Raw genomic sequence first — 72089 nt, 5'->3', positions numbered from 1 at the left:
GCTGTCGAAACCCTTCAGAAGTTGATCCAAATCTAAGGAACCCATCGTGATGGCAAAAGTGAGGACACAACGTTACAATCCCTGGAGCCAGAGGAGCCACATTGGAGGCCTGGCCCTGGTATTCCACAGCTCTGAGAGCTCAGGCAAGTCTTGGGCTTCAGCCCCATGAGGTGGGCCTTATACTTATGGGAGAGAAAAGGGTATAGTGGCCCAGGGTGATTAGAAGATTTTTAGGTGACTCAAGGGCACCCAGGGACCCAGAACAGGAGTCTGCTTTCTGAACCCTATGTTCCTTTTCCTATGCCACACCTATGCCTTTCAGAGGGAAGACTCTGAGAGGTCTTTTTGTAGCTTTTGCACTTCTGAAATTTTCCACTGATTAACATCTCCAGCTTTCCACACTCTGTGCTTAGATGTTACTTCTCTCTTGGAATCCAACCACTGTCCATATTTTACTCATTAAATACCCTTTGGAGAGACAATGCAGAGTGATTTTCCTTAGGGGCGCCTGAGTGGCTCAGTCATTATTAAGCGTCTGCCTTTGGCTCAGGTGATGATTCCAGGGTCCCAGGATCCAGCCCTGCATTGGGTTCCCTGCTTGGCGGGAAGCCTGCTTCTCCCTCTTTCATTGCCCCTGCTTGTTTGTCTTCCCTCTCTCGCTGCGTCTCTCTCTGTCAAATAAATAAATAGAATATCTTTATTTTTAAATAAAAATAAAATATTTTCACTTAAAAAATGATTTTCCTTATAAAAGTTACACATTTGTCCTCCCATGAGAATGTTTACTTATTCTTTCCATTTCACTTTTTTTCCTCCTCCCTGACCACAAACCCAACCTCAATTTACAGAAGCTGGAAATTTTCATCAAGTAATTATCTATTGACTAGACATGGTAAAAAATTACAATATAAATATTATCATGTATATGTAATACAACTGATAGTACAATGCCAGTTATATTAAATATGCATTATAATATTTATATTATAAATATATCACAGATTTGTATATATGATTTATATACACACACAAAGGACTAAAGTCAGAATGTATACATAATCAAAAAATAAACTTTCAACATAGCCCTCAAGCCCCTAATTTGAAGGGAGACCTCAACACACATGAAGAGAACCCTTGAGAGTTTGGTCAATAGAAGAGGGAAAATGGGAAGTAATTCTTTCTCTGTTCTTCAAAATGAGCAAGTCAGAGACTTAGAGATGCAAGGTAGTGGTTTGTGAATGAATGAAGGAAAAGCACAGCAATGAGGGAAACAAACTCAGATGTTCTTTTTGAAGATAGGCAGCAACCTCTCTCACCTCGGCTATAGCAACTTCTTACTAGACATGTCTCTGGAGGCAAGGGAAACAAAAGCAAAAATGAACTATTGGGACATCATCAAGATAAAAAGCTTCTACATAGCAAAGGCAATAATTGACAAAACTAAAAAACAGCCTATGGGGGCGCGCCTGGGTGACTCAGTGGGTTAAAGCCTCTGCCTTCAGTTCAGGTCGTGATCTCAGGGGTCTTCAGCTCAGGTTGTGATCCTGGGGTCCTGGCATGGAGGCCCGCATTGGGCTCTCTGCTCAGCAGGAGGTCTGCTTCCCTCTCTCTCTGCCTGCCTCTGTGCCTACTAGTGATCTCTCACTGTCAAACAAATAAATAAAATCTTAAAAAAAAAAAAGAAAGAAGGAAGGAAAGAAAAGAAAACAGCCTGTGGAATGAGAGAAGATATTTGCAAATGACATAGCAGGTAAGGGGCTAGTATCCAAAATCTAAAAAGAGCTTATCAAACTCAACACCCAAAAAACAAATAATTTCAGTTAAGCAATGGGCAAAAGACATGAACAGACATTTTTCCAAAGAAAACATCCAGATGGCCAACAGACACATGAAAAGATGCTTAACATCACTCATCATCAGGAAAATACAAATCAAAACCACAATAAAAGTCCACCTCACACCCATCGGAATGGCTAAAATTAACAACCCAGGAAACAACAGATTTTGGCAAGGATGTGAAGAAAGGGGAACCCTCTTATACTGTTGGTGGGCATGCAAATGGGTACAGCCACTCTGGAAAACAGTATGGAGGTTCCTCAAAAAGTTAAAAAATAAAGCTACCCTGTGACCCAGCAACTATACTACTAGGTATTCGCCTAAAAGATCAAAAACACAGATTTGATGGGGCACCTGGGTGGCTCAGTTGGTTAAGCCTCTACCTTTGGCTCAGGTCATGATCCCAGGGTCCTGGAATCAAGCCCCGCATCAGGCTCCCTGCTCAGCAGAGAGCCTGGTTCTTCCTCTCCCTTTTCTTCTCTCCCTGCCTGTGCTCTTCCCCCACAAGTAAATAAATAAAATATTTTTAAAAAGATATAGATTTGAAGGGGTACATCCTCCCCTATTTTTTTTAATTTTTTATTTTTTATAAACATATATTTTTATCCCCAGGGGTACAGGTCTGTGAATCACCAGGTTTACACACTTCACAGCACTCACCAAAGCACATACCCTCCCCAATGTCCATAATCCCACCCCCTTCTCCCAAACCCCCTCCCCCCAGCAACCCTCAGTTTGTTTTGTGAGATTAAGAGTCACTTATGGTTTGTCTCCCTCCCAATCCCATCTTGTTTCATTGATTCTTCTCCTACCCACTTAAGCCCCCATCATGCTTAGTGAAATAAGTCAAGCATCCTCCCCTATTTTTATAGCAGATTTGTCAACAATAGTCAAACTATGGAGAAAGCCCAATTGTCCATTGACTGATGAATGGATAAAAAAGATGTTGTGTATATATGCAACGGACTATTCCTCTGTCATCAAAAAGAATGAAATCTTGCCATTTGCACTGATGTGGATGGAGCTAGAGTATATTGTGCTAAGTAAAATAAGAGAAAGATAAATGCCATATGATTTCACTCATTATGTAATATTTAAGAAACATAACAGATCAACATAGGGGAAGGGGGGAAAAGAGAGGGAGGGAAGCAAGCCATAAGAATAACTCTTAACTGTAGAGAAGAAACTGAAGGTTGAGGGAGGGAGGGGGTTGGGGGACGGGCTAGATGGGTAATGGGACTAAGAGAGACACCTGTTGTGATGAGCACAGGGGTTATACATAAGTGATGAATCCCTAAATTCTACATCTAAACCTGATTTTTACCCCATATGTTAACTAACTAGAATTTAAATAAAAACTTGAAGTTAAAAAAATAGCAATGTTCTTTTCTTCCTCAAACACTACTCTGGCTGGGTCATTATACCTAGCAGCTTAAGAACACCCCCTAAATCTCAGCACTTTAATACAAAAAAAGCTTGTTTTTGTTTTCCCCTGTAACAATTCTGTGTGAAGATTCAGTGGGCAGCCATCCAAGTGGTCCTGCTTGTCTTCTTTCAACAAGTTGTCTTCTCTCATCCAAGTTGTCCTGCTTGTCCTCTCTCAACAGACCCAGGTGAGGGAAAGCACCTCACCCCAGCCCCTTCAGAGTGTCACGGAGCCCAGCCCACAAGCTTCTTGTGCCATCAAGTCCCCAGCATCTTCATATCCTGATGGGGCTGAGGGGCTTACAACATAGCCAACTGACACTGACCACCTACTTTGCACAAGTTCTTCTGGGCAGTCATCTCACAGTACTCTATGGTATGTGATAATCTGTTTCCTTAGGGTCTCAGCCAAAAGTTTCACGTTAACATCCTTTTATATAACCCTTTGCTGTTCTGTAACTTCCCCACTAGCAAAGTCCCAGTCTTTTCATCTTGGTAACCTGGGCCCAGACACAATGGTCAAGAGTCATTGGCTGAATGAAGGAACAAATGAACTGATGGGTGTTGGGGACATGTAGAAAGTATGTTTCTCAGACGTTAAGACATCAGTCTGGCTGAAGAGAGTTGGCTTAGGGGAAGATCAGGAGCTAAGCTTAGAAGAAAGCTCAGAAAGACTTGGATCAGAGAAAACTATGAATGAGAGCCTGGGGAAGAGATTGAAAAAGCATGTGAGTCAGGAACATACGGATCCAGGCGGACATCTCGTTCTGCCCCTAAGGTTAACTGCAGGCCAGAAGCAAGTTACGTAAACTTTCTGGCTCTCAGCATTCTCATTTAAATACATACCATCATCATTCCTATCTGGCAAGGTTGATATGAAGTTTCATGAAACAGTAGATACAAACATCTGCAACAGGGCTTATCGCACAAGAGATAATTGACATATGATCCTAATCCTAATTTTAAAAACATATTTGAGTGCACCCTGGTCTCATGAATTGACACAGAGATTGTGTCAAATGCTGTATAGACATTATTTCTTATAATCCTTATACAAAACTTGCAAGACAGGGAGAAAATTCACCTGGTTCTAACACAAGGAATTGTGCTTGGGAATTTGCTCAAAGTTACAAAAACTAGTCAAAGACAGAAGGGATCTGGACCTGCATCTCTCTCCCAACAAAGTCTGCTGTCTGTTAGCCTGATACCTGCATGCGTCTTTAATGAAGGATCACTGTCTATCTCCCATTTGGAAACTCTAGGAAACAAATGAGAAAGCATGCCAGATCTCAAGGAGCAAGCCAGGCTAAGAGAAATTATGAATTCTCTTTTCTTGATTAAAAACAAATTGGCGATATGTTTGTTGAAAATCTCTAAGAAAATGGGAAAATATTAGTATGAGTGGACATCACCCTGTTGCCAGTTGCCCAGAGAGAATGTCTGACAATTCTGGAAAGCCTGTGGAGTGCTTTGGGAAAAGAGGAGGTAGTAAGGTTTCCAAAGGTTTTGGGAGAGCTGAGTTATTTTCCCACAGTCTCGCCACCTCTCCCATTAAAGTGTTCTTCCTGCCAAAAGTAGAACAGAATGCTAAGGAGAGAAGGCAAGTGCAAGAGAGAGGAAGATGTTATGAGAGGACACCCCACTAACTTCACAAAGCCCAAATCCCAAAGCGATAGCCACATTGATCTGGAAAAAAAAAAAAACAGAAATCCTCAGTGGGCTGACCCAAGGCACATTTCATCTGACACTAGAACCAAAAGCAAGAGTCACCTGGATATTAAATTCTAAAAAACTTGCAGAATATATTACTAAAAACTGCTGGGGCCCCTGGGTGGCTCGGTCCATTGAGTATCTGCCTCTTAATTTGGCCTCAGGTCATGATCTCAGGGTTCTGGGATGGAGCCCAGGCTCTACATTCAGCGAGGAGTGTACTTGAGATTCTCTCTCCCTCTCCCTTTGACCTCCCCACTCACACGCCTGCTCCCTCTCAATCTCTCTCTCTCTAATAAATAAATAAATCATTAAAAAAATCAGTTGCTGATGCTGAAGGATACAGATGGCAAGCATCAGGCCATCCAGATCTGATTCATGAAGCCAGGATAGATGGGCAGACTCAAAGGCTGCACACCTTTGACTCAGGCAGGAAGAGTAGCTCACAAAGGTCTGGTGGAGCCACTGGGCACAGTGATAAACTCAAGTCACTCCAGGGGCACCTCAGAGCTTTAAACAGACCCATCGCATGATTAACTAATAACAACAAAGATTGATATCAACAATATCTACTGTGTGGTGCGCTAAGAGTGTGTCGGGCACTATACAGAGCACTTTTCATACATGAGTCAACTTAGTCCTTATCATAGGCTCACAGTGGCTATTTCAATCCCCAGCTTAATAAAGATACAGAAAACAAGTCACAGAGGTATTAAATGACTTGCCCAAGATCACACAGCTGGCAGTGATAGAACCTGAATTCCTAAGTCCATGTTCACAATCATTCTGCCATATTACATATATTAGAGGGTTAGAAGCTAAATCAGAGGCCAAGATAAAGATATGACCTTAGGGTCACATGAGCAACAAGCAAAAACAGAAAAGAATTTGGGCTCTAGAAGTAGAGTGCTCCAGCTCTAATCTTTGCTAGTTAAGTGACCCTCAGCTAGTTACTTCATGTTCCTGTCTCTTAGTTTATTCATCCATAAAATGGGTATAATAATATCAACTGCTCTCTAGGGTTGTGGTACAGAATCTGTGAGTCAACAATGCACAAAACACTTAGAACTGTAACTGGCACTCGGGAAGTGTTATTTAAGCTACTATGGCTGTTAAGCTGTGTGGGCCAAGCTATGTGTTTGAGACTCCCTTCCTGAGTGCCAAGACCAGATGGTCTCACTGGGAGCTTCAAGGAGTCACAGTGAGCTGGAAGAAGTTAATATTGGTTTACCTACAGTAAGGCTTGGCAAATGCATGGATTTCCCTCTCTTAATAGGGTTTCAAACCAGAAATGTTCTAAGCATAAGAAACAAAGATTTTGAGACCCCTATGATATTCTGGTAGCAATAGGAAGTATTGTGATCTGGACAAATGCTGCACATGGTGGATTCACAAAAGGTTGAAGAACATACCTTCAGAGAGTCATCAATGAATCCAGGTGGTCATCAATTACTGGCCTGGCCAGGGCTTCAAACTAGTCATCAGTTCTCTTATTAATTTGGAATAAGACCAAAAAAGGCATGTTTGTCCAGGCAGGCAATTCAAAAGTAGGATACAAAGCAAACATGTGGGATAATTGACAAATCAACCTCAGTTGTCAAGGTGGGAAGGAGGGACAAACTTGCATATTGAGGGATCCATGTGAAGTCCTGCCCACATATTTTAAAAGTTTAGGCTGAGAGAGGTCTAGAGGAGAGAACTTAGCAATTTTCATTGAAGAAGAGGAATGAGGGAGAAGAAGGAGAAAGAGTGGGGAAGAGGAGAATGAGAAGGAGCACTGGAGATCAAGTGCATTGTCAATCCGGAGAAACAGAAGCTCTAAAGCTAAACAAATCCTGATGATATTTATCAGCATACAAGCCCTTCAGAAGGAGGCAAAGAGAGACCTGAGCCCTGAAGCAATCAGCTCGGGACCAAAGGGCCCTGTTCACTTCTGGGCAGGGCTCACAGGGACCAAACTAGTAACATTCTCAGCTGCATTCAGGAGAGTAGACAGGATCTCAAAATCATGTCACTGCTGGAGCAGCTGAAGGAAGGAGAGGTTATTTTCCTTGGGTCAGCCCACTGAGACTTTCTCTGTTTGCTTTTCCTGGTCAGGGGTGGCTAAAGAGGACCAGACCAACCACCTTCAAAATTTAACAGGATGTCATAAAGACAGAAATTCAACTAGTGTTCTGTGGCTCCCAATGCAGAGTTAGGATCAAAAATTAGAATTGATGGGGTGGAAGACTTCAACCCCAAATATATCAATGAAGAAACTGAGCTGTTAAAAGGAGTGGATGGTGATGGGCTTCTTGGTGGTGGGGAAATATTTGGACATGTTTCAGGGTCTGCAGGGCCATCATAGAGAGTTACATAGGTCACCTCTCAGGTTGCTTTCAAGTCTGAAATTTCATCATCCTTTGACACAGTGATGAGGGCTCTTCCCAACAGACAGCAACAATAACTACTGACATTTGTAAAGCTCTTTGCAGTTGACAGGTGTCTTTCATATACATTATCTAAAAGAACACTCAGTGCACTCAGACCATTGCAAAGAGGACACTTTTCATTGATTGATTAACTTATTCATTCAAAAGATTGCTTTTGCATGCCTGCTACATTCCAGTCACTGTTCCAGCTGTAGATGATACAGTTGTTTAAGAATAAAGCAATCCCTCTCTCAGGGGGCTTAAAATACAGTGCCTGGAGACAATTAATAAATACATGCATCAGGTTCTGTTAACCTCTGTGAATAAAACGAAAGCCATGAAAGGACATAGAAGAAACTTAAATGCATGTCACTGAGAAAAACAAGCCAGTCTGAAAGGCTATGTGCCGTATGATTCCAAATATATGACATTCTGGAAAAGACAAAACTGTGTAAACAGTAAAAAGATCAGGAGTTTCCTGGGGTGGAGGGTGGGGCATGGATGAACAGGCAGAGCACTGAAGATTTTTAGGGCGCTAACACTACTCCGCATGCTACTCTGATGGTGGAGGAGTGTCCTCACACGTTTGTGAAAACCCAAGAAATACAGAACATGAAGAGAAAACCCTAATGCAAACTTGGGCTTCAAGTGATAATGATGTGTTAATGTGAATTCGCCAATTATAATAAATGTAACTTTGGAGAGTGTTGGTAATGGGGGAGGCCATGTGTAGATGGGAAATCTCTGTATCTTCCTCTTAATTTTGCCCTGAATCTAAAACTGCTCTGAAATGATTCACAGATGATGGATGGATAGATAGAGAGATAGAGATGATAGATGGATCAATTGATAGATCAATCGATTGGGCAGGAAAAGAAGACAGAGCATGACAGCTTTTTCCGGTGGGTGCTCATGGAGGCCTCCCTGACAGTGGGACTTTGGAACAGAGATATGAATAACGTTAGAGATAAGCCACCCACACAGAAGTAAGAGGGAAGAGCATTCCAGGCAGAGGGAGCAGGGTCTGCACCACTGGAGGAAACATCAGGGCAGCATGCGCTGGAACAGTAAGAGCAGGAACAAGCTTGAGTGATGAGCTCAGAGGTGCAGCAGAAAGTCAGGGGCAGTGAAGTCATTAGCCTTGCCAACCACTGTAAGAACTTTGGATTTTGCTCTGAGTGTGATGAGAAGCTAGGAGGGTTTTGAGCTAAGGAATGCAATAATCTGATGTGTATTTTCACCCTATCACCCAGAGGACAGGCCAACAAGGAACAACAAGGAACAAGCAGGGCAATAATTAGGGGACCATCACAGTGGATGAGATGAAAAAGGAAGACAGCTCAGAGCCAGTAGGAACGGTAGAGATGGGAGAAGTATCTCATTTGTCCTGTATTTTAAAGGTGGAGCCACCAGAATTTGCTGATGGATCCAGTGTGGAGAGGAGAGACATCAAGGAATACTCTTGATTTCCTAACTGATCACTTGGAAGATGAGAATAGTCATTACTAAGAATGGGAGACTGGGGCAGGCATGGTCTTGGTCTTGGGAGAGACCAGGGTTTCAGTGTCAATCACATTACATTTGAGATGCCAACTGGGCAGGTAGTTGGATATAAAAGTCAGGGGTCCGGAGGAGAGATTCAGGTTTGAGATTACACTCTCCAGTCTTTGGCCAGATAACATTGTAAAATGTGCAACTGTTTGGAAACAGGGAAGAGAACAAAGATAGAGAGAGTTTTGTTGGTGCCCTCCAACATTCAAGGACCTTAGAAGGTGAGGTGAGGAGGACTTACTAAGCAAGACCAGAAGCAGCCCATGAAGTGGAAGAGGATGAAAGGAGATGGAGGCTCTTGCCATTGAGTGTGGGAATTCTTCTTCAAGGAGGGTAAAATCAGTTGTGCCAGATGATGCACAGATGGCTGAGTAAGGCTGAGGCTAAAGATGCTGAACCAATGACTACAATTAGCGAGAGGGAGGCTATTGGTGATGTTGATAGAAGCTGGGTTTAGTGGAGTCTGGTGGCCAAGGCCTGCTTGGAATGCATTGAGAGGAAGTGGGAAGAGAGGAAACGCTGATAACATGTCCAGACAATACTTTTGAGAATTTTTCTATAACTGTAGGGAAATGGGGTGGTTGCTAGTGGGTGTCCAAAGTCAAGGACAAACTCCAAAGTCTTTTAATACTATTTTCCAAAGACAACACTTGTGGAAAAGAAATGTTAATTTCTGAGAGCTAGAAATAATCTATTGATTGATCCATGCTGACTATTTAATTATCTACGGGTCTGGAGTAATGAGACACTCCCCTGGAGGTGACACACTGGACTGCCCATGGTTACAAAGACCAAAGAGGCCATGTTAAAAGTGCCCCATGCTGAGGTAGGCACAACACCAATTATCTGTAATATTCCCAAAGAGGAAGGTAGGGACTTAATTTTGTTTTTAATGGAGCAAATATGTAGGACAAGGAAAATACCAAAATTAAAAATCTGGAAATCTTACAAATCATTGTTTAAAAAGAAACAATCTCCTCAGTCATCTCCAGTCTTAAATTAGACAAAAGTTGGAGTCTCTGAATTTAAAAGCTTCCTTTCAGTTTACCACCTTTAACTCATTTAAACCACACAACAGCCCAGTGATGTAGATAACCACTGCCCCTTAGGTCCTGCCGTGTAACAAACAACCCCCAATGTAGGGACAAGGCAACAACGCTTTTATCATGCAAACAAAATCTGTGGGTCAGGACACACATGGGGCACAGCATGGGAAGGCTCTTCTCGGCTCCCTGATGTCTGGAGCCTCACTTGGGAAGATGTGAATGGCTAGAGACAACTGGAAGGACTTGCGGGGGTGGGTAGGCTGCAATCATCTGCAGGCTGACTTACTCACCTGTCTGGCTCCTGGGCTGGGACACCTCGAAGGCTGTTGACCAGAGGCCCCACCACAATGTCCTCCCACATGGTAGCTGGCCCTCTTAGATGCATCTCAGAGTCCCATGAACAAATATTCCAGCAAAGGAGGCAGAAGCTATGTGGTCTTTTATGACCTTACCTCTGAAGTCAGAGTCGCTTCTGTGTCCTGTGTTGGCCAAGCAGTCACAATGCTACCCCAATTCAAAGACATGGAACACAGACCTCTCAAAGAACTTGCAGCCACTTTTTGAAACCACCACAACCTATTTTGCAGTGGGAGGAAAATTACCACAGGTTAGTTAAGTCACTACCCACAATCATACAGCTAGGTGGTGAAAGTTTCACTTGGCTTCTTCACAAGCACTCCTCCCTGGGCACCCTCTATCAAGTAGCCACCCCTCTGTGCTCTCCAAGAACTCATCCCACCTGCACGTCTTCACTGTCTCTGGAACACCAGTCACCTTTGACACGGACACCAGACACGGGGACTCTGTCTTGTTCACTTCCACGTTCCCATTCCCTACGACAGTGCCAAGCATGCAACAGCTCCAGAACATGGTCAACAGAAACAAAATTATGTTTATGTGCACAATATCAAATATTTAAAGAAACTCTAAAATCTTCAGAAAGCCAGACTTTTAAAATTAAGCTCCGCTCAACCATAAGCCTTCAAGATGGAAATTAGGAGCCCTTCAAACTCTCTCCACTCCTTACACAGGTTCTTGGGTTTATCTCAAGGAGGCATTAGGTGGGTTTTGTTCTTACAACACTGTTTGTTTGGCTGCTTATTTACGGATGTGACTTTTGGCAATATAAGGAAATGAAAGCCACAAAACAAAAACAAGAACAAGACATCATTTTTCCAAAATCTACTTTGTGAGAGCCTGCTGTTCTGTCTCTACCTGCTCAGGTCATTTGCTGAGGTCCTCTCATCTCTCATCCCTCCTCTGCTTCCAGCATGAACCCCCTCTTCCCTGCTCAGGCTCTGGCCTTAGCCATCCCCATCTCCTCCACATCCTAACCCCCCGCCCCGGGATAACATGTCTCCATGTGTCTCTGTCACTTTTACAGAAATGTGCCTCCCTCCACTCTTGTTTTTCTGACTCAAAGACCTTCCATAGTGGGCTGGAAGGTGCCCTTTCAAAATATCTATTCCTGGAATTTGACATTGTTCCCTTATATGGTAAAATACTTGCATGTATGATAAAAATTAGGGATCTGGAGATGAAGATGTTATCCTGAATTATCTGTGTGGACTCCAAATGCTATGACAAAGTATTCTTCTAAGAGAGAGGCAGGGAGAAGAGGCACAGGGAGGAGGGGAGACCATGTGACCAGGAACTGGAGTGGTACAACCACAAGTAAAAACAAAAACAGACAAACAAAAACCACCTGCTGGCCACCCCCAGAAGCTGGAAGAGAGAAGGAAGGATCCACTCCTAGAGACTCTAGAAGCAGCTCAGTCCTCACAACACATTGATTTCAGCTCCATGCAACTGATTTCCAACTTCCAGCCTCCAGAACTGGGAGAGAATACATTTCTGTTGTTTTAAGCCAAGTGTATGCCAATTTGTTAGAGCCACCGAAGGAAACTAACAAGAAAGGTGACCCTAACCTGCCCTCACTTTCCTCCAAGCCTCAACTAGGTGGTCCCCGCTGCAATGTGTGCTCCTTTCCAGCAGAAGTCCCCACAAGGGGATGCCAACCCACTTGCCTCCAGAGGACATTAAGTAGCATCGATGTGTGACATGTCTTGGTGGACACAGTACAAACCAAAGGGCACTTGTCCCTGCAAAGCCAAGAATGTTAGGAACCACAATAGAAAGGGGCGCAGAGAATATACAAGATAACTTACTAATGAGGAGATGCAACTGACCAGTAGGCATATAAAGAGGCAAACACATTCCTAATCAGAAAATAAAATAAACTAAAATAAAATGAGATGTGAAACACAAGTTGGTAGGACTTAGGGGGTTTGGAAACATCCACACTAGACTAGTGGCAGCGAAATCCTGCAGCTGTTCTGGAAGGTGGAAGCAGATACACATGCAACCATAAGACCCAGCCCTCCTGCACCTGAATGTATTTCCCCAAAGGACTTTTCCCACAGATCCATCAGGGAAATATGGCTTGCTTCTATCATCACAGCAGATAGCAGAGAATGGATGCATCTGTGTGGCCACCATTGGAGGCGGAAATGAAACTGCACAGTGGACACTCACCCCAGCATAGCCAGCAGCAGTCAGAAGCTGTCTCTTTCTCTCTTACACACACACACACACACACACACACACACACCAGTGCTCTAGATCTGAAAACCCCCGGCTGAATCCAAAAGTAAGACACAAGATGAGATCTCTGAAATAGCATCATTTATGTAAATTAAGCTGTGTGCACACAAAGCACTATATATCACACCAAAACACCTACACACGGAAAGATAAATGTCCGATACATGAGAATGTTGCTTATGAGGAGAGAAGGATGGGCATTGAAGGGAAAAATAAATAAAAAGATAAATAGATGCAAGCATAAATGAGCAGGGTTTCACAGGGACTCATGGGGAGGGAGGATGGTTACATGCAGTTACCTGAGGACTTTAATTAACTCAGCCATCTGCATCTGAGGATTGGATGAAATGAAAAAATTGTACCTACTCTTCAGTGATCTGGGGAGAGAAAGACCTCCAAGTCTTTGACTCCTTCATTGATACAACAGAAATGATGGGACTTCAGGGGCCAGGCCCTAAAAGGGATTTCCCTTTCCAGAACACTCCCCTGAGAATCCAGTCACCAGGCGGTAAGATCAGAAGTGCAGCCACCTGAAGGAACCGAGTGGAGATGCTGGACCGATGGTCCCAGCTGAGCCCCAACTTCAAGGGTACAACACAGAGTAGGAAGCCATGTTGTAAGTGAACCCCCAAACTGCAGCTCTACCCATGCCCAGCTGTTGGGGTCACATCCAGAAAGTCCTCCCAGCTCAGACCCCAGACATCGTGGAGTGAAGAAAAGCCATCCCTCTGTATCCTATTGCAATTCCTAACCCACAAGATCTGTGAGCATAATAATATGGTTGTTCTAGGGCTCTCAGATTGGGAGTAACCAGTTGCCCAGCCATCGACAACCAAAACATGCCTTATCTAAAGGCCAACAACTATCCCACTCCCACTCTTTCCCCAGTGAAATGGTCCCTAAATGAGCCAAATATTCTGATTTTTCAAAAGGACTGGAAGACCCAGATTTTTCTTCTGATTTTTAGATTTTAGAAATTAATTCAGAAATTTTTCTAAAGTTCAGAATTTTTTTTTTAAGTTTAGCAGCAGCTAACCAACTCCCATCTCTACTTCCTGAATGGGCCACAAGTCACCCATTTGCAAACTCTTAAACTGTAATTAAGTACTGTCTGTTGTTCCACAAAGCTCTGTGAGCTCACTTGTTTATCTCTGTGTCCCTCACACTTTTACAGCATAAAGATGAGACTGGGAGCGAGGAACCTGATCTTCCAGCGCTGGCCTAGGTCAGCAGGTTACAGATAACTAGCTGCCCAATCCAGGTTTCATAGCACTTCTGTTAAGTGCCAAACGGGGGCACCAGCAACTCCCTTAGGTGCATCATGGGCAGCAGCGAGACTGGATTCCAGCAAGTGTGTGCATAAAGAAGGAATCTGAAGGACAGCAAGGTAGGTACAAGTAATGGGCTACATGGCAGCTCTTCCAAAAGAAATGTCCATGTCCTAATTCCTGGAACCACTGAATGTGACCTTACTCAGTTAAAGGATCTTTGTAGAGGAAATCTAAAGACAAATGTCCTTTTGAAAGCCTGGTAGCGAGTATTAAGGAGGGCATGTCTTGCATGGAGCACTGGGTGTGGTGCATTAACAAAGAATCTTGGAATACTGAAAAAATAAAATTAAATGTATAAAAAAAATAAAGAAAGACACATAGAGGGAGACAGATGCACACAGAGGAAAAGACCATGTGAAGCTGAAGGTAGAAATTACAGTGATGCAGCAACAGGCCAAGGAATGATGGGAGCCACTAAAAGCTGGAAGAGACAAGCTCCTGTTGGGGCCCATTGAGGAATCAAGCACCTTGATTTCAGACCTCTGGGTTCCAAAGCTATGAGAGAATACTTTGCTGTTGTTTTGAGCCACTGGGATCATGGTAATTTGTTGTATCATCCCTGTAAAACTAAGCCAGTGCATAAGCAGAATTATCATGGCCTCACACTATCTATTTCTTTGATCAGTGCACCATGTTGGCCATGAAGGCTGGCCACTCTAGCTCAAAGGGACTCCTTGCTGAAGTCACCCATCTGGCCATTAATGAGCAATGACTTGTGAAATCATATCCATTCTGGAATGAATTACTCAAATCTCAAGTTGTTCAACCTTCTCATTTCATCCTGGTGATAAACTCATGCATGCAGGTGGTGAGCCATTACACATAGTAATTGTCCTGGAAGGCTGGTCCCCAAACCAGCCTCATTAGAACCACCTGGAACAGGTCCTAACAAACCTGGCCTTGTCCTAGACTTAGAGAGTCAGCTGCAAGAAGTGACCAGGGTAAGAAAGACTGAGAGGGTATGGTGACTAACATAATATAATTTTTTAAAAAGGAAAAAAAAATGGGGCGCCTGGGTGGCTCAGTGGGTTAAAGCCTCTGCCTTCGGCTCAGGTCATGATCCCAGGGTGCTGGGATCGAGCCCCGCATCGGGTTCTCTGCTCAGTGGGGAGCCTGCTTCCTCCTCTCTTTCTGCCTGCCTCTCTGCCTACTTGTGATCTCTCTGTCCAATAAATAAATAAAATCTTAAAAAAAAAAAAATACTGAGAGGACTGAGAACAAGTATCTTGAGCAAGCTCCTCAGGTGTCTGGTCTGCTCCCTAGAAGTGAGGGAAGGAGCCATGGTAGCCCTGAATCAGGCAGCCTGGGGCTAATTCCAGCCCCACTTCTCACTATCCATTAAAGCTGAGGTTAGGAAGGTCCAACAAACATTGTGGCAGAAAAGGGTTTACATGGGATCATGCATGCAAATCCTCTAGAGCAGTGGCTTAATAAATCCTGGGCATTGAGAACATGATGGAGGTGGGATGACAAACCTGCCCCACTAAGTAAGTGTGTCAGTCCCCCAAGGTCAGTACCACACAAGCCTCCTGGGTGGTCTCCTAGTTCTAATCCACCATTCTCCATGGGGAGGGACTCTCTGCAAAATTCTAATCTGACCATGTTTAATTAAGGGAATCCATATCACCTTCTTTGAGAAGGAAGAAATATGTCATGGTGACTCATCTCTCTATTTAGGCCTTCTCAGACTATCAAAAGGCTTTGATATATTTTCTCCTTAAAGGAGAAAAAAAAATACTGATTTTGTTAGTCCTCTGCTTAAAGTCATTTGTCTCAGCATGGTATACACAGCCCACATCACGTCCTTCAGCTCACCTCTCTCATCTCAATTTGCACACCATCATCTCCTCTGTGAAGACTTCCCTGATTCTTTTGTCTCACCCCAATTATCCCTACAGCTGCCCCATTCATCCCATTCTCTGCGCCACCCTTTTCCAGTACATGCCCTACATAGCATGGAATCCTAAGGTCCCCAGACTACCTGCGTTAAAATTCTAGAAACGTAACTCACTAGTTGTGTGATCTGATCTTTCTGGGCTTCCATTCCCTTGTCTATACAATCTGAGTTGTTATAAATCTTAAAAGACATGGTTCTTATTAAGTGTCAAACACGGTGTCTGGAACATAGGAAGCAACTAAAACTCTTTGCCACTGTTGTTATTTTTCAGAGAACTCTAGAAATACAAGTAAGGTGACCTCCTTAGTTTGCTCTCCAGACACCCACTTCTGTGATAAAGACAAATCTGTGATTAGCTGTGTGAATCACAGAAGCCCAGACTCAGGAAGAACCTCCAAGATAATTTGGTCCAACTTCATTTTAACCACAACACGACAACAGCACTGTGACTGGGGGTGGAAACCAGAGGACTCTGTCTATGTGACTAAACCCAAAACAAACAAAACACATTGCAAACCCCATCCTCACACAAGTTCCTTGAGAAACAGGCATGAGGCAAATACCCAGAGCCCCGATTTCTAGATGAGGAAACTGAGCCACGGGGCAGTATGACCAGCAATATGTTATGCACTCAAAACCTCCTCCATGCTGTCAGTCGACAACCTCAAGACCAGGAAGTTGTTTGTGTCACAAAGACTGTTCCTGTGAGAAATGAACATGCGCTTATGGGAAGTAGAGCAAAGAGGTCATGTCCATATTCTGTTGCTGTTCTTATTGAACCTTGTTCATGGTGAACACTTGTTTCTTTAATTCCAGAAAAGCCTCATAATGAGAACAGGTAGTGAAGCATCTGGGGAGGCAGCATGGGCTCACGGGATGGAAGAAGGGTTTGGAATCTGATTACCCAATGCAGATACCCCCACCCTGCCTGTCATTAGATAGGAGGACTCACATATAGACCCCAGGCCCCTAAAGCTCCAACCTCAGCAGCAAGATGGGGACAATGGTAATACTTCCCTGATGGGGTTATCTTTAGGATCTTAGAGATGTGCTGGAACACTTGACACATGCCAGGCACTCTATAAATAGCTACCATTGCTATGATTGGAGCTCTTTGGGCAACCAGAAATGTAAACTCTCCAAAAGGAGGCAGAAGGTGTTTGAAAAGGCTGGCTTGAGTGTAAGGGAGGTGGTGCCTGTAAGAAATAAATCTTCATTGTGCAATCTGCCATGTGCCAATTATGGGCCAGCACTCTGCAGACATGCTCTCACCTCTGTGTCCTTCACCCATGCACAGGGCCTAGAAATAGTACAACAAATTTGGTTACTTATTTTATGAATTCAATGTGTGAACGAATGAATGAATGAATGAATAAACGAACAAGCAAATGCATTTAATCCTTACAGCACCACCAAATAAATACTATCATTTGCACCTTGCAAATTAAAAGCACAAAAGACTTGAGCACAGAAATCATTTCCCCATAGTCTTACAGTTAATAAGTAGAGGGATCAGGCAACCACATAAGGCCTCTTTTGCAAAGTGATTTCAAATGAAACTCAAAAGATGAGGCTGCAGCTAAGGTAAGAGCACAGCAGAGACAATTCCAGGTACAGGAAATGCCCATGTGAAGGCCATGGACTGGGGCAGGGACTGGAATGTTGGAGGAGCAGAGAAAGCCAGCATGGCCCGAGCACATGGACCATGGTCTAAGATGAATTCAGGGAGTAAAGGAGGGGTCAGAGCAAGAACGACTCCATGGTCTTAAGTCAAGGCCTTGAATTTTATTCTAGGCACAAGGGTAAGACTTTAAAATATTTTCAGCAGAGGAGAGACATGACTCCGGTTTCATCTTGGTGTGGTGTAGAGAATGGCTGGGAAGAGAGGACAGAAATAGATCCAGGGAAGCTTTCATAGCAGAAGCCTAGACAAGACTTAATGTGCTGGTGCCATGTTGAGGACAGTAGAGATGGAAGAAAATGAACACACTGGGGAAATCTTTGGTTAGTAGACCAAGTAGACCATAACCTGGTACGGGGGATTAAGAAAAACTCAAAAATAAAATTCAGCCTTCTGCCTGAAACCATTTCTGAGACTTCAAAGGCCAGATGAAAAGCAGGTAGGGGTAGACCAAGCATCTAGATGGGTCACTGTGAGGTGGAAGGACAATGAGACATCCTGCATTTGGATGGAGACATAAGAGCTGGCTAGAGACATGCCTTAGAAAGTCTTTCACATGGGAACAGTATTGTGGCAATGTAGGAAATCACATTGCCTTGGAGAGGAGAATGGGAAAGTTAAATATAGCGTGAAAAGTGCACCAAGCCCTGAGGAGTATTTAGAAGCTGGAGGAGGAGGAAGAGAAGGAAGAGGACAAGAAAATACAATTAACAGCCAACAATGAAAACCAGGAGGATTTGGGATGTTTCAGAAACCAAGAGCCAAAACTGGCATGGACTTGAAGTGCACAGAAGTCTAGAATTACAACGTCAGATGAACTCGTTTAACTGTCTTGTTTTCATATGGGAATCTGCAGCTCAGATAAGGGAAGTGGCTTGCTCAAGATCACACAACCAGATAACCTCAGAAGAACTTTCTAACAATGAGAACTATTGCCCAGTAGTGACCTAGTCTCTCTCCTCTGGTAGTGGATTCCCTGACATGGACAGATGTGAAGAGAAGCTTGATGCTAGAGGACAGTCCTGTGTCTGGTGGGGATGGAGGTGAGGCTGGAGGTACGGATGGTGGTATAGGAAATTTATTTTAGCTCTAAGGACTCAGGTACAGCCACAACATTGAGTATTTCAGGATTCTGGCCATATCTTTCATTGTCACACGAATGAAAATATCAAGATCCATAAATGCAAGTAAGTGACCATGTCAATGAACAATAGGATATTTGGACAAAAAGCACATTACTAAAAGCACACATAGCAGAAATTTCTTGCTCATGCTCCATGATGATGCCAGGAAAGTAACCAAGCATATTAACAGGCCTCTGTCTGGTCTCCCCACTCTGTGGGGGAAACCTCAGTGTCTGCACCACAATTTAAAAGTAGATGGATGATTCTGCCTCTCCATTGTTGAACCCACGATGTGAATGCCAGACTCTAGAATCCCTGGGGTCAGAGATCTATCCTCACCACCAAGATTCATGGGACAGGGCCTCTATGCAGGCATTTGCAGGACAGAGCACAAAACCTTTTGTAAACATTATCTTCATAACTTCCCTATGAGACAGATGGGTGAGGCAACCTGCTCCCCAACGCTCAGAGGGAGCAGAGAAAGATAAGGCCATTGAGAGAACACTCAGCGGTAAACCAAAAATTTAAAGGAAGGGCTAAGTACCTCTTTCACTTTTCTTTCTCTCACCACTCTACTCACCTCCCTACTGGCTTTCCCTTTTTTCCATTCCCTCCCTTCTCCTTTCTGCCCTCTGTTCTTGTAGGCCTACATGCCCATGTCCTCTCATCACTCTGTTTAGTCCCAGAGGCTAGGAGTGTGATGGCTTCTGACATGACAAGAGTCATATGGCCCCCAGAACATAAAAGAAGGAGGTAAAGGTGGGTACAAATGAAGATAAAGTTTGTATAAAAGGTGGAAGAAGCAGAGGGAAATCCCACCAGGGGCATTGATTTGATGTTCTCCCAAAATAATAGTAAAATTGAAGAGGACACAGAAACTGAGGAGAAGTTACAGGGCAGAATAAGCAAGACAGCTGGCCAAAGACCTACAGCAGGAATGTCAGGTGACACTGGGACCCAGCTCAGGGGTGATGCTGGGAAACTGTGGGGGCACCAATTAGCACAGCAGTGTGACTTGCCACAACTGTGTCCATAAACCAGGGTCCAGGAGGGAAGAATGTAGGACTGAGCAGATCTGGTGTTTGGATGAGTGGTTGTGGCAGGCAGGGAGGAAACAAAGCTGTCATGGTCAGAGGATCCTTCTGATGATCCACCAAGTTGTCAAGGCCAGGTAGGGAAGGGGTAAAGCTGGGAGCCACAGACTGATGAGGAGAAGATGGAGGGGAGAGCATGAAGAAAACAGATATCTAGAAGCCAGGGTCATTGCTTCTCAGCCTTTTGGCTAAGATCAAGTGTAGAAGCCAGGGCCAAAGTGGGACATGCTGAACTGAAGCTTGCAAAGATGGAGCTGTCGGTGTTGACAATAGACAGGGTATGACTCTGGGGCTGGGAAGGTGGCTAAGGTGGAGCTGAGAGGAAGGACACTGGAGTTGACAAAGTCAGGAAAGGAAGAAGCAGCGATGCAGGGTTCCCAGGGGCAGTGAGGTCAATTGTGATGACAAAAAAAAAAATAAAAAAAAACATGAGGGGAAGGGAAAAGCACTGAGTTAGGGCCAACATCTCCAGCAAATGGTGGGTAAAGGACACCAGCAGTTAAAGGATGGGGTGAGCCTCCAAGGCAAAGGCAGAGGGATAGGAGAAATGAGCAACAAAAATCTAATACGGTGGTAGGGACCAGGAGGGAGCCAGATCTCTAGTGTGAATCCACGTCACCTTGCAGGAGCAGGTCCTTGTGAGAAAGCCAGGTCTTCTCTAAGACAGGAGGATCATTTGCTGAGCAGGCTGAGGTAAGGAAGAGTAAGCAGAGGTGAAATATTTGTGAGAAAGGAGGTGGATACAGAATGTGCAGAAGACACAGATGGGCAGTAAACTCATACTTGGGGATTCTTAATGAGAGATGTATAGATATGATGTGTTTCTTTTTTTAACACTTTTTTCTTTTATTTCTTTTCAGTGTTTCGAGATTCATTGTTTATGCACCACATCCAGTGGTCCATGCAATCCGTGCCCTCCATAATACCCACCACCAGGCTCACCCAACCTCACAACCCCTCCTCTCTGGAACCCCCAGTTTGTTTCTTAGAGTCAACAGTCTCTCATGATTCATCTCCCCTTCCAATTTCCCCCAACTTCCTTCTCCTCTCCATCTCCCCATGTCCTCCATGTTATTCCTTATGCTCCACAAGTAAGTGAAACCATATGATAATTGACTCTCTCTGCTTGACTTATTTCACTCAGCATAATCTCTTCCAGTCCCGTCCATGTTGATACAAAAGTTGGGTATTCATGCTTTCTGAAGAAGGTATAATACTCCATAGTATATATGGATCATATCTTCTTTATCTGTTCATCTGTTGAAGGGCATCTTGGTTCTTTCCACAGTTGTGGCAACCGTTGCTACTATGAACATTGGGGTAGCTTTATTTTTAATTTCTTAAGGAATCTCCACACTGTTTTCCAAAGTGGCCCCACCAACTTGCATTTCTACCAACAGTATAAGAGGGTTCCCCTTTCTCTACATCCTCTCCAACACATGTTATTTACTGTCTTGTTGTGTTTCTTATCAAGTACTACCAATGGAGTATTCTTGTCAAATCATCAGAAGCCCAACCCAGATGCCCATGAGTAAATGAATGGATAAACACAGCATAGTATAGAGACAGAGAATAATCCAGAGGTTACCAGGTGGAGAATGGGATATGAGGAAATGGAGAGTTATTGTTTAACGGATGCAGAGTTTCTGTTTAGAATGAAGAAGACATTCAAGAAATGGATGGTAATGATGACCGCACAGCATTGCAGATGGACTTAAAGCTACTGAGCTGTATATTTGAAAGATTAAAATGATAAATAATTTGTTAAATGCATTTTACCACAATGAGCAAAACATTTAAAATAATCAAAACCAGGGTGCCTGGGTGACACAGTCGGCTAAGTGTCTGACTCTTAGTTTCAGCTCAGGTCATGATCTCAGAGTCATGGATCAAGCCCTGTGTTGGGCTCCCAATTGGGCTCCATGCTTAAGACTCTCTTCTTCTCCCTCTACCCCTCCCCTCTGCTTGCTCTCTCTCCCTCCCTCTATCAAATAAATAAATGAATCTTTTTTAAAAATTAAAATAAGATAATCAAAACCAGATTTGATCACGGCATTGGATTCTATGCCCAAGTTATACAAAAACCAAGAGGCAAAATAATGTGTTAAATGACACCACCAGAGTGCAATACAAAATTCCCAGTTAAAGAAACTCAACAAATAAGAAGAAGCCTGGTTTCTCAAAGAACAACAAAAATTGAGGCAGGAAGGGAGAAATAAAGGGGAAACCTATTAACTAAAAGAGTCTTGAAAGACATATCCACATGGAATCCTAATTTGAACAAAGCAATTGAGATAATTTGAACACTGACTGGATATTTGATATTAAGGAAGTACTGCTAATTTATTTTGACATGATAATGATCTTGCAAGTAAATTTTTTAAAACTCTTTATCTTTTAGAGATACATACTGGAATACAAGTGAACTGGCATGATATCTAGGATTTGGTTTAACACAACTGGGGAGAGGGAAAGGGAGATGCAATGTTGTGAGTGAATGGGATGTTCACAATACAGGGGTGTCCATGAGTTATAATTGGTAAAGTTAATGGTTGTGATGGTTTCACATAGGTTCCCTATGCTATATGTCTCTCTACTTTTGAATAAGTTGAATGTCATCCATAACAAAAAGTTGGTGGAAAATGGACTTTGATGGGATAACACCAACAAAAGGATATTTTAATGGCCATAAATGTAAATCTAGTATTTTTTAGCTCAGACTGGATAAGGGAGGGCAGGTGTCAAAAATTCATGCGAGAATTTTTAGTTGGGATTTAGTTGGTCCCAATCAGTATGAGCCATTAAGATGAGGCATCAGCTCTAACAGTCAATCCTGCTCTCGGCCAGGTTTCCCACTGGATCTTCTCTGTCTAGGTTTGCTAAAGAAGGTCTGGAGTATTGGACTCCTTTCTGAACCCCAGAACTTAGAAGGGACCCTGTCAAACTGTAAGCTGCTTACTGCCGATTTCAGCTAGAACGAAAGAAGCCTCCGTTAAGAACATGTAAGGACACAGGGCTGGAGATTCCAGGGAGGCAGCATTTGGCTAAATATAGGGATTTTCTCCACATCGGCAAGTAGTGTGGGACATCAAAGAGCTTTTCAACGTTTTTCACTCTATCAGCCCCAAGAACAGAGGGGAATAAATATATCCCCTGAGGTAGCAGCACAGACTAGAAATGTCTCAGATATTTGTCTGGTCTTTAAAAGTCATATGGATTTGTGTTCAGTGCAAAAATACCTTGAGCTGTCAAAGACGACGATCAAAAGCATATACTCATCCTGGGGCTCCCTCTGCCACCAGCACAGTATCCCGTAAAAGGGTATAAAAGCAGACTCACATCATGGTGAGACCTACAGAGGGGCAGCTAGGGCCCCTCACGCTTCCTACCTCTATTTCTTGAGTAAGGATGTCAACATCTGTGACTCAGCGACTCATCTATAAAATGGGATTGCTTATACTACCTTCCTGAGTTTAATGCATGGATGAGAGAAACTCCACATTAACAATTATAATTACCATTGATTGCACATTTGCCATGAATCCTGGATCATCAGCTCTTCTATAAGGATTATTTTGAAAACACTACTTTGTTCCAGCACAACCGATGTATTAAGGAACAATGGGAGCCAAATGCCAATTCCGTGTTTGCTTACGTGGGATTTCCCCTTGTGAGAAACAGTAGATGCACCAGCTGAACCTCGATAGGTAGGAGCACTCAAAACACACTTCGAATATCCACAGCCACCTCAGGTGGAAAGACAGGGTGTATGTTCAGAGCCACACCCATGCACATCTGGTGTAACAGCTTTTCATCTGATCTCAAATTCACTGCCCTCACTGCTTCACAATGTTTCACAAGCTAGAGCCCTTCTGAAACCCACATACACAAGCCAACCTCAGGTCTCTCTGATGATAAAGGGCCTTATTTATTGTAGCATTTATGCAGTTCTTAACCACTTAGTGTGTAAAACAGTGCTGCCCTTTTATTAGGCCTGTATCATATTCATACATGCTTACAAGTTGCTGGTGAAGTTTGTGTTTTTCCCCTAACCCCATTTTTCCCCTGAGCCCTGTGGTTCTATTGTGTGATTCTGCATAGCACAGTGATTTTTAGGAGTGCGTATGTCGCCTTATAGAAAATCTGGCTGTACTAAGCAATTTACATGCTTTCAATTTTCAGTAACTCAATGACAGGGAGGCAATTCTTGTCCTCATGTTCTAGGTGCTCAGTAAATGACAGCTGCTTCTGTGACTAATAATCCCAATTAAATCAGTCCAGGATTGGAAAAAGTCCCCTCATCAGCTGGTGTGACACTTCCCTTCGTTGATGAATGACTGGTGGCAAGTTTTTGTTTGGGTGTTGTAGGTCCTTCCGTTTCTCAGAGTCTGCAATTCTGCAGCCCTTTGACCAAAGAGACCCAGTCAGGGTCCTTAGCACATGAGCTCCCAGCCTGTCATTCACCCATCAGATAGGCCAGGGAAGTCCATGGCCTGGTCTTCCCCCCTGTTCGTTCTGGGAGTTTTGGGTTTTTTTGTTTTGCTTTTGGTTTTTTTTTTTTTAATTTGCTCTTTCCTCAGTGACTCAGTACCTTCCCTGAAAGATCAACTTATCAATTTTCTGGAGAAGCTGATCACAGTTCAGTCAAATACTTTCCATAAAATGCACATAATTATTTATGGCCCAGATGTGTGCAGCGTAGGTCACTTCCTGTCCTGCGTTCTCTGTGGAATGGGGACCCCAAGTGAATCATTAGAAGATTCACACAGTGGACCAGAATTTGATCCAGAAGCCCTCCCCAGTACCCGTGATTATCTGTTTCTACAAGCTTCCCTTCTGGAGAGCTTTTTTGGAATAAGTGGCCTCATGAAACCAAAAGCTAAGAAGCTTATTTATTCACGTGTCCACACCTGCAGTTGAAAGCCATGTTTGTGGGGAGCTTGGTGCAGGTGATAGAGAGAGAGCTGAAGGCCCCACAGGCGACACCAAACACCCTCACTGAGCATACCATCTAGTGAGTTCATAGAAATAATAGAACACAAGTTTATACATTTTAGACACATTTTTAAAATAAATTGTGGGAAAAATACCCACAGTTCTTCCCTTCACTCAGATTTCTAGGTCAAAATGTGGCAAGTTAAAAATCCCAGCTCTGTGGCCTTTTGGATTTATCACCATGTATCTTATCTTCTCTGAGGCTCAGTCTTCTCATCTGTACATGGGGACCTTGTCCACGTTAAAGGGTTGCTATGCAGATTACAAAGTTTATGGCATGTGAGGCGTCCAGCCCAGTGGCACATGATGTTAAAAACCTGTTCATTCCCTCCCCCTCTCAACTCAGATAGCCCTCGGTCTCCAGGATAGCATGCACTTGGCACAGGGAACTGTAAGCCAGAGCATTCTGAAGGTTCATCCGTTAAGGAGCACTTGGGAGCCTCACTCAGGCACAGATACTCATGGTTCGGGATTCAGAAGACAGAAGTAGCCTTGGGTTGAGTCTGAAGGAGACAATTTACCCAAAGGTCCTGGTAGAGAGTCTCACCATACTGTAGGTCCCCCAGCTTGGGCCCTGGAGAAGCTTGCAGAGCTCCAGGTATGATGAAAACCATCCAGTCACTTTATTATTTTTTTTAAGATTTTATTTACTTATTTGAGAGAGAGAGAGTGGGGTGGGAGAAAGAGCAGAGAGAAAGAGAGATAATCACCAGCAGACTCTGCACTGAGTATGGGGCTCGATTCCAGGACCCCAAGATCATGACCTGAGCCAAAACCAAGAGTTGGACACTTAACTGACTGAGCCACCCAGATGCCCCTCAACCAGTCATTTTAGTGGAAAAAGAAGCAACACAAGCCACCAGCCTTCCCCACCTGCATCGGCAATTGCTCCTCTGAAACTGAGTTCTCTTCATCTCCTTCAAAACATTGCCTTAGCCCATTAATCCACTTTTGACTGTGTGCAACATGAACATTTAGTTTTTGGCTAATTTTTTGCCAGGAGCTAAGGAGGGAATAATTCTGATATCAGTCAAGCTCAGGAAAGTTGGGTTTTTTTGTTTTGTTTTGTTTTTTTCATTAAGAAGTGTAAGAATGCCTTATTTTTCCAGCATTGTCAGGAATTGAGTTTTGAGAAATCCCCACTTGTTACTTGAAAGCTGTGGCTCTAGGTTTGGATCTAGGCGTGATGTGCAAGAGAATTCCAAGTTGCAGTATCTTTCCAATGGGTGATTCTTTCTGCAGACGTACCTGAACTGCATTTAAGAAAACTATTTCATGTACTATGTGTTAGAAACTTTAAATATATTATCTCTAAGCTCTTGGCAACCCTTGGGAATAAGAACTATCATTTTCAGCTTACAAATTAGAAAAGTGAGGCCCTTATTAAGACCAAAAAAGTGCTTACTGGCCTCTTTCCCTGGATGGCCATTCTTGAGTTTCTTAGGTCCCCACAGAATTTGGGTTCAGAGCACCGAAGTATGATCATATAATTATACTCATCAAAGTTATGTTCAATGATCTTTCATTTTTTGTTAAGTGCCTATTTTCTCCCTGGTCAGGAGAGTCCTCACAGGTAAGAGATGCTGTTTGCTTTGTTCATTTGGGCAACAATGATGGAGGTTCCCTCCCTGACTTCCAAACTCCAGTCCAACCATCGGAGACTCAGTGGTGACCATGATGGTATTAGGCCCTCGGGACACTACAGTGGGGCACTCAGTACTGCAGCCCCAGCTCCCAGCTCAGACAGAGTCTGGCACACAGCAGACATTTAATAAATACCACTGACTGCATGCATGCCTGAGACTCAAGCTCCCTGTTCCTGAGTCTTGATGTGCCCATGCCTCGGCCACCATCCCTCTTTGTGTGTCCTCACCAACTCCTTCATGATCACAGCCTCATTTGCTCCCTTTCCAACCCAGTAGCGCCAAAACAAACAAGCCTTAATCAAATATGCTCTCAGATCTCCCTGTCTTTGAATGCACCATTCTCTCTGCCTGGATTACAAGGCCCATCTGGCTCAAGCCTCTACTGAAAGCCACCTTCTCTCTGAAGCCTTCCACAACCTTCCATGGAAGACCAAGCTCATTCCCCTGTGCCATCCTGAGGCACCCTCTTTATACCTGTATTATGGCATGAATTGGACCACACAGGCATTAATCATTGCCTTGTGGCCTTTCAAGCCAGGCTGTGAGATAATGGAGGATAGATAAATTCCACAGATTGCTCCTTGTTCCATCATCTTGTATCTGTTAGGAAGCTTCAAACTGCAAGGGATAGCCAAGTCAACATGGTCAAACAATAAACACATCCATTTTCTCACTAGATAATAAAGCTGGGTGCAGATACAAGTAGTTCAAAATGTCAGGGAGCCCTTCACGAAACCAGCACTTTCCACAGTCCACTCAGCCATCTCTGTTGGCAATATCTCTACTGTGATGATAAGATGGCGGCCAGAGTTTCAGACATGATACATGGACACAGCAGGGTCAGCAAAGGGGAAACGGGAAAAATAGGGAAGCATCCCCTCTCTAGTGTCTCTTGTTAAGTTTGAAAAACCTTTCTTAGTTGTCCAAATTTCCCACCCATATCCTCTGGACCAGAAATGTCCACACCTAAACCAATCCCTGGTAAGGAGAATGAGACCACTTCATGGCTGAAACTAATTCTCTCCTTCTGAAAGACACAGTCTCAAAGGAAGGTGAAGGGAAACACGAAAGAAAAGTTGGGAATAGATTAATAGACACAGCAGTGGCATCCAGCACACCCCTTGTGATTTCTTAAAACCCAAACTCACTGTTCTCCTAAATGGCATAGGCTCATTGCCCACAGTGGAACTCTTGTTATGGTAAACCTAGGTGAAAATTGGTTGCTTTATTGGAGGATGTGGCCAGGTTACCTCTGGCTGGTTTTTCGCTGTGCATACCCAACTGCATCTCAGTCCTACCACTTGCTCTTGGTTGGTACAATGAGTTTATTCACTCTCTCAGCAGAATGTGTTTAGTTCCATCATGTGACAGCTCATAGGCTCTGGGGTCCCAGGAAGTAAGCCACAGACTCTGTTCTCAAGTAGCTCACTCTACTTCCCAGGATCATTTGTTTTTTTCCTCCAAAATATGAGACATGCAGGGAAGATATCCCCTTTGCACAGATTAGGAAATCCAGGTACAAATTAGTGATGCAATATTCCTGACAATATGGAAGCTCTTTTCAGACAGAAATATCAGAAATGCAACCAGCCAATTATAGGACTTCTTCTAATTCTAGTCAGCTTACAGACAATGACCCTGTCTGAGGTCTAGTCCACAGGCTAAGGGGAAAAAAGCATCTCATCCCATGAAATGTTCCTGAGAAGAAAAGGGTTTCATGGTCAAACATTTTTATGAAATGTTGTCTACTAGCCCTACCTCCCCCATAAGAGTCACAATTCACATTAATGCACTGAAAACTCTAAGAAGTTCCACAAGAAATTAGCTGGTTCAACTCAGTGGTTAAAATTGTATTTGCTCACAGGACACTTTCTCATTGCATAGACCTCCTACGTCATTCATTCATCATTACATAGTTATTGAACATCTTCCTTGTGACAAGCACTACATATTTTTGAACAAAATAGACATGACTCCTGACTTCATGAACTTTATAAAGTAAATGGAACAAAGTTCCATACCACAAAGAACAGTGCTTACTGGGATAATGAATATGATTATGAAACTTTATGATTTCACAAGTGTTTTTATGACTAATTACTTTACATTGATTCCCAAAGATATTATTATTAGCCCATCCCAGGTGGCACAGATGAGAATCAAATCCAGGACCATTTCCCCGAGATTATTATCATCTTAATGATCCATGGGTCTCAGAATACCCTTGGACATATTGGTCAGATTTAGGTGCAGCCAAAAAAAATACCAAAACCTTGGTAGCTTAGCACAAGAACAAAAACTTATTTCTAGCTCATGTTGCATGTTAATGCCTGCAGGTCAGCAGTGGTGGCTCCGTGCTATGGATTAAATATTTGTATCCCCCCATGATTCATATATTGAAACCTAATGACCAATATGAGTATATTTGGGGGTAGGAACTTTGGGACGTGACTGGGTCATGAGGTTGGAGCCCTCATGAATGGAAGAGACTCCAGAGAACTCTCCCATCTCATCCACACTGTGAGGGCACAGCAAAGAGATGGTCACCTATGTACCAGGAAGCAGGCTATTATAAGAAAACATATCTTCCAGAGCCTTCATCTTGGGCTTCCCAGCCCCCAGAATGGTGAGAATAAATTTCAGGTGTTCATAAGCCACCCGGTGTATGATATTTCTCTTATAGCAGCCTGAACAGAGTGAGACACTTTGCTCCACATGCCTTCTCATGCTGGGATCCAAACTGAAAGAATAGCCTCTGTGTGGAGTGTGCCACTTTCATGGGAAAAGCAAGAGAGCTGACAGAAACTCTTATGATTCATAAAGTGGCACGTGTCACATCTACTTGCAATCTACTGACTGAACCAAGTCATACAGCCAAACCCAAAGTCAGGCAAGGTGGTTGGGAGGTAACTCCCTCCCTTCTACATGGAACACTGACAGTCAAGTGGTATGAGGAGGATGGATATGTGCAATCCTCTCACAGGAAAGAGACCAGCAGTGAGTAGTTATGGACAACGTCACCACATGGGGAAGAGAAGAACAGTGAGAAGGACGGGCTCTGAAGCCAGATCAACCTCAGTTTGAATTCAGCCCTGCCAGTTATTAGGTGAGTGGGCTTGCGTTGTCAGATAAACCCTAATCCTCAGTCCCTCCAATTATAAAATGGAAATAAGGGTATCTACCCCATAAGGTTCTAGTGACAATTTAATGAAAGCTATGTCATCATCTCAAGTCCTTCACCCAGTGCCTGATGTAGTAAAATACTCAGGGAGTGACAAATATTATCATGCCAGAGTTTTCTGGACATCTAAAACAGTGTTCTCAAACTAGACATCAAAATGTCTGTGATTCTCATCCCTTCTCACGCCATTCTGACTGCCCCTTAGCAGGTCTATGTCTCTTAGCCTTTCTAGAAAAGGCCACTGGGTCCACAGTGAAGTGAGGAAGAAAAACAAAGAAAAAGATAACGCATTCGACAAGTTGTTCCTTTAGCAGCCGCTTAATCATAGATAAGTCAAACCTAGTGACATATGCAAATGACATGCCTGGGACAAGTAAATATACCTTGGCCTCTTGATACCTGAATCTGGCTTTCGAAGGGGAAGAAAATTCACCCAGGAGTCAAAAATGAGTAAGTGATGGCTTATAGGAGTTGGATCAATGTAGAATATTCCAAACTCTCAGCTACCAGCCTGGGTACTGAGAAGACAGACCATCCTTACCCTCTCTTCTCAAGGAGGAAAAGCAGCCCTGTTCCCATGAGTTCTGACTCAAAAGGGCCCCAGCCATGGGTGTTGCTTGCCTCTTTGATAAGGGAGACTGGTTTCAGCAACATGAACTTGTGCCCTGGCAAACTAAGTCAAGGGCATTAGCAATGGAGAAGTTTCCTTGCCATCTTCAGTGATTATCTATCCAATCTTTGAGGTGATACTCCCAGGAAGTAGTGCAGCAGAGTCTCGGGGAGCCCTAGGAATCCTCCCCTGTCCTGTCAGAGAGAGGGTGGGTCTCAGAGAAGTTCCTCCCACTTCTCACCAGAGCTTCTGCGTGGAGAGCCGAACACCTGCCTGCCTCACACCAGCCCACAGCCACTACAGATCTTGGTGCTGGGAACACAGAGCCTTGCATCAGCCAACTGGATCAAATGCCAACTATGAGACCTTGTCCAAATTACATAACATGTGGATTCTGGTGTCCCCATCAGTAAAACCGGGGATGTTCATAGGCTTGTTATTCTTCATCCTCAGTCACCATCAATACTCTTGTCATACCGTCACACAGATGAGTCACATATCACTCCCTGAATTAATCCATAACTTCAGATGGTTTACTAAATACAACTGAAGGAAGTCAGAATTTTCTCTTTTTTTCCCTCCAGTTTTATTTAGATTTTATTAACATACAGCATATGTAAGTTTAAGGTTACAATCTGATGATTTGATAAAAGTATATATTGCACAATGATGAAAACAATAAAGTTAGTTAGCAGCTCCATCCCCTCACATAAGTACCACTTTTTTGTGTGTGTTATTACATTTAAGACCCACTCTTTCAACACCTTTCAAGTCTATAATATGGTATTGATAATTATAGTCACCATGTTGTACATTAGATCCCCAGAACTTGTTCATCTTAAAGTTGCGAGTTTGTGCCCTTGACCAACATCTTCTCCCACCCCCACCCCAGGCAATCACTACTCTACTCTTTGTTTCTATGAGTTCAGCATTTTGGGATTTCACATAGAAGTAAGAACAAACATTATTTGTCTTTCTCTGTCTGATTTATTTCACTTAGCATAATGCCTTCAAGTCAATCCATGTGATTGCAAATGGCAGGATTTCCTTATTCTTTATGCCTGAATAAAAGAATATTTCCATGTGTGTGCATTGAGAGAGAGTGTGTGAGTGTGTGTGTGTGTTGCCTTTTCTTTATCCATTCATCCACTGATAGACACTTGGGTTGTTTCCATGTCTTCACTATTGTAAAGAATGCTGCAAGGAGCATGGGGGATTATTTCTTAATGCTTGCAATTGAACTTACATTGGACACGAAATTTAACCTAGCTACCTAAGCTGATTTTCACATCTGTGACTTGTATCATTTGTTTTAAAGTACTTGCTACCTTAATAAGTACACCCTTCATAAGTTTATTATTGGCACACAACATATGTAAATTTTCAGCAAAAATTTTTTGAATAGTTCATTTTTTAATGTGACATTGAAAAAGTGGATCTTTCAAAGTTCAAAGGAAAGTCATGAAAATATCTTCAAAATAAGTCAATAACACTTTTTTTGACCTTTGAGATTAACACTTTATAAGAATTCTTTAAATAAAATGGAAAAGTATTTAAGAATTAGCAAAATGTTTTTTGTTTTTTTTTTTTAAATGAAGGGGGAAAGCAGAGAGGGAGATGAACCATGAAATACTATGGACTCTGGAAATCAAACTGAAGGTTTCAGAGGGGAGGTGAGTAGGGTTTGGGTTGGCCCTAGTGTTGGGTATTAAGGAGGGCATGGATTGCATGGAGCACTGGGTGTTATATACAAACAATGAATCATGGAACACTACATCAAAAACTAATGATGTACTGTATGGTGACTAATATAAGATAGTAAAATAAAATTTAAAACAAAAAAACAAATAAATAAACAAATAAAAAGAAAAGTGAGTCGGCATTTCCTACCATGTTTCTCCCACTGTTCTCCTAGTGGAAGAGAACCTCACACCCCAGACCAAACCACAAGAGTTTCTTTGGACAGTAGAATACAAGTGAAGCTCTGTGCCATGTCCAAGCAGAAGCAGTAAGAGGCATGTGGTTCCAACATTACCCTTCATCCCTGCCACAGAAATACCGATGTTCCAGATACCAGCTGCCCCTTTCAGAGACAAGGAGACAAGGTACAGAGCTGTAGCTTACCTGCAACAAACATGAATTGTGATCAAGAAACCCATTTCATTCTTATGAGTCACCAAGAGGTGGGCATGCTCTGTTATCACAGCATCACTCAGCCAAAATCATACAACAGTTGTGAGGTATGAGGGGAAATCTCATTTCACACACAAGGGAACTAAGGAAATCCATGTCTCTTTTCTCCAAACCTTGTGGTCATCCCACTATACTGTCTCTTTCCTAAACAAAGTTTGGTTCCATCACAGAACTTCTCATAGTTCAGAATTTCTTTTTTTTCTTCTTTTTTGTCTGATTTCCCCCATGATCCAAGCTCCATGAAAGCTAGAACCACATCTATCTGTTTCATCAATTCATCTTTAGCCCTTAGTATAGGTTAGACACCACATCTGGATGAATGAATGAATGAATGAATGAATGAATGGATACATCAGCCTCTTCATTGCCTTGATTCCTGATCATGCTGGAGATACAAAATGACCTCACAAAGAAGTGGAAATATTTTAGACTAAGAACAGACACTGCAGCCAGTGACCTGGCCAGAACCAGGAGATTTGGATGGGCAGCATGCTTATTGCCCAGATTATTCACTTCCTCTCCCACTGCCACCCCCGTGGCTCAGGCCCTGCCTAAGGAAGGGGTGTCTATAGTTCTGCCTCTTGGCACCTCACATGGAGCACATGCAGACCCACCTCTATTCTTCTTCCTCAGACCTGCCCCTTCATCTGTATCTGCTGCCTTGGTCAGGGTACCATGCTGCCCAGGCACCCCACCCAGAGACCTGGGGGTCCTCCTGGACTCTTCACTTACTTTCCAAATCTGCTCAGTCACCAAGTCCGGCTGATGTGTGGGATTTCTCTACACCTCCCTGGCTCTCCTGAGATGACCTCCAGGTCTCACGTCCTCTCCCCTGGACTTTGGATCTCTCTGCTCCCCCTCTCTGGTTCCTCTAGAACACCATCCATACCACTGCTGTGGGTCTTTAAAAATAAGCAAACCATAGTTTGGCTATTGTGGACATTGCTGCTATAAACATTCGAGTACACGTGCCCCTTTGGATCACTACGTTTGTATCTTTAGGGTAAATACCCAATAGTGCAATTGCTGGGTCATACGGCAGTTCTATTTTCAACATTTTGAGGAACCTCCATGCTGTTTTCCAGAGAGGTTGCACCAGCTTGCATTCCCACCAACAGTGTAGGAGGGTTCCCCTTTCTCCGCATCCTCGCCAGCATCTGTCATTTCCTGACTTGTTGATTTTAGCCATTCTGACTGGTGTGAGGTGATATCGCATTGTGGTTTTGATTTGTATTTCCCTGTTGCCGAGTGATATGGAGCACTTTTTCATGTGTCTGTTGGCCATCTGGATGTCTTCTTTGCAGAAATGTCTGTTCATGTCCTCTGCCCATTTCTTGATTGGATTATTTGTTCTTTGGGTGTTGAGTTTGCTAAGTTCTTTATAGATTCTGGACACTAGTCCTTTATCTGATATGTCGTTTGCAAATATCTTCTCCCATTCTGTCAGTTGTCTTTTGATTTTGTTAACTGTTTCCTTTGCTGTGCAAAAGCTTTTGATCCTGATGAAATCCCAATAGTTCATTTTTGCCCTTGCTTCCCTTGCCTTTGGCGTTTTTCCTAGGAAGATGTTGCTGCGGCTGAGGTCGAAGAGGTTGCTGCCTGTGTTCTCCTCAAGGATTTTGATGGATTCCTTTCACACATTGAGGTCCTTCATCCATTTTGAGTCTATTTTCGTATGTGGTGTAAGGAAATGGTCCAATTTCATTTTTCTGCATGTGGCTGTCCAATTTGCCCAACGCCATTTATTGAAGAGGCTGTCTTTTTTCCATTGGACATTCTTTCCTGCTTTGTCGAAGATGAGTTGACCATAGAGTTGAGGGTCTATTTCTGGGCTCTCTATTCTGTTCCATTGATCTATGGGTCTGTTTTTGTGCCAGTACCATGCTGTCTTGATGATGACAGCTTTGTAATAGAGCTTGAAGTCCGGAATTGTGATGCCACCAACGTTGGCTTTCTTTTTCAATATCCCTTTGGCTATTTGAGGTCTTTTCTGGTTCCATATAAATTTTAGAATTATTTGTTCCATTTCTTTGAAAAAGATGGATGGTACTTTGATAGGAATTGCATTAAATGTGTAGATTGCTTTAGGTAGCATAGACATTTTCACAATATTTATTCTTCCAATCCAGGAGCATGGAACATTTTTCCATTTCTTTGTGTCTTCCTCAATTTCTTTCATGAGTACTTTATAGTTTTCTGAGTATAGATTCTGTGTCTCTATGGAAAGAACCTAGATGTCCATCAACAGATGAATGGATCAAGAAGATGTGGTATATATACACAATGGAATACTATGCAGCCATCAAAAGAAATGAAATCTTGCCATTTGCGACAACATGGATGGAACTAGAGCGTATCATGCTTAGCGAAATAAGTCAAGCGGAGAAAGACAACTATCATATGATCTCCCTGATATGAGGAAGTGGTGATGCAACATGGGGGCTTAAGTGGGTACGAGAAGAATAAATGAAAGAAGATGGGATTGGGAGGGAGACAAACCATAAGTGACTCTTAATCTCACAAAACAAACTGAGGGTTGCTGGGGGAGGGGGTTTGGGAGAAGGGGGTGGGATTATGGACATTGGGAAGGGTATGTGCTTTGGTGAGTGCTGTGAAGTGTGTAAACCTGGTGATTCACAGACCTGTACCCCTGGGGATAAAAATATATGTTTATAAAAAATAAAAAATTATATAAAAAAATAATAATAAGCAAACCACACTTGTGAATGTTCGTAAATAAACCACAGTCAGCCTCCTGCTTAAAGTGTTTACAAATATCTGGCACAGTATCTTTCAAACTTTAATCATAAAAATCACTTGTTAAAATGCAGTTCCTAAAAAAAAAAAAAAAAAAAAAAATGCAGGTTCCTGGGTCCCACCCTTAACCTACTTACTAGGAATCTTTTAGGGAGGGGCCTGGGAATATCTTTTTAATAAATGCCTCTCCTGAGTAGGCAAGTTTGGGAAACACTGACATAGTCTACTCACTAGAATGAGATTCAGTAGTGTTGGCTAAAAATACAGAATTTTGACATAGAGGAGCTTAAACAATAAACTAATTTAATTGTCTCACACAGTAACAGTAAGTTACAATATCCCATAGAAGAGAGAAAAACAGAGAGGACAACAATAACAAAACACCTTTCTTTGTGCCATTTCTTCCCTTTATCAGGGAGAGACTTTTTCCAGAAGTTCCTCAGGCAGGGTACTGGTCAGAGCTGGTCACATGCTCCCCTGTAGTCTAGACCTGCCTTGGCAAAGATGAATGGAATCTCAATGACATCACTAGGGCAATAATGATTTGTCCCCCGTGGCTTATCACACTGCGACCCTAATAAAGTTAGGTTTCCACAATCAAGGAAGAAAGGGAAGGGGCCACTGGAGTCCCTGGGAATCGTCAGTGCTGTTCACCAAATATTTCTAGTTCTCCACCCCTTCCAGTTCAGGGTGGGATCGCCCTTCTCATCTCTGTCTAGTGAAGCGTGAGCAAGAGTAATGTGTGTCACTTCCAGGAAAAGCTTTAAGAACCAATAGAAGATCTACCACATTCCCTTTTCCTGCCTTGAAATTCATGGAACCAATTTCATGGAACATCTCTCCGCAGGATCCCTGTGGGACCAAGAGGGTCCGAGTATCCCCTCCCAACCCCCAGTGGATGAGAAACATAGGGAAGAACCCAACTTTTGCTGTCATCAACCACTAAGGTTTGGAGGCTCTGCATTCCTACAACACAGCACAGGCTGCCCAGCTGGAAAGAGGACCTTCCAGACCACACAGACTAGAAAGTACACCCTGGAAACACCCACTAGGAAAACTGTACAGAAGCACCTGCAGGAAAATTTCCTTTGCAGCAGCTGTCTTAACAGCTGGAACACTTCCTTCTTGACTGCTGTCTTGCTGGGGAGGGGGGGGGGGAACCCTCTGAAAGAAGCAAGAAGCAAGTGGTACCTACCCATGAAAAAGCTGATACCATTTTTCTTTCCCCACCCCTCTCCTGTTAATTCTCTCAAAATTAGGAAACAAGTAATCCCTGCAACAAAAGCATGGACTAAGTGCTTGTTATGTATGAAGCCCTGTGTGAAGCAAGGTGGTACCCCAGCAGCTACACAACAGGGCTTCTGTCATCATTACTCTCATTTTTCAAATAATAAATGGAGGCTTATAGAACTCAATCTGTAGATCTGTAGATGGTACAGATAATGTATGTGGAAACTGCAATTCAGAGCCAGTCAGTTTGACTCTGTTCTGAGTGTGCTGCTATGGTGTCTGTGTCCTAGGGCTGAGGAGAGTGCCAGCTGTGCCACCTGAGAAGCTGTTGCTCCTTTTTCCCAGGGACCAGGTAAGTCCATGATCTGAACGGAGCCTATCAGGTCACATCTTTCAACTCCGAAGTGCACCAAATCACCAGCAAATGGATGGAATGCAAGGAAATGGCATTCTCCCAAGTCAATCTCATGTCTACCCTCTGCATCAGCTTCTCTGTTTTACTATGTCCCTCACCAGTAGCCACATGATGATTCCCTAACAGCAACAGCATCCATCAGGATCATTGAGACAGGCCCCACCTGGGCTGGTCCTGGTCACAAGGAATATAGCAATGCAGGGGCGGGGTCTAGATTAACAAACAGCAATGTTCACGAGGCAAAAGATGACCGTTTGCTGCCATGCACTGCCCCTACCTCTATACCTTAGTGCATGCTCTTTTGTTTGTATAGGATGTTCCTCCCAACACTAGCTCCCCTTTGTACGTTCTTTATACCTCTGTCTCCCCTGCTGGACTGAAAATGTAGAAAGCCCAGGGAGTACATTTTATAAATTTTCACATACATTGCCTAGTACATAGTAAGGGCTCCATGAACACATAAATGAATACTGTAGCCCAACTGGACCTGGATTTTCATGTTTTTCACAGCACTTTACTGCCTACAAATGCTTTCACTTTCATGACTCTCAACAGCTCTTTAAGTTACTCAGGGCAGAATCCATTCCCCTTTTAAGGAGGAAAATATCAAAGTTGCGAGATTTCTAGTGACTTCGCCACAATCACCAGTGAGTAGTCTATACAGACAGATTCCAGACCATGGTAAACGTGGAGCAGTAATACAGTAATGCTTGCTCAGGACTTAGGAAAAGAGGAGGAGAAGTGGAGAGAGAGAAAGGAAAGACAGGTGATTTGGATCCAACCCTGATTCAATGGTCTGACCATCTGCCCATGATAATTTGGCAAGACTCACGTTGAGGGGCTGAATCAATGATTGTTTTTATAGCCAGAGATAAGTGGACACATTTTCACATTGACGAATTATCAAACAGCAATGTTAGTAATGTCGTTAGACTGTAATAGAGATAAAATGTAATTTAGATATGCATATCCTCTCTCTAATCATCATTTGTCCATCAGCCTTGGGGGTCAAGTTGAGTTTAATCTTCCTCAATGGCCGTACTTTTGGTTTCAGTCTCCCGTCCTCACTGTGCATCCTGTAACTTCCATCGAGCACATCATGGGAAAGGCATGTGTCTGGAAACTGGGGAGGAAGGGTGATTCTTCTTTGTTAAAACAAGACAAGGGAGGTTTGTTGTAATGCTCCTTTTCCTCAGATCCCCAGCCTTGTCCACACCTCCACAAATACACCCACTTGAATACATCGTTGTATATTTTAGGCAAGTCCCCAATGGTTCTGCAAACACAGATGACTGTGCGTGGATGCTTTCAGCAGCTTTGCAAAGCATGGTGTTTGAATTCTTGAAATCATCTATTTTTTATGTGTAAATAAACAGTGGGAGAAAAGGAGAAGGCATCCATACAATTTTAATGAACAAGATTCCCATCGGTCATCAAAAGAAAACAAAAGGTAGCTTAATGGGCACAAGGAAGCTATTTTTCTAGTGATTTTTCTGCTCAGCTCTCCTGGGAAGAGGAGTGGCTTCTAAATTAAAAAGAAAAAATGATGCTCTGAGTATATTTTTTCCTGCCATTTCATTGTCTTTGATCTTGCATTTCCTAAGAAAGAAGCACTTAACCTCCAGTGTCAGATCAATGTTGGAAATGCATGCTTTATTTTAAAATCCTTTCTGAGTACACAGAAACTCTGTGAATCAGGCCAAATCTGTATCTTCGTATATAAATTTACAAAGATTCAAACAATGGGGATTACATTCAAGCAACCAATATGCTCTAAAACTATTGGCCGAATTCAAACATATAACTGGTTTTTCATCAACCAGGAATAAATTATTTTTGAGATAGCCATTATTTTTCCATATTTCCTTAATTTCCAAATTTACTTAACTAAATTTAACTAGTCATGATTTTTTTAAGATTTTATTTTTATTTATTTATTTAACAGAGAGATTTGCAACGAGAGAAGGGACACAAGCAGGTGAAGTGGGAGAGGGAGAAGCAGGCTTCCCGCCAAACAGGGAACCTGATGTGGGGCTCGATCCCAGGATCCTGGGATCATGACCTGAGCCAAAGGCAGACGCTTAATGACTGAGCCGCCCAGGTGCCCCAACTAGCCATGATGTTTTAAAACCATTTTACACATGGACACTAACCAAGTGGATTCTCCCTTGACCAAAATGGCGGATTCTCTACAGATTTCTCTGGAAAGGAGGGGAAAGGCCCCCACAGTCACACAAGCAGTCCATCATGGATCTGTTTGAATTCCCTTTTCAAGTGAAAGAAGTGTATTATGTTGCCAGAAGGATACTCCATCATCTATAATAAATATTCATCTGTGTGTATCATGCACTTGAGCTGCATGACTGATGAACTCCGGCTCCAGAAATGAATGGGAAACTCACGAAGACAAATGTCACCTTTCAGTGCTGTTCTTTCAGATAAATTGCAGTTAGATTTAAACAAAGTCAGTAATTTCATGCTTTCCAACTGGTGCCTTATTCAGGTCAGACAGCCCCCACTGTCTGCATAAGGATGCTAACACCCAATTTGATTAGTTGGGTTTTGGCAATCTCCACCAGAGAACAGTCAACGATTTCTGCTCAGCAACCTTATTATTGGAATTCAATAATGCTAAAGGTATTTATGCAATTTGGCCCATTTAAAATGTGGGCAGCTTCATTCATGGTTTGTAGGAACATACAAAGGTATGGCTCTTTCGGAAAACAATTTGGCACTGTGCCATAAAATTGCATTCACTCTTTGATTCAGGAATCCCCCAACTGGAGATTAATCCAAAATCGTTTGTAAGAGGGACTATTTATCTTCCAGTCCTCAGAGTTCTTTTTATAGGGGGGAATTCCATACCCTAGAAGAGTCAGAATCCTCTTGTCTTTCATGTTGCCTCAACTCAGAGAGAAGGCCTCGGGAAATGGGTACATTTGGGACATGAAGCACAACAAGAGCCTTCAGACATATGTTGGACTCCCTTTTACCATACTGCTTTCAGGAGGCTCATTTTGTTCTACATTGAGCAAGAAAAGATATAAAGTTGATTCAGGGTGGGGATAACATGAGGAAATCCATATGCCCAAACCTTATTCTCCATCCATCTGACTCTAACACTTCTCTCTCATTGTACTAGATCTTATGGGTAGAAGAGAAAGGTTTCACATGTTAGCCTTCATGAAATAACCAACAAGCTTTCGACTCCCAGATATCCACTGTGGTATTATTTACTATCCAACAATGGAAAAATTGGGGGACATAATTCACTCCCTGTAATGCTCAATAGTAGGCAGCCATTACAAATAATGTAAGTGGGATGTGCAGAAGTTATTTTAAAATAATGAAGCCAAAAACTGCGGGATGGGTGAAACAGTGTTAGCAAAACCTCACTATTTGCTAAAACCAAGTCATGCAAATGTTAGTGTTCATCACACTGATTTCTCTCTGAAGATAAATGAGGTAAAATGAGTGTGGGTCACACTTGCATAAATTCTCTTTGACTATTTATTTTATATACATTTTTTTAAAGATTTTATTTATTTACTTGACAGAGAGAGAGAGAGATCATAAATAAGCAGAGCAGCAGGCAGAGAGAGAGGGAGAAGCAGGCTCCCTGCTGAGCAGAGAGCCTGATGTGGGACTCAGTCCCAGGACCCTGAGATCATGACCTGAGCCAAAGGCAGAGGCTTACCCCAGGCACCCCTATATAGATTTTTTTTTAAGATTATTTATTTCAGGGGAGAGACACAGAATGAGAGAAAGTTTTAAGCAAGACCCCATGCTGAGTACAGAGCCTGACGAGGGGCTCAATCTCATTACCCTTGCAAGGTTACCACCTGAGCCAAAACCAAGAGTCAGATCCTTAACAAACTGTGGCACCCAGGCACCCCTGTTTTATATGGATTCTTATTCATTTTTCACATGTAGTAATAAAGGGTGCTCCTTCCCTACAGAGTTAAGTTTTGTAGCTCGTTGGATGGCAGAATGGCCAAAGTTTATTAATGTAATGGAGTTAAAAACATTGTGTACTGAAATATCGAGATCTAGAAAGTTTTGATGGAATGTACATGCCAGACCATCCCCTTAGTTACTGTTGCGAGGAGGTAGGAGCAAACACATTTCCATCAGACTCTCCCCCCACAAGCTGAAATGTTTCTAGTACAATTGTTCTGTGTAACTTTGTAGAGAACTCTTACAGTGTACCCAGGCTTTTTTAAATTTAAAAAAAAAAATTAACATATAATCCAGCAGTTGTGCTCCTTGTTATTTGCCCAAATGAGATGAAAACAGTCCACACAAAAAATCTACACACATATTTACAGAAGCTTTGTTCATCATCGTCAACACATGAATAAACAGTGGTATATCCATACAGTGAAACATTATTTGGTGATAAAAACGAATAAGCTATCAAATCATGAAAAGATATGGAGGAAACTTAAATGTGTTCTCCAAGACAAAAAAAAAAAAAGAGCCAATCTGAAGAGGGTACATACTGTGTGGTTCCAGCTATGTGACATTCTGAGAAAGGCAAAACTGTGGAGATAGCAAAAGGCCAGTGGTGGCCATGGACCTGAGGAGACGGAGGAAGGGGGACTTAGAGGGAGCCCAGAGGATTTTTAGGGCAGTAAAATGATTCTGTATAATCCTGTAAAACTGATTTGTACATTCATTGTACATTTGTCCAAACTGCAAAAGATACAAAGAGGGAATGTATTCTACGGGACTTAAGCTAATAATAATGTATCGATATTGGTTCTTGAACTATTGCAAATATACCAAATTAACGCAAGACGTTAACAATAGGAAAAACTGTGGGTGGGATTGGGGAGGTACAGGAACACTCTACTTTCTGCTCAACTGTTCTAGAGACCTCAAACTGCCCTTAAAAATAGTCTATTAATTTTTTTTTTAATGATCATTCTCACACAATGCCTGCAGTATTACTTCTGCCACCAACTATACATAGGGGGCATCTAAAGCGGTGAAGACATGGGTCGAGCCAGGCAGCCATGACTCTCAGAGCAATGAGCAATGCTCCTCTGACATTCTCCTCATCACTAAAGCCAAGAGAAGGGCTCAATGACATCTGAGACCTTGCCAGCATGGACTCTGCCTGCCCCCCATTCCTTTACTCTTGGGAAATTTACATAATTGGAAATAAGTCGGAACATACAGTGTTTGACAGATGCAAAGCCAGCCAATGCTTACATTCGACAGCAACAACCATGATACTCAGGTGTGTCAAAACTGAGCAGCAATGTCAAAACACTTGAGTTGTGCTGAATTCAAACAGGGAAAAAGAGGACATAAAATTCTATGGGCTTGAAAAAATGAGGTATGTTCTGAACTGAGATTATGTTTGATATTAGATTCTATGTTTCTAAAAAATATCACTCTTTGTGTCCTTTGATGGGAATTACAGTTAAAACTGCACTTGAAAACATGACAGGAAAACAAACAAACAAACAAAAAAAGACCAAAGAAAAGTTCATATAGCGTAAGAGTTGCTATGTTAAGATGCTGAGATTATGTATGATTCTAACAAAGCTTATGACTTTCATCATCACAATGTATTTTTTGGAAGCTGATCATCAATCATCTGATTATTGAACCATGACTCTATGTAAAGTACTCTACATTCTCGGGGAGTGAGTCCTTGGGTATGATGAACATCTTTTATGTCTCAGGCTCAAATATAAAATGGGGAAATTAAGGCTGGAAATTTACCAAAATCCCCTCATTTAAAATGAGGACTAAAATCCAAAGGTCCTCATATTCTTCTTGGAGAAATATTTCTAATATTGATTCTACCACCTGATATTGAAATTCTTGTCTTGGTATCATGAGACTGTGAACAATGTTCTTCTGATTCATCCCTATGTCACCAGTACACGACCTCGTCCCTGACATACCGTAGCTGCCCAATGAATGAACAAGTGAGTTTGATTACTAGTACCCTGGGCAGCCCTTGAATTAATTCGTCACCAAGAATTGTAAGTTCTTTGACAACCAGGATGATCTCAGCTTGTACTTCTTTAGCGTCTTCCCAAAACACAATACAGGGCTGGTAGGTAAACGACCAATGAACTGATGGACGAATGGAGGGAAAATCTAAACTTAATAAATCTACCAATCCGTCTGGTCTCGTTGTGGTCATTGACCTTGAACACTTTAAATCTTACAATTATAATAATGCCTGGGGTGCCTGAGGGTCTCATTCAGTTGAGCATCTGACTCTTGATTTCAGCTTAGGTCATACATATATATATGAATACATGTTACATATATATAAGAATACATGTAATATATATATGAATATATGTTATATATATATATATATATGTATATATATATTTATAAAATACTGATGCTTATGGCTCACTGGATATCTACTGTGCACCAGGCACTGTCCAGAGCATTTTATGTGCCTTTTCTTAGTCACCACATCTCTGTGCTCTAAATATTACTCACATCCCTCTAGTCCAGCTCAGTAAAATATGAGGCTCAGAGGAGCTAAATCCAAAGTTCACAGCTACTGAGAGGTGAAGCAGGGGTTTGAACCCAGAGAGTCTCACCCTAGAGCCCAATCTCATCAGCATCTTTTCGTTCTGCTCTTTCCTTATGAGTGAGATCTTCCTTCTGGCAAAATTTGCAGAACAGGAGTAAGAATTTCATCCACAAAGGGTCCTGGTGTATTTTTGTGATTACCAAATAAATCTAACTGGCATCGCAGTTATTCATCACGGTTTCCATACAGCAGAAGGCCTGCCAAGACGCTGCCGCACTATTTGACCTCACATTGACACACAGCGATGAGAAGTCAGATCACAGAGGTAATGCTGTCTTGATTTCCAAACAGATGAAGACTGGCAAACAATATATTTTTCCACTCAACACTGAGTCCAACTCCAAAAATTTCTAAAGCTGGCCGCAGCAAAATGTAAACATTGTCAGTGCTTTTAATAAAGGATGGTTAATAAAACCTGAAAGGATTAGAGCCAAGAAGCCTAACTTCCTGTGTTTCCCATTATTTAATAATTTATTATATGAAATCCATTGACCTTTCCGTGGGCTTTTTTTAGAAGAAGCCGGAACGTTAATTATGGTTTAGCTACTTTATTGAGCAGCATTAGCATACAAATAGGACATCAATAACCAATTATAATCTTCGTCGTGGAAAAGCGGGTCTCTCCCCAGCCTCTGTGACTGCTAACTCAGCCACTGAAAGGTCTTGGCAGTTAATGATGGTGGCATTCAAGGCTCTTCTCAATCGACCCCCAGGGGTGTCTCCAGCCTGACCCCCCTCTCCGTCCTTCCAGCCAAGCTGGCCCACCCTCCCTAACCAAGGAAAACCTGTGCTCGCCCACCAGTGCTTCTTATCTCATGCTGATCCTGTGTACCCAATCTCTGGCCCTTTGATTTCTTAACTCTGTGCACCACCCCCCATTCTTCATTTATTCAGTAAATGTTTATTGGACCCTGGCTGATCCCAGTCACTAGTGATATTGAGGAAACACCAGGAACAAAGTAGTCTTGATCTCTCCCCCCTGAGGCTACAGGCTAGTGAAGGAATTGGCAAATGTCCTCTCTAAAGGGCCGCAGAGTATGTATTTTAAGCCCTGCGGGTCATGTGATGTCTGTCACAACTACTTGATTCTGCCCTTGTAGTGGGAAAGCGACCCTTGACAAAATGTAAGCCAATGGACATGGCGGTATTTCATTGAAAATCTACTTACAAAAACAGGGAGAAGGCTGGATTCGGCCCCTCGAACAAAGTTTGCTCAGAGCCTGGACTCTGGAGTTAGAAAACCGGGTGGGCTTCAGCAAGTTACACTATTTCTCCACACCTCAGTTTCCTCATCTGTAAAATGGGTGTAATAAAATGTTCAGCAGATCCTGGCATTCCCCTGCTAAAACCCCTCCAGCAGCTTCCCTTGAGACAGATGCAGACCCATCACCATGACCTGTGAGGAAGGACTTGAATAAACTCCTTCCCACTTGGCTCTCTTAACCTCTCCGTTAGCAGCCTCCCCAACCCTGACTCCATCTCGGCCATGCTGATCTTCCTTTCACCACCTCTGTGATGCAGCCCCCGCCAGCCGAAACCCTCTCTCTCCCGCTGCGTTGTGCACCTCGCCCATCCTTCCCGATCGAATCACAAATACGGTTTTCTCCCAGGGGACCTCCATGACCATCCCAGCTAAAGGCACTCTCACACGTAGGGAAGAATGCCACCACTTCTTCCCGTCTCTGCCCCTTATGAACTTCTTTTGAAGCACCATCCCGATTTGTGTTGAATTCTTCATTGTAAGTCCCTCCACTCAAGTATCACTCCATGTGTGTTTCATCTTTGGGTCTCCGGCACCTAGACCAGTGCCTGGCATTAAGTCAATCAATAGCTATTTGTGTCAGTAATAAATCAATACAAATCAGTAGGCAAATGCATCTTGGACAATGGTATTTTATCTCTTCCACTGTTAAACACCAAACACAGTAGACCAATGACTCACATTCCTTCAAAGAACTGATCTTTTTCTAACATACATCTTACCTTATAGCATGATGATATGTGATCTCTGGGATGAATACGTCATTGACTTGTAGCACTTAATTTGATTGGGCCCCAAATGTCCCACACGGAGCTACCCCTTGGGTTCCTAGGGCTATCTTGTTATTTCTGGGGACATTCCTTTCTACCTATAGAAGAACCACTTCAGACCAAGAACCAGAAGGACCAAGGCATGAAAAGCCGACAGGTCTGGGTTCTGGTCCCAGCTCTCTCAGACTCGCTGTGTGACCCTGGACAATTCAAGCAGCCTCTCTGAACTCAGTTTCGGCAACTGCAAAGGGAGAATAGGAACAGTTTCAGCAACAACAATGTAATATTCTCTGAAGCAGTCGTCAGCTGTTGAGCCACTGGTGTGGACAGATAAAAGTGAGTGAGAAAAATATTCGAACATACCTGCTTCATGGAAAATGGCTTTGAAACAAATACTCCAGTGCTATCCACTCTTGTACAGCTCTCAGCCAGAATGGACTTTCTGGGGCCAAGGCAGTCCCCGAAATGATTAATTATTGTAACAGCAGAAAGGTAGATGAAGAAGCGACAGATGGCCCATGCGAAATAGCCTAGAATCACCTGCTATGAAATTAATTCCACATCTTGGAGGCTTGGGGCTCAGAACACCGTGCAAAAAATGACTGTTGATAAATCGTGTGTGTTTGTGTGTCGGCCTCTCTGCAAACACCTAAATAATATATGTCGTGTCATGTTTTCTTTCCTCCACCTCGTTTTAATACATTATCATTTATAGAAAACTGTGGGGAAACGTGGAACATCAATCAAGCCATTAATTCCTGAGATTATGCTAATGAGATGCCCGGAGCGCTTGTTCCCGGAATAGCTGCTCCCCCAGGAAGGATGCTCTTGGCTCTCCCCAGCGCAGCCCTCCCTGCCGAGATCGGGGGCCGCGGCGCCGCGGTGCAACTCTGGAAAGGGCGCCCGGCACGTCAGGGCTGGCACAGGTACGGCTGGCCCAGCGGCTTCCCTGGCAAGCTGCGGATGAAACCGGCACGTGTGAAACACGAGGGGGAGGAAGGTGGGAGACCCCAGCTAATGAGCTTAGGGCCTCCGCCACAGCCAGGGCTCCTGCTGGGGAGCAAAGTGGAGGAGGAAGCCCAAAAGGAAATAAAGAGCCTCCTCGATCGGATTGCTCATCAGCTGGCCTGGCGCGAGGGGGCCGGAGCAGCCGTGACTTCCATTCATGGGGAAGGCAATCCGGGTAATGCGGTGGAGGCCAAAGGAGAAAACCTCCATTATAGTAACTATCACTCACGAGGCACTGATTGGCCGCCCTGCAACCACGGGGCCCCTCCTCCTGAGCCCTGTAGCCCCCTTCTCTGCAGGGACCAAAGAGGTGAGTCAAGGTTACCCAGCTAGGGAGGAGCTGGGGCGTGCCTAAGAGCCAGGAGGCTACATCCACCGGCGTGTGCTGGCTCTGTCTTGTACCCGGCATGCAGATGAAACTTGTGGCTTTTTCTTTTTTTTTTTTTTTTTAAGATTTTATTTATTTGAGGAAGAGAGCGAGAGTGAGGGAGAGAGCACAAGCAGGGGCAGACTCTCTGCTGAGCAAGGAGCCCAACGCAGGGCTCCCTCCCAGGACCCTGGGAGCATGACCAGAGCGGAAGTAGACGCTTATCCCACTGAGCCACTCAGGATCCCAAAACTTTGTGGATTTTAATTCACTCTTTCAAAGTCCTCCAGAGAAACAGAGAATGGGTTTAGCCAGCACCGTCTTTAAGATGCATCAAAACAAAAATCACAGGCTAGAAATGGATATTAAGCAGGAGTGGGTGTCCTGCATGTAGACTGTGGTGGCAGTTAGTCAAATCTATATAGGATACAGCTGCATCAACACACACACACACACACACACACACACACACACGGGCAAAGTAAGCTTGTAAACTCTGAATAAACTCTGTGATTGAACCAACATCACCTTTCCGCTTTTGGTGCTGTGCTATAGCTGGGCAAGACCTTCCCATGGCGGGGGAGCCAGGTGTTAGGCACACAGAACCTCCCTGTACATTTATTTTCAACAGACTGAAAGTTTGTGTCTCACCCCCAAATTCATCTATCGAAGCCCTGAGCTCCAGTGGGATGGTACTTGGAGGTAGAGCCCTTGGGAGGTGATTATGTTTCGATGAGGTCACGAGGTCAGGGCCCCCATGATGAGATCAGTGCCCTCGTAAAGCTAGGAGGAGACACAGCAGCATGATGTGACTACACAGTGAGAAGTCAGCAGTCTACAAGTCAAGAAGGACTCCTAGGCAATCAGTAAGAAAACAATACACAACCCAATAAAAAAGGGGGGGGGCAAAAAAATCAGAAAAGGCAATGGGAACACAAGTGGTCAATAAGCACACTTAGGGGCTCCTGGGTTGCTCAGTGGGTTAAGAGTTGGACTCTTGATTTTGGTTCAGGTCCTGATGTCAGGGTTGTGAGATAAAGTCTCGTGTCAGGCTCCCCACTCAGCACAGAGTCTGCTTGAGATCGTCTCTCTCCCTCTGCCTCCCTCCTTGCTTATGCAGGCACGCTGGCTCTCGCTCTCGCTCTCTCTCTCTCTGAAACAATAAAGAAGTAAATCTTAAAAAAAATAAATAAATAAAAGCACATGTAAAGATGTTCACCTTCACTAGTAGTCTGGGAAACATAAATTCAACCAACAAGGATATGTCATTTCGCATCATCAGATTTATGAAAATTTAAAAGTCAGACAATACCAAGAGCAGAGAGAGAGGTCACAAAGAAACAAAATTGTCATAGATTCTGAGGGAGCGTGAATTTTTGCAACCAGTCCAGGAGCCATATGGCAACACTAGGTCGACCTGAAGGTGTGCCCATCTGTACATTGACAATGCCTCTCCAAGAGGATCCCCCCAAGACTCTCCCTCAGGCACACGAGCTTGTGCATGGAGCTTCATTTAAGACAGTAAAGCATTCGAAAACAAGCTCAGTATCGATTCACAGGCAGTTCCGACTTCTTCAGCTGGGTCCTGTTCTCTTGGGGTTCAGCTCGGCTGAAGGACAAACTTCCTGCCAGCAGCAGCCTCTCATGGGGGCAGTCTGGGCTGCTGGAGGTCGTGCTGAAGTTCTGGCTTTTCTGACACCAGGTCGAGGGAATTCAAACACATTTGTGAACTATAAACATACTTCCCTGTTCTAAGGGCCACGGTCAAGTTTGGGAGCTGGACTCTGTCCATGACTGTAAGAAGGTGGGCATGTGGAATCTTCCCTAGACCAAGAACACACCAGGGCTGAGAGGAGGGAAGACAGAAGCTGGCAAGCTTCAAAACAGGTGAGCAGGACACCTTGTGTATAAAATCTACAAAGAGAAGGTGGATAAGGCAGCCTGGGGCAGAGGAGGAAGCTTGAGGCCAGGGGCTGCTGGTGAGCAGCTATTAAATGGAAGGATGAAGGAACCACTTATTGGTCCCTCTGTGCCAGGTGCTTTCCAAAGTTTGTCTTGTTCAACGTGGGAACATTCTCCCTGCTTCGCGGAGATGTCAAGATGGAGTTCCACGGCACCTCATCAAGTCGTAGTTGCGAGTGATGGGTCCAGGGTTCAAAGCCAGGCCAGTCACACCCCAGAAGTCACTGTCATTCATCCCTTGTCACCTCATCGCCTTTCCCTAAGGTGAAGTCTTTTGCAAGCAATCTATTCGTTTGCATTTTGGTTAATTCTACCCTGTACCATTAACCCAGATTCAGGGCTGGCTGGGGCACGCATTCATTGAGTTTGGTAGCATCGGTGGGGGTATGAGTAGGGTCTTTGGAGGCAGATGGATGGAGCTGTTTCTGGAAAGGCCCTAAAACCCTCTTAACTTTCAGTTTCCTACGCTATAAAATGGGGGTAAGAGCAATAGTCCTTATTCCATCGGATGAAAAGAGGTAACACTTAACAGCAGGAACAGCCCGGTTCCTGATGCAAGGCAAGAGCTCCATGAGAGCCAAATATTCTAAGCATTTCACATGTGTCCATATTCTTTCCCCTACTAGATTCTACGTACCTCCTGGGAGACACGCTACCTCCTATTGATTTTTTCATGTGCTGCACAAGGTCTAGAACCAGGCTTTCTTTCTGGTGGGGGTTAATCCACAGTACGCTGCACAAAACCAGTCTTTAACTGGACTGCAAAATCTGGAAGCAGCCTTACTATACCCTGTGGCTTTACATGCATGAGTTCTGAAAAACTCCAGCCCCAGAATAAACATCAGGGCTGGCCAGCCTGCGCAGGATTGCCACCAAAAGCTGGAAGTAGTATGAGCACCAGAAATAGAAGGCACATCTCCTAGGTGTTGCCTGGTTTACAGTAGTGGGTCCACCTCATGCATATCCAGAAGAGTTTCCCTGTCTGTTTTTCTGAAATGTTGAAATGCTTGTAACACATCCTATTGTAATTGGAAAACATTAAAAAAAAAAAAAACACACTTTTAAGATCTAGGGAGTGGAGTCTTTTGAGAAACAGCCTGCAGAAGCTGCCCAGTCATATTTGTTGCCGTTCATTACGTCATAGTCAGTTAAAATAGGGGCATCCGAAAGAAGAACGCCAGCAACAAAAGGAGCTTACAGTTGCCTGTCAGCTCGGGCACAGGCCATTTGTCATTTGACCTTCACCATAACACTGGCAAAGGTCATTCTTAGACCCACTCTACAGAAGAGAAAACTGAGATTGCAGAGGAATAGTCATGTGACAAGATACACACACACACACACACACACACACACACACACACACCCGTGCAAGGGAGGAAAGACAAACCAAAGGAAGCTAACTCCAAAATAAAGTTCTTCGCTTTGGCCTTCCTACAGCTACCTCATTACCAAAGGCACCTCTCCTAGCTGATCGATGACCTCTTTCTTTTTTTTTAAAGATTTTATTTATTTATTTATTTATTTTGATTTTTTTATTTTTTTAAATTTATTTTCAGCATAACAGAATTCATTGTTTTTGCACCACACCCAGTGCTCCATGCAATCCGCACCCTCTCTAATACCCACCACCTGGTTCCCCCAACCTCCCAAACCCCCCCCGCCCCAGACAGAGATCACAAGTAGGCAGAGAAGCAGGCAGAGAGAAGGGTGGCAGGGGAAGCAGGTTCCCCGCTGAGCCAAGAGCCTGATGCAGGGCTTGATCCCAGGACCCTGGGATCATGACCTGAGCCGAAGGCAGAGCCTTTAACCCACTGAGCCACCCAGGTGCCCCTCGATAACTTCTTTTAATGTTTCTCAGCTTAAATGGCTAATTCATGAATCAGTTTCAACTTCTGCTTAAACCTCCACAATGACTTTCTCCCTTCCTCTTGACAACAGGGTAAGCCTTGCCCACCCGGCACACAAGATGTGTCTTTTCTAGTCCGCTAGAACAGCACAGAAGAGAGGCAGGCCGTCTGGACGCCGGGCGGAGCTGGCCTGTTGGTCTGCTGCATGGTTCACTTCTCTCTGCCTTGGTTTTATCACCTCCGAACGGGAATGCCAGCCCTGAACCATCTCACTGGGTCGTTGTGAAGACAGAGTGAGATAACGTATGTAAAAGCATTTTGAAAACGTTACAAGCGCTATACAAATGTGGGCATCATTATTACAGAGGCAATAAAGGGATTGATCTTGCTGATAAATGGCCAGTGTGTTTTCGTGCCTTCACGGTTTCCAAGAACAGCAGTAACTGCTACTTGGCAGATATATCCACGGCAGTTACCCAAAGCCCAGAGTATTGGGGAAAGACACAACTTGGCCAAATCCAAATGATTTTAAAAGACTCTATAAAAATAAACAAGTATTCCAATATAATTAATTCCAGTCCCGTCAACCCTTCCTGCTACGTGGAGCCGTGTAGCTTGTTATGAAGCAATTACCCTTTGAATCCTTTTAATCCCAGCTGATCATTTTCAGTTTTAATTGTCTTGCTGGGTTTGAATGTTGTTATAGTTCAAATGCAGCCAATTAGCATGGGCCCGGCCACCTCGTGATGATTTCCATGCAAAGAACACAGCCCTGGCGTCCCTAGCGGACTTTGTCCGGGGTTTTCCCAGCAGCCACAGCTCACACCCTCAGGTGCTGCCTTAGGGGCCAGCCGAGGCTCAGAGAAAGCCCCAGCAGAGGCTCAGAGAAAGCCCCAGCAGCAGTGGGCCACACTTGCCTCGACAAACAGGATAATATTCTCACCATGCTAGTGCCAAACGTGTCCTCGATGGCTGGGCAGGGGCAGGAGGCCCTCATTTCTAGAAGTGTTTAATCAGACGGCACAGGAGAGAGCTGAACACCTGGCTGGGGGTGTAGAGGGGCGGGAGGCTAGTCTTTACAATCGCAAAGATGTCTTCCCTCCCTGGAGGCCTGTGGTCCGATCTGATTTGGTAAGTGAGAGGACAAATGCATGCTGCACAGAGGTTAAGAGTGCAGGCTTCAGGGGCGCCGGGTGGCACAGTCAGTTACACGTCCGACACTTGATTTCAGCTCAGGTCATGATCCCGGGGTCCTGGGATCAAGCCCCGCATTAGGCTCCAAGCTCAGTGGATGAATCCCGCTTGAGGATTCTCGCTTTCTTGTATCTCTTTCTCCCTCTCTCTCTCAAATAAATAAATAAATCTTAAAGAGAGAGAGAGAATACTGCCAGCTTTGGAACCAGAACACGTAAGTTCATATGCCGTCCACTGGCTGTAAGAGCCAGAGCAAGAGGATACATCTTTTCTGGGCGTGTCCCATCATGAGAGTGATGGTTGTGACCCAATGTCTCTGTGCCTCAGTTTTCTTACCTGGAAAATTGGGGTAATAGTAGCAGTTACTTGGTAAAGGAGTAGGATCTGAACTCCCATACCAAATGGAGGCGAGGCTGTCAGGCTGAGAGACCTCTTGCACACCCTGCATGAAATATGGTACAATCGCTTTGGAAAATCATTTGGAAGTTTTTTAAAAGTTAAATATATACCTACCCCTGACCCAGGTGCTTTTCTTCTAGATCTATAAGAAAAATGAAAATATATGTCCATACAACTTTCACATAAATGAGTGTCGGTTTATTGGTAAAACCCAAAAACTAAGAGTGACCGTGTGTCCTTCCATAGTGACTAGATGAACAAATTGTGGTCTATCCCTACAATGGTATACTACTCATCAATAATTATGAATAATCCTTCATAAACACGGATGAATCTCAAAATAATTACACTAATGGAAAAGAACCAGACCCTCCCCCTGCCAAAAAAAGAGTACATCCTATAGGATTCCATTTGTGTAAAACTCTAGAAAATGCAAACTAATAGTTAGTAGAGATGGAAAGGAGAGATGGCAAGGGGACAGGATGCTTTGAGGGTAACGGATGTTCATTATTAACTTGATTGTGGTGCTGTGTGCACGGATATGCACATGTGTAAAGCCTTAACAGAGTACACTTTAAATATGTCTACTTATTGTGTGCTAATTATACCTCAATAAAGCTGATTAAAAATAAAAGATGCCTGATAAACCAAGCAAGTGTTGGGTGAGAAGGGAAACAGAGCAGTGAAAGATAAGGAGGAGGTGTGGACCTGAATCTCTGAAGCCCCTCTCAAGCAGAGCCATGCTCCCCAATCTCTTTATTGCCAGGACCAGACTTTGACCTACCAGAGGTTAGGCAGAGAGCAAGTGGAGAAAGAAAAATTCTGACAATAGACCAATAGACTCTAGTCTTAGGTAAAATACTGCAAGTATGTGGGTAGAGCTGGTCTACTTAGATATGTATAGGGTTAAAAATTGGGGTGACTTATTTAGAAAGGAGCACACAGGGGTGCTTGGGTGGCTCAGTTGGTTAAGTGTCTGCCTTTGGCTCAGATCGTGACCTTGGGGTCCTGGGGTGCAGCCCCGCATCAGACTTCCTGCTCAGCAAGGCGTCTCCCCCTCCTTGGGTTCTCTCTCTCTTTCTCCAATAAATGAACACAATCTTTAAAAAAAAAAAAGAGCGTGCGCACACATACGCACACATGCACACATACACAGGGAAACTTAAAAAGAGTGCCAGCAACCAGGGTGGCAAGATGAGAATACATTCGAAAGCAAGTGTTTGCTGGAAGCAATCACTCTGGGCTTTGGTTATTGCTAATGTGTCAGACAGTGGCAGCTGAAAGAGCTCGATCAAGGAAGGGATGAATAGGCGTTGAGAAACCAAGGAAATCTCAGTGAGTCAAAGGGTCAGCCCCCAAAGACAGGGAAAAGAGACGGAGCAGAGGCGCCGCAAGGGATAAGGCAGAGCAGACGTAGGTGCTTGTATCACTGCCCAGAGCACCCAGGCAACTGCCAGGGACCAGCATCAGCTGTCAGCGCTTGCTACTAGGAGATATAAGTTAAGAAGGGTTGAAAGAGTCTACCTGAGTCTACCCCTCCTTTTGGGGATAAAGCAACTGGGGCTCAGAGGGAAGAAGTAATTTCCACAGAACGATCTAGTTTTTGTGACTGGACACCGCATTGACCACCTCTCAGGAAGAATCTGAGGGGCGTTTGGGTAGCTCCATTGGTGAAGCGTCTGCCTTTGGCTCAGGTGATGATCCCAGGGTCTTGGGATCAAGCCCCGCATCAGGATTCCTGCTGGAGGTCGGGGGGGGGGGGGGGGGAGTCTGCTTCTCCCTCTCCCTGTGCTGCTCCCCCTGCTTGTACTCTCTCTCTTCCCTTAAAAAAGGAAGAAAAAAAGGAAAAGAAAAAAAGAGAGAAAAGAATCTGAGGCAGATTGGGCAGACGCTAGAGCCAGCTGTCTGGCTTTATAGCCTGAGTCTCCCCCACTTGCCTGGAGGCTAACATATTACGAAGCCTGCTTTCTCACCTGTAAAATGGAGTGAGCCAATAATACCACCTCCTTGGGGTTGTATCGGTCTGGGGCCTTCCAAGAAACAAAACCAATGTTTTGTGTATATGGACAGAGAGAAGTAGAGAGAGGGAGATTTTAAAAATTTGTCTTATGCGCTTGTGGGATGTGGCAAGTGCGAAGTCTGCAGAGTAGGTCAGTGGGCTGGGAACACAGGGAAGACAGGCAGGTCAAGTTCAAAGGCAGTCTGCTGGCAGAAGTCCTTCTTCCTTTGGGAAGGTCAGTCTTTTTCTATCTAGGTCTTCCATGGATTGGTTGAGATCACCTACTTTATGGAGTTAATCTCATCGAAAAATACCTTGAAGGATGGGGCGCCTGGGTGGCTCCGTGGGTTAAGCCGCTGCCTTTGGCTCAGGTCATGATCTCGGGGTCCTGGGATCGAGCCCCACATCGGGATCTCTGCTCAGTGGGGAGCCTGCTTCTCTCTCTCTCTCTCTGCCTGCCTCTCTGCCTACTTGTGATCTCTGTCTGTCAAATAAATAAATAAATAATATCTTTAAAAGTAAATAAATAAATACCTTCGAGGAAACATCTAGACTCACGCTTGACGAAATATCTTGGTCTTGCAGCCCAGCCAAGCTGGCACATAAAATTAACCATCACAGAGGTGTTAGGACAATAAACCTCACCCCCTCCCCAACACCCCTTCTTCCTGCCAAACTGCCAAACAGCTTTTATGTTTAGATTAAGCTTGGTAAAAATTGGCCTCCCCATCTTCTCCGTTTACTTTCCGCTCATACTCCCTCTTTCCAAACATCTGGCACCTCATCGGCCCTGTCCTGTCTGCCCGAGGTCCTACCACAGTTTCCCTTGCAGATCTGCCCTCTCTCACAGTTCCCTGGGCTCTCAACCGGTGGCCGCATGTGAGAATCATCTGGGGAGTTTTTAAATATCCCCCAAACTAGGCCACACTACAAACAAATTAAATTGGAATTTCTGCAGGCATATCCTAAGCACCAGTCCTTTTTCTTTTTCTTTTTCTTTTTCGTTTTCTTTTTTCTTTTTTTTAACTCCTCAGGTAATTCCAATCCCCAGTGCACAGCCTCATCTATCTTGCCCTCGATTCCTTTCCTTGAGATCCAACCAAGAGCGGAAGGTCAGAAATCTCATCTCCTCCAAACTGCTGATGGATTAAAAGTTTGCTTGCCTATCATTCCTCTGGAAACTGTGTCTTGATGGGTACATGATTCACAAGACAGTGGCTGAGAATCCCAGACAGACCAGTAGGGGAGTCAGTCTAGGGTGCTGTGCATCTCCCATGGCCTTTTGTAACATGCCACCTCCTTGGAGGGTCAGCTTTGCTCATTCCACAGCTCCTGGAAGACACACGTTCATAGCTACGGTGTCAGTGGCAGCAAGAAAAGAGAAATGAAAAAATTCAATGAGGCAGATCAGCCTAATCAACTCGGGAGGCCAACGAGACACATGAATTCAGATGCCACTGGTACAGACCAGTAGAAATAAGGACCATCATTAACGAACCCAATGCCGTAGCATCCAGCTTTCAATTCTTCAAATCCTCACCACTGTAAGTCGATCTTTTAACCCCCATGTAAAAGATGGGCAGACTGGAGCTCAGGAACAATAACAACATGGCCAGCACTGTGCAATTCAGAAGACCAGAGTATGAATTCCAAAGCATTTCCAAACCCATTGTCTCACTGGATCTTCGAAACATCACCTCTCATTTCTCTCAGAAAACTATACTTCCTTTTGTCTACCATTTTACAAAGGTATGTATTTCACAGGAATACTTACACAGGAATACTGATGCCTTAGGAAACTAAGGCATCAAGAGTTTTTTTGAGATATTTTACACTAGTCACTTACCCAGTAAGCCACAGAACCAGGATTCGAGCCTTCATTTCCATGGGCCAGCTCTCCCTGAGAGCTGTCATCCCATACAGCACTGTCATCCCATTTCTGGCCCTCTCAGAAAGTTGAAATGCTCTCTGCCGTTTTACTAAGATATACAAATATTACAATAACTTGGGGTGCCCGAATGGCTCAATCGGTTGAGTATCTTACTCTTGATCTCAGCTCAGGTCTTGATCTCAGGGTTGTGAGTTCAAGCTCTACATTAGGCCCCATGCTGGGCATGGAACTTACTTAAATATGTATATGAACATATATACATTTTTATTACAATACCTTGCCCCACTTAAAATAACTCCTTTAATTTTCTCCAACCCTCCGTCCAAACAATGGGCTCCCACCAACCATATTTTTGTGTGACACCCTACAGCTGCCTCAGAATGGGACCACCAATGGGTCTCTTCCTCAAGATTCCCTTCCTCAAGAATTTGGAATTATACTGAGACGATATCTCTTTCCCCATGTGGCCAGAGCTGTAACAAGTCGACTTGGAAGCTGAGAAGTCGTAATAATGTGGAAATCATCAGCAATGCTTGCCAGATATTTCCAGCTCCTGCTTCCTGGGCACATGGTAAGATTGCACACAGTGATTGCACTTTCTGGGCCCCTTGTGATTGGGTGGGTCCATGTGCATAAAGCCTGCCAATGAGTTGTAAGAGGACAAGCTATGGACACTTCTAAGAACAATCACTTCATTGCTGCTGTGGGACCTTGAAAATTCTCCGTCCCTCACCCGCAGAGACCAAAAACATCTGGCAGCTTTACCAGCCTGGGTTTTGGTGTAAGGAGGCACGGAGTGGATGGAGCTCCAAGCCCACTCAAAGTAGACATGGAATGTGAGCAAGAACGAAATCCTTGTTTATATAAACCACTAAGATGTGTGGAGCTGTTTGTTAATGCAGCCTCACCTAACCCATTCTGATATAGAATAAGAGTAAACCCTTATAAACCCCTGAAGGTTAGGGATTGTAACTGCAGCATGACCTAGGGCAAGGGTTGGCAAAATAGAGTCTAGGGGCTGTGAATTTTTCTTTAGAGAGACAGAGAGAGAGCACAAGCAGGGGAGGGGCAGAGGAAGAGGGAGAGAATCCTTGAGCAGACTCTGCACTGAGCTTGGAGCCTAAAGTAGAGCTCGATCCCATGACCCCAAGACTCAGAATTGTAACTCGGGCAGTTATCAAGAGTCAGACCCTTGACTGACTGAGCCATCCAGGTGCCCCTGAGCTGTGGCTTTTTAAATAAAGTTCATTGCAATGCAGCCACTCTCCTCATTTGTGTATTGTCTGTGGTCTCCTTCATGCTATAACAGAGCTGAGTGACTACAGACAGTCCTAATGAAAAGACTAATACAATCCGGCTCTGAATAGAAAAATTTGTTGACCCCTGACTTAGACCATCCTCACTGATGACAACGAGACCAGATACTCACATGGCAATGGGACTGTGCCAAGCACTATTCTAAGCATTTGATGTACATTAACTCGTACCATGGTTTCTTTGTCTCCATGTTGGCACCCTGACCGCCCTGAACACCTAATTCACAGCGGAAAGCCAAGCCATGTGGGTTTAAAGTTTTCATTTCCTCTCCATCACCTACCTCTCACCTGCTATTAAAAAAAAAAAATCCAAGCTCCTTCTCATGACATACAAGGCCCTTCAAAATCTGAGCCTCTTTTCCCTCTCTAACTTAGGATGCACCTGCCACATAATGCCAACATTATGCCATCTCCCTTCCCTTTCCTGGCCACGTGAATGCAGCTGAGTGACTCCCTCTGAAGCCACTTCCACTGCTAACATGCTATGAAGGAGTGATTCAGTTAACTATATGGCAGTCCATATGTCTTCTTTGTTTTTAAGATTTTTAAAAATTAATTATTTATTTATTTTAAATTTAAGGATTTTATTTATTTATTTGACAGAGAGCACAAGCAGGGGAAGCAGCATCAGAGGGAGAGGGAGAAGCAGATTCCCCGCTGAGCAGAGTCTGATGTGGGGCTTGATCCCAGCACACCGTGATCATGACCTGAGCAGAAGGTGGATGCTTAACTGACTGAGCCACCCAGGTGCCCTGTGGATTTTATTTGTTTTAGGGAGAGAAAGAGTGTGTGTGTGTGTGTGTGTGTGTGAGAGAGAGAGAGAGAGAAGGAGGGGAGAGAGAAAGCAGGGGGAGGGGCAGAGGGAGAGAGAAAATCTCAAGCCCAGTCCGTGCTGAGCACAGAACCTTATGTGCAGCCCGATCTCGAGACCCTGAGATCATGACCTGAACTGAAATCAAGAGTCAGACGCTTCACCGACTGAGCCACCCAGATGCTCCAAGTTGCTGTGTCATTCTTTTTAAAGATTTTATTTATTTATTTGACAGAGAGAGATCATAAGTAGGCAGAGAAGCAAGCAGAAGGGGGTGGTGGGAGGGAAGCAGGATCCCTACAAGCAGAGAGCCCAATGAGGAACTCAACCCCAGGACCCTGAGATCATGACCTGAGCTGAAGACAGAGGCTTAACCCACTGAGCCATCCAGGTGCCCCTGCTGTGTCATTTTTAAGTCATATATATTTTGACTTCCAAAGAAAAAGTGTTACATAAAAAGGGACACCGCATCATTAATTTCCTCCAGTGTTATCTTATTTACTTTTCAATTGAACTTATGTGTGTTTAAACTTGTCTCTGGACTCTCAGTCACTCAAAACACAAACAGGCACTTCGTTAAAAAAAAAAAAAAAGAAGAAGAAGAAGTTTGCCGCCCACAAGTTACACAGGGCAGAGGCATTTTTCCTTCTTTCCTTCTTTCTTTCATTGTTCCTTCATGCCTGCCTGTCTTTTTTTTTTTTTTTGGACATGCACTTTCTCCTTCTGTCAATCAGCTTAGCTTAGCTGTACCTGTGTTCCATTCTGAAATGCTGTCTCACCAGTCTCACCTTGTTTATTCTTTTAAGCCTCTGTCTTTCAAAGCACTTCAAGGAAAAAAATTCAGAGTGGCATCATCAAGCCTCAGTAATGTCTTTAGGTTGTACACATTTGATCAAGATGAACCCCATTTCTCTCTTCTACCTCCCTTATTGGACAGTTGCTACAGCCTTTCCCAGATACCATCAACACATCAGCCCAACAGATTCATAAGGAGAAGCAACTTTCAGATTAGACCAGACATCTAATTGCTCAAGAGTTCATATCCAGGAGTTGAGGAGAGGAGATGGGAAGGGAGGCTGACAGCACCCTGGCCTTCTCTGAACACCAGACTGGAATCTCTCCAGAAAGAGAGAAAGTGTCCTAGGGAGTGTGGGGTGTGTCCCAGAAGGGCCATCTCTAGTATTTGTCACTTCTAACCTGCCTCTGTGTATGTTGATTCCCAAAGACCAGTCACGAAGTTAAGATTCTAAAAAACGACTATCTGTAAGTCTTCTCTTATGGCTCAAATTGCGTCCCCTAAAATGACAGGTTGAAATCCTAACCCCCAGGACCTGCAAATGTAACATTATTTAGAAACAGAGTCTTTGCAGATGCAACCAAGTTAAGATGAGAACACACTGGGGTACGGTTGTGGTGGGCTCTAATCCACAGGACTGGTGTCCTCATAAGAAGAGGAGAGACCCTGAAATGGACACACAGGGAGAACGTCATGTAGTGACAGAAGAACAGATCGAAGTAATACACCTCCACCCAAGAAGTGCCAAAGACTGCCAGCAACACTGGAAGCTAGGAGAAAGCCATTGAACAGATTCAGATTCTTCCCTACAGCTTTTAGAGAAAGACTTCATTTCCAATTTCTAGTCTCTAAGAGTGTAAGAAAACAAATTTCTGGTATTTTAAGCCACCCAGCGTGTGATACTTCATTTTGGCAGCCTTAGGACACCAATAAAGCCTCCCTTCTGCCTCCTTTCTCTTGTATAGGATATTCCCTCTGCCTACAAGAGTCCCCCATCACCTCCCACACCTGTCCCAGGTCCTGGAATGGTGTCCCTAATCTCCTCTAACCTCTTCCTCCCCAACCTATCCGAGGGTGCATCCTGATGGCCCCTCTGTGCCCACAAAACTATGTCTTCATCCTCTTGGAATGCTCTACACATAGCACATCGCTTAGCAGACATTCAATAAATGTGAGAAAAGACTGAAAATAAGGAAACAGTCAGAGGAAGGAGGTGGGTCATGTCTGAGGTCAAATGTGAAAAGATTCAAGCAAGGGATGCGGCTTTAAAATCAGGGTACAGATAACTGAGGTTATCATTTAGTGAACGCAATGTATATGTATTGGAGACAGCAACAGAAGCAAGTCGAGTCTGGGAATCAGAGGAACCGTGATGGAGGGACGTCCAAATTAGAATGCAAAATCTGGGGCACCTGGGTGACTCAATCGGTTAAGCATCTGCCTTCAGCTCAGGTCACGATCCCAGGGTCCCAGGATTAAGCCCCACATCAGGGCTTGCTTCTCCCTCTCCCTCTGCAACTCCCCTGCTTGTGCTTAATCTCCCAAACAAATAAAACCTTAAAAATAAAATAAAATGCAAAAGCAGCTAGGAAGGCCAATTAAAGCTGGTGCACGTGAGTCACCAGGGTATATAGAGGGGCTGATACAAGACACTTGGACTCAGAATCCTGTCCTGCAGGAACATGTACCACTGTTCTGGGACACTTACCTCCCAGTTTCAGCTTTGGGTGCATCTTAAAGACAGTGTCTCCTATCTGACAAGCAGGAGTGAGGGTTCGTTCGCCACACCCCAACACACTCCAACTGGAACACCCGTTGATTCTCATCCAGGAAGCTTTGGAAGGGTAGACCTCCTGCTACAATGGGGGGAAGTGGTTCTGAACCTTCAGCCCAGGGGGATAACGATGACCAATAAGGGAATAGTGGTAGGTATCAGGCCTACTATGGACTTCCCCACAATTATTTTATCTAGACCTCACCACATCCATGAGATGAGGTAGGTGTCAGGGTCCCCGTTTCATAGCTCAAAAGATTAAAGCTCACTCTGGAAAACAGTATAGAGGTTCCTCAAAAAGTTGAAACTAGAGCTACCCTATGACCCAGCAATTGCACTACTGGGTACCCTAAAGATACAAACGTAGTGATCCGAAGGGGCATGTGCACCTGAATGTTTATAGCAGCAATGTCCACAGTAGCCAAACTATGGAAAGAACCTAGATGTCCATCAACAGATGAATGGATAAAGAAGATGTGGTATACACACACACACACACACTCTCTCTCTCTCACAATGGAATACTATGCAATCATCAAAAGAAATGAAATCTTGCCATTTGCAATGACATAGATGGAACTAGTGGGTATTATGCTTAGCGAAATCAGTCAATTGGAGAAAGACAACTATCATATGATCTCCCTGATATGAGGAAGTTGAGATGCAACGTGGGGGGTTTGGGGGTAGGAAAAGAATAAATGAAACAAGATGGGATGGGGAGGGAGATAAACCATCAGAGACTCTTAATCTTGCAGAACAAACTGAGGGTTGCTGGGGGGAGGAGGGTCAGGAGAGGGTCGTGGAGTTATGGACATTGGGGAGGGTGTGAGCTGTGGTGAGTGCTGTGAAGTGTGTAAACCTGGTAATTCACAGACCTATACACCTGGGGCTAAAAATACTTTGTATGTTTATAAAATAATAATAATAATTTTTTTAAAAAAAGACAAAGGCTCAGCAAGGTTAAGTGGCTTTCCACCTAGCTAGTGAGTGGTTACCCCATGACCTCTTGCCTCTTGTCCTCCCAGACTTCCCAAGATGAATATGTGAGAAAGTACTCCGATATTGGTTGAATGCCTTAGAAACAGCACCAATTGTTAATATTCAGAACTCAATAATGGCCAGAGGTTCTCAATAGTGAAAATGGCTGCCCCAAAAGGTTGCCTACCCTCCTCAAAAGGTCACAGTAGAGAATACTGTCTCTGTAGGTAAAGTGGGGGCCCTCAAACACACACCTCACTCTCAAGTTTGGTCCTGAACAATCTTCCTTCCCCTGCTGATATGTTGCTGCTTGTTGTTCTCCTCCTCACCGAGACTTACGCGTGTCTTCATCATCTCTCCTAGCCTCTCGGCTTTCGATTACTTTGCCTGGAGCATCCCCTGAGCTCCCAACCTCCCGTTGATGGCTCACTCTGGGCAACTCCCCTGCATCCTTCCAAACTCTACCTGAAATTTTCAGGACTCTATGGCTCACACCTGTTGGCTTCCCATCCTAATGCTTGCCATCTGCTGGACTTGTGTACTGGCATCTCGCTCCTGCATTAGTGGTGAGACTCTGGAGGCTGGGGTCACCTTTCACTGATGAAATCCCAGTGCCTAGCACAGAGCCCGGCATGTCAACACTGTCTTGTAGATGTCACAGGGTACAAAGAACTCTGGAGGCCCATCTGCCCTCTGCTTTCCCATCTTCCTTCTCAATGGCACCATGCCCCGCAGAGATTTACTCATAAAGATGCCATCAACAGCATCAGACCTCTCTTCCTTGCCTGACTCCCTTCTAGAGAGTTCTGCCCTCTGAAAAGCTCAACTTGCAGAGATGTAGAAAAGCAGAGAATCATGGCCCATTCCTAGAGTATGTGAGGGATTTGATGGAGACTGATATGGGTCCAATTTTTTTTTCTTTCTTATCTCGGGGGCTTTCTGCTGAGCCTGAGGGTCTCAGAAGAGCACTGGTTTACCCAGGCACCTCCCAGAGTTCCTCTGGTCCCAGGACCCCTGCAGGCTTTTCTTCATGAACAACCCTGGATGATATCAGTGAAAAACAAGGAAAATGAAGCAAAATAGAGAGCTCTTCCAAGGGACTTAACCAAATAATAAGAAAGGTTGGTCTGGAAGGACTGAAAATTCTGATCTTTAAATTATTGCAATAGGCAAAAAGAAATGAGCCAGAGAAGATCTTGTCTAAAAGCCTACATACAAAACATGGGGCTGTGAGCTCAGGAGTCCATCTGAGAAGAAAATCACAAGGACACCACAAATATGTCCCCATTTATAAGGCAACAGGCACTGGATTGGCTTTGGAAGATAGAGAGATGAGTAAGAAACTGCCCTTTCCTTAGAAGAATCATAGTTTTTTAAAAGAGGAAAGTCAGAAGAATAGCTCATAGCTCAATATCCTAACTCCACGACCAATATACTCTTCCAACTCACTCACTTACCAGATATTTATTCACAAAGGGACTTCTGAATTTTTTATACTGTGGCCCACTTTACAAAGGGCAAAGATTGTGTGCCCCAGCAACAGAGGTATAGGAAGAGAAATTACTGAAAAGTCTGGGATAAATCCACTCACAGTGATAGTAAATGATTTCTTCCTGTTATTAATGCTACAAGTGAATTACTCATTTCTTCTCAAAACCGGTATGACAAGAAGCCAACCCCGAGATCACCAAATAGACCACAGTTGGAGAACCTTCACTTCTACTTATCCTTATAGTCTCATCTAAGATTTCACTTTCTCCGGGAAGCTTTCCTTGATTTCCTCCTTTATCTAACAGGATAAACTTCTCTTCACCCTATGCTTTCCACACATCATGCTACACCATTAGGAGCATGTATGTGTGTGTGTGTGTGTGTGTGTGTGTGTGTGTATGAGAGTGCAGCATTGGACCGTGAGCTAACCTCTCAAGGGCAGGACTGAGTATCCACCTTTTCCAAATAGCTAGATTTGTCCAACGGCACATAGTCATGCTCTGTTGAGTCAAACTGACAGGAGTCGAGAAGAGAAAGTCAATTCACTGGTTGTCAAGTCTCAGTATGAACATTTGAAGGCTTACCTTGGCCTTCAGCATAAATAAATTTGCCTTGGAATGTCTATCTACCCTGAAAATCAAAGGCCAACTAAAGGGACAGATTGCCTTAGTGAGCCAACAGCCAAATGACAGCCAGCTTCTACCCCTTGGAAGTCACTTAAATGTAAGAAATCCAATTCTCCACCAAAGCTGTGGAGAAATCAACCAAGTTGTTCTTGACCAAAAAGTGGTTACCAGTTACCTAAATTTCTCCCACGAAGAGAGGACCCATCACACACACAGGTTCCTCATTCGCTCCGGGAAGTGTAATATCTTGGCTATTGACCAGATAAATCATCCAATTAACCCTCCTCGTTGGCCTCAGCCCAGACCTCCCGCCTCCTCCTGCAGGGACCTGATTCATGCCCCATGACACCTGCCAGCAGGGCCCCTGACCTGGTTCCCAGGGAAGGACAAGGCAGCCTAGGAGAGCAAGACAGAGAGGCGAGGTGGAGGCCCAGCCCAAAGGCCAGCGGGAAGGGAGGCTTCCCCAAAACAGACGTCAGCCCAGCTCTGGCTGCACACTCGCAGTGTGCAGACGGGCTGTTTACCTGGCACCTTCACACTCCATTTCCACAGTGCCTTGACGGGCAGATTACAGCCTGCAGATCACTCAGCAGCAGCCAGGGTGAGCCTGGGGGGGGAAGCACCAGCTTTCACAAGGAAACCGGCCCACGCCCAGATTGCACCTTTTACCTGGGGAACTTGCCCAGGGCCAATTCCTATGCCGGCTGCCAAAAGAGCCAGCTTGAATGGGTGCCTGCTGGGAAGCTGCTGCAGGTTCTGGGACCTGCTTCCCATCCTTCCTCTGTTCTCCCTTGTCTGAGTTTTCCTGTGTATTCTAGGGCCTCCTCCACGAAAAGCCCAGGATGAGCCAGTAGAGACAAGAATCGGCGGTGTGAACCAAAGAAGGTTCTACAAAGGGAAGATTGTAGTGGATGTTAGGGACAGTCACTCTCTTCAACTACTGTGTTCCATCCTCTTCATCTTCCTCAAGGCTCCAGAGTGAACTCTATAGAAGGTCCATGGGAACCTGTCACTCACCTTCAGGAATCCCTTCAAGAGCCCCCTGTTGGCCTAGTTGGAACTCATTAGCAAGACAAACACAGCCCCACCTGCCCTCCAACTCCCTAGACTTGCCTCCAGGCTCAAAGGCAGTGCCTAGGAGCAAGTGGGGGACAGTGACCCTCTGCCATGCATAATCTTGTGCAGATAATTGTACCAACACAACCTCACAATCCCTTCAGTTTGAAATAGAGTTTGGAGACACCATGCCACACACTCATGGCATCTCAGGCTCCAGATTATGAGCCAACTTGGCATTTCCCCAATACACCAGGATGTTGTTTATCCACCAACTACCAGTATTTCTGGAGCCAGACACTGGCAAAATCATCAGTTAGGCCCAATCTTAGATTCCCCAGAGAGGAAGAAGAAATGAACCAACCTCTGTGGCTTTGCATAGGCTGTTCCCTCTGCCAGGCACACACTTCCTTCCCCACATCCTGCCTATGGAGCAAACTCCTGCTCAAACGCCATTTGCTCTGTGAGGTCAGTCCTGGCCTCTTCTGGTGATAGGCCCTCTGGGTTCTCATCACATCTTGGTCTGTTTGGCTGGGTGTCTCTTGCCATTATAACTTCCTTGGGGACTTGGGAGCAAGAATCTCACTGTCTCTTCTGTGTCATCATGGTGTGAGCACCATCGATATCAGTGAGCTGACACAGCACCACCTCAGAGCCGTTCGTATTGCCTTCAAAATAGAGCCCCAACATAACCTGTGACACTCTCACCCCTCCTGCAGGCATCAAGGCCCCCCAGCAACCCCCTCCAGTTCTCCCCACTTCCGGGTTTGCTCCCTGCACTATTCCCCATGCAAATGGAGGCCAACAGGATCAATGTCACAGCATAAAGCCTGTCACATTGTTCCCAGTTCAAAAATCCTCCACACCTACATTCATATCCCCGGTCCCTCCCATGGCCCACAGGGCCCCAGTGATGGAGATACCTGCCCTCACCTTCCCCCCCACGTCCCGCATCTCTTTCCCCCACGTCCCGCATCTCCTGCCAGCCTGACCTGCTTCTGACGCGCAGCAAACACACATCCACCTTGCTGCCTTTGCCCCACTATCCCCTCTGCCCACGCGCCTTTCCTTCAATGCCTTCATGCCCTGCTTTTCCCCTTGTTCAGGCCTCTGCAAGCTTCCCTGCCTTCTGCTGAACCAGCATCCTCCCCTGGCTCTGGCATCCCCTCGCCCCCCCCATGGCCAGTGTCACAGCACTCCTCGTGCTAAGATGCTCTCCCTCGTTTGCTACTGCCTGTTGCCCGCACCTGAGCTGCCAGGGCCTCGTCCTAGGCCACACGTAGAGCAAGAATCTCTCATCAGAGGCTCTGGAAGCCCCAATGTCCTACCCTCAGGGGCAGACACCGGGGGATCAAGTGAGAAGGAAGAGTTCACCTTCCCTTCCTGTCCCAGTCCTGGGTGTGAGGACATCATCGCGGAGTTTCTGGCACAAGAGCCGGGCTGGCGGAGTCCACCCACTGCTGGGTGCCTGACAAGAGGCCCATTCGTGTGCCCTCTATTGCTAAGCGGCTGCTCGGGAGGGTGGAGTGCAACCATGATACTATCACACTTCCCCTAAATCACACTCCTCAAACCGTGTGCTGGCAGAATATGGAGCAACTGGAAAGGCAAGGTCTCTACAAATTAAGCAGTGTCTACACCGCAGCCGTGGCAGCAATCTGGTCACGGTGCTCCTCTGCTCGACCTCCCTCAAGGGCTGCCTCTGGTTCCTTTCTGGGGCTTTCCGCAGCTTACAAGACTTTCTGGATGTGGGTCCTGCCTTGCTTTCCACTTCTGACTCTTGTCATTCAGTACTCCATACCCATAGTTCCAGTCCTACTAAAGATTGTGTGTGGTTCCTGTGTGTGTCGTGCTCTGTCCAACCTCCATACCTTTGCTTACGCCAATCCCTCTTCCTGGGCCACCCTTTCCTCTATCCCCTGCTGGATATGGTTCATTCATCTTTCAAGCCTCAGCCCAGAAGGCACCACCTCTACAAAGCATTTCTCAGCACATTTTCTGACTGCTCCAATCCAGGAACAAAGGCTCTTCTTTGTGCCCTCCGTCCACAGGAGGCCCAAAGCGTTGACTTCACTTTCATGACTTTGCAGGGCTTTCTCCCTCACTAAACCAGGAGTTCCTTGAAGGCTGAAGCCTTATTCACTGCGGCTCACAATAGCTGGAGAAAAGTTGGTAAACTACAAATCAGATCATGCCACTTCCTTGCTCTAAAACTTTCTATAGCTCCCGCATCACTCAGCATCAACAGCAAAGTCCTTAGGTTGGTCTGTGAGGTCCTATGAAACCTGCACAGCCCCCTTCCCACCCATTAGCTCTCTGATCCTATTACTTGCCCCCTTCACTGGCTCTTCTCCAGCTACATCATCCTCCTTGTGATTATTTAAATTTATTAGGCACATTCCCACCACAGGGCCTTTGCTCCTGCTGTGCCTGCTTCCTCCAACATTCTCCTCCCTCTGCAATTTTCATGACTACCCCCTCATTTCAACAGGTTTTTGTTCAAATGTGGCCACTACTCCAGGAAGAACTTCCCTGACCAGCGCACTTACAACCAAAGCCCACGTTGTGCACTCACTGGCATTCCCGAACCCCATTCTCTACCTTATTTTTCTTCATAGGCTATCACCATGTAACGTACCGTGTGCTTTATTTACCTTTGTTGTTTATTGTACACCTCTTCCCGATGTAGTATAAGTTTCAAGAGGACAAAAGTGTCTGCCTTTTTGTCCATTACTGTAGACTCAGTGCCTTGAACAGTGCCTGGCACATATATAGTAGGGACTCCGTATTTTCCTAATGAAGAAAGGAGTGATAGCCCTAGCATCTAGCTTGTTTCCTGGTACATGGTAGACTCCCAGTGAATATTTGTTTAATGAATGAAGACAAAGAAAAAGAGGAAAAAGACAGATGGGGGAAGAACAGATGACAAGAAGAGCAAAAAGGAGGAGAGAGAAGGAAGGAGGAAGAAGGAAACAGAGACAGAGATAAAAGTAGGCCAAATGTTCCCCAAACCCTCCATAACTGTGTGTGTTGTGGGCTCAAGTAGCAGAAGTTTCCAGTTTGGAGCTGCCCATCTGAAATTCTCTAGGAAACTTCTTTGCCTTCAGTTTCTCTTTGCCACCACAGACCCGACCAGAAAAGAAAACATGAGTGTTTTACAAGGATGCTTACCCATCACTTTGGGGCTCATCCTTGGCAAATTCTACTGGCAGACTGCCTTCGTGTGATGTCTGCACACTCTTGGCTCATCTCAAGCTTTGGTCAAGAGCCCTTCACCTAGTATTTTGCAAAGGCTTTTGTTTTAAAAAAAAGAAGAATGCATTGTTTTATAATTATAAAGGTAATACATGCAGTGAAAAAAAAAGAAAACAATAGAGCGTTGAGCCTTGTTTGCTTCCTGACTTTCCCTATACCTACGTAGGACTTTTTTTTTAGAGAGAAAGAGAAAAAGCACATACACACAATCAGAGCTTAAGGGGAGGGCAGCAGGGAAATAAAGCATCTTAAGTAAGTTTCATGCCCAGTGCAGAGCTCAGTGGGGGCTTGATCTCACGACCCTGAGATTATGACCTGAGCTGAAATCAAGAGTCAGATGCCCAACCAACTGATCCCCCTAGGGGCTCCCCCACTTGGGATTTTTTAAATCAAATTATAGTTATACTGTGTGTGCACATAACTATTCCTATCTGGACTCCTATGACTCCTGAATAGGTATTTAAGAAACAGCCAGAGAGGAAGCTGAGGGTAGTGGAAGGTGCAATTTTTGGATTCATGCCCATCTCGGCCCAGTTCTGGCTCTGATACTTGGTGTCGAGAGAGACTCCTTTACATTAACGTGACCATTCCTCATGCTTTTCCAGGGACTGTCCCAATTTACACCTGTTGTCCCAGTGTAAGTAATCAGAGCACCTCCTTCATGGTCAAAGTGTGCTAGTATAAGCAATATGCTACATGTTCCCACTAGACTTAACTCTGGGAGCTTTGGGTTCTTCATCTATAAAAGAGAGAACACAATGCCTGTCCCCAAAGAACTGTAAGAATTGTATTAGTTATTTATGCTGTGTAACAAATTACCCCCAAAATAGTTGCAGTATCTTTTCATCTCAGAAGTGACAAGCTATTACTCTGCCACATGGACTAAGGGTGTGGATACCAGGAGGAGGATCACTAGGGACATCTTGGAGGCTAGTGACTATAGTTACTAATTTAAATGTTGCTTGTAAAGTTCCTGGCATGTAGTAGGCACAAAATAGACATTAGCTACCTCAGAACAGGATAAAGCAATTAATTCGTTGGCAACCAACAACAGGCATCCCTGGTAACTTTCCCACTGATAAAGATTGAAATGCTATGGCTTTTTTTATAAGCAGATTCAATTCAGTTCAACAATCACTTATTATATACCTGCTGCTTGGTATTCTGTCCTTTAAGCCAAACACACTTACAAATAACTACTGAATTATAGTAGATCCCTAAACTCATTACCTGAATAACCAAAAATTGACTGTTTTTAGGTTCAAGACTTTTCTTTGTATGCTTAAGCTTCTACAATCTTAGCATGTCATTTGAGTCTTGCTGTCAGAAGCATTTGATGTTTGTTCCTAAAACGGAAGACTAACAGACTTTTCTGGAGTCAATGCACAAATGAGCTAAATTTGCATACTGTTTGAATATATTTCAGTGTTGAATTCAACTCCAAGCACATAAGAAGATGAAAAGAAATTAAGTAAGAAGCCATGTAGCACTATGATGGGCACAGTCATGCCCATTATGAGGGTTTCAAAGGAGCATAGAGAGTCCATTCAAAATGTTGGCCAATGTCCTACCTCTACCATCACCAGCACAATCTGAGTCATCATCTATGACTTATTGCACTAATTTTCCAGCTGTTCCTCTGGCTTCTCCTCTTGCCTCCCAACTATTCCACACCTACCCCCCACTCCAGCCCAGGGTGACACATTTAGATATTTCAGATCACATCCTTCCTTTGCTCAGAGCCCCTCAGTGGTGTCATGGAACATCAGTGCCCTGGCCACATCCCTTCTGCATTCACCTGGACAAGCCAAGGCCATTTATCTACAACTCCCTGCCTCAGAGCCTTTTTCTGGCTGGGAAACTCACACAGCCAAGCGCTGGGCCTACAGAAGGTACCAGATAGTGACAGCCCTTGGATACAGCCCTCCACCATCAATAGCTACGGAGGTGGAAAATTGTGATAACATGAAGGCCTCTCCTGCACTAGTTCCTGGAACTCCAGCAGGCCGAGCTCTAGTTGCTCCCGGTGGTAACCAGCTCCACGATTCCTCTTCCACTGTTTCCTTTGTCTTTCCTGCCTCACGTCCTCTTCTGGTGTTTCCTGGGATCCCTTTCCATGTGAAATACTCACATCTGTGTCTCTGGAGATGAATCTAGGGAACCTTCACACCAAGACAAATGGCTTTGCCCTGAGAGTAAAGGCCAAGGTCTGTGCCATGACCCAGGAGGCCCCATTCTCCTTCCTGTTCACGCAGGGCAAGCCATGTTAGTTTCCTTGCTGATTCTGGAATATTCTAGGCTTGCTTTTAATTCAGGGCCTGTGCTTCTGCTATTTCCTTTCCCTAGAAGACTTGTTTATAGTTTATATGTTTGGTGTTTATATGTTTAGGGCCATTGCCTTCAATATCACCCCTTAAGCAGGACATAAACTCAGGGAGGGAAGTGACTTTGCTCTATTTTATTCACTTACCATCTCCAGTAATTACAATGGCACTGGACGCATGTAGATGCTCAATAGATATTTTATAAATTGTTGGGACACCTGGGTGGCTCTGTTGGCTAAGCGTCTGCCCTCAGCTCGGGCCATGATCCCAGGGTCCTAGGATCAGGTCCCACACTGGGTTTCTTGCTCAGCAGGGAGCCTGCTTCTCCCTCTGCCTGCCACTGCCCCTGCTTGTGCACTTTCTCTCTCTGACAAATAAATAAATAAAATCTTTTTTTAAAAAGAAGATATTTTTTAAATCGTTGAATTAAAATGACATCAGTAAAACCTGATTAGGTCCAACAAAAATCCTTGCAGAACACTTGCTAGGCCCCTAGCTAGTGGGCCTTCTGACTTCATTATGACTAATCTAATCCTTTCACTTCTAATATGATGAAGGCCAGAAAGGGTAAGCACATTCCTTAATATCACACAGCTCCCCAAAAGCAGAGCCAGGAGAAACTTCCAGCTCCAACTGGCCTGTGGGGGGATAGAGAAGCCAGTCATGTTAGGAGACCCACTGGAAGCTTTGTCCCTTCTAAAGAACTCCGGGGAATCGCTTAACCTTTTCCAAATACCTGTTTTTTCATCAGTAAAATAGTATGGTACAGCTAGTTCAACAAATTTGGATGATTACACAAGACAATGAGCCTAAGAAAGCTTAGCACATCATAAAGATTCCATAGCTTCCCAGTGCATCTAAGGGAGAACTACAAGAGAGGAGACCGTGCTCACGGTGTTGAGACCAACCGTGTCTGGGTGGAGAATTTCCCTTATCATTCTTGCAATACCCTCAGAGGTGGGTTCAAATTCTAACTCCTTCCCAGCTGAAGATACCGAGGCTCAGAGAGGTCTTCTGACTTGCCCGAGATCACAAAGATTAACTCACCCTCAGGCTGACCCCCGACTGCGTGGGGAACCACTGTGCCATACTGAAGGACAGTGGCTGTTATATCCTCAGAGACATTTTTTTAAGGTTTTATTTATTTATTTGGCAGAGATACTGTGAGAAAGGGAGCAGAAGCAGAGGGAGTGCGTGAGGGAGATGCAGACTTCCTTTGAACAGGAAGCCAGAGGCGGGGCTCCATCCCAGGACCCTAGGATCATGACCTGAGACAGAGGCAGCTGCTTAACGACTGAGGCACCCAGCTGCCCCACCTCAGAGACATTTTTAATTTCAAATGCTTGGGAAATGTTGAGGGCAGGGTTTGCCTCCCAGCAGGACCAGGCTAAAGGCATTTCCAAAGTCTGATAATAGCTGCCCTTTGAAATCACTGCAGAGGGAGGCTTGTGGAGCTGCATGAACCATACGTTCCAGGTCCTCACAATTTTAATATCTAGACTCCAATTTGCTGTAATTTAAGCCCATCTTCACCCTTGGTAGGAAATTTCCTTCCAAAAGTAGGTTAAAAAAAAAGAAAAGAAATAAAAAACAAAAACCAAAAACAAAAGTAGAGTCACAGCATGTGTGTGGGGACGCAGGTATGAG

The sequence above is a fragment of the Mustela lutreola genome, chromosome 3 (assembly GCF_030435805.1).
Source record: "Mustela lutreola isolate mMusLut2 chromosome 3, mMusLut2.pri, whole genome shotgun sequence".
Taxonomy (NCBI): Eukaryota; Metazoa; Chordata; class Mammalia; order Carnivora; family Mustelidae; genus Mustela; species Mustela lutreola.
The sequence above is the reverse complement of the archived record's forward strand: the minus strand, read 5'-3'. Positions refer to the sequence as shown.